The 72,089-nt window shown below is 43.1% G+C and overlaps 3 protein-coding genes across 5 annotated transcripts in view; 1 reads left to right on the top strand and 2 right to left on the bottom strand.

Moving 5' to 3' along the window:
- LOC143484213 (amine sulfotransferase-like) overlaps nt 1–11,865 on the top strand; it is a 15,961-nt gene extending 4,096 nt beyond the window's left edge. Inside the window, exons 2-6 of one of the 2 annotated variants that reach the window (XM_076982852.1) lie at nt 12–220; nt 5,939–6,065; nt 6,278–6,372; nt 9,937–10,111; nt 10,283–11,865. In XM_076982852.1, coding sequence (XP_076838967.1) covers nt 12–220; nt 5,939–6,065; nt 6,278–6,372; nt 9,937–10,111; nt 10,283–10,398 — 722 coding nt within the window. In that variant the 3' untranslated portion in view covers nt 10,399–11,865. The remainder of the gene's footprint in view (nt 1–11; nt 221–5,938; nt 6,066–6,277; nt 6,373–9,936; nt 10,112–10,282) is intronic. The other variant, XM_076982861.1, reaches the window with a different exon arrangement.
- Nucleotides 11,866–27,926: 16,061 nt separating this feature from the next.
- LOC143484229 (somatostatin receptor type 5-like) lies at nt 27,927–48,128 on the bottom strand. Its single transcript, XM_076982868.1, has 2 exons — nt 47,832–48,128; nt 27,927–29,939 (listed from the first exon to the last, which is right to left on the bottom strand). The coding sequence occupies exon 2, from the start codon at nt 29,874–29,876 to the stop codon at nt 28,455–28,457; it is 1,422 nt and encodes a 473-aa protein (XP_076838983.1). The 5' UTR covers nt 29,877–29,939; nt 47,832–48,128; the 3' UTR covers nt 27,927–28,454.
- Nucleotides 48,129–60,820: 12,692 nt separating this feature from the next.
- rac2 (Rac family small GTPase 2) overlaps nt 60,821–72,089 on the bottom strand; it is a 13,076-nt gene continuing 1,807 nt past the window's right edge. Inside the window, exons 2-7 of one of the 2 annotated variants that reach the window (XM_076982873.1) lie at nt 68,149–68,220; nt 67,928–68,045; nt 67,483–67,545; nt 63,005–63,164; nt 61,752–61,891; nt 60,821–61,540 (exon numbers count right to left, since the gene is read on the bottom strand). In XM_076982873.1, coding sequence (XP_076838988.1) covers nt 61,761–61,891; nt 63,005–63,164; nt 67,483–67,545; nt 67,928–68,045; nt 68,149–68,220 — 544 coding nt within the window. In that variant the 3' untranslated portion in view covers nt 60,821–61,540; nt 61,752–61,760. Of the gene's footprint in view, nt 61,541–61,751; nt 61,892–62,995; nt 63,165–67,482; nt 67,546–67,927; nt 68,046–68,148; nt 68,221–72,089 lie in introns of those variants that run through there. The other variant, XM_076982882.1, reaches the window with a different exon arrangement.

Genomic DNA, 72,089 nt, shown 5'->3' on the forward strand with positions numbered 1-72,089 from the left:
GACTTTCACAGGTACAATTTGGGCACAGAATATCATCTTATCAATTTTCGAGTCAGACGACACGGATGAAACCAAGTCTGAAAACAATCTTGAGAAAATGCCTTGGCTCGAGTTCCCCCAGGGTAATTCTGACTATTCGTCCAGACCATCTCCTCGACTCTTTGCATCACACCTCAAACCAGCGCTCATGCCTCCCGGACTGAAGGACAAAAAAGCAAAGGTATAGTACACTACACAGCTTATTCTTTTTCAGTAATAAGGTTGAATTGTACCAATAGTTTGAGGGTCTCAACTCAATCTAACCGGACTCAATCTAACCATTGATTTTTAATAATTAAAAATATTTAAAACATTATAATCGGGGGTGTCACGTGACCAGCTAGGAGATGGCTGCTTGAAACCTGGCTCTGCTCCTATAAGTTTTTAAACTAGTGTTTTTCTCCGGAAGAGATCACATATTTCTTAAAAACTGACGCCTAATCATGTCAAAAGATAGGAGCGAGAAAGACTTTTCCATTTTCTCTTCGTCTCGTCCTCAAAGACAAAAGAAAAAAGATCCTCAAGCCGCAGACGAACTAGCTACGCAAGCTAACATGGATGCTAGCGCGGCCCGGATCTTAGAAGAGATTAAAACCATCGGCTCGCGGTTAGACACCATGGATGGACGATTAAATACAATTGTTTCATCTATTTCGACCATGGAAAGTAATATCAATACTCTTACTCAGCGGATTCAATCTACTGAGAACAGACTCGACGAGGCCGAACACAGAATCTCCGCGTGTGAGGACACGGGGGAGAACATGTCCATGACCGTAACATCGCTGACCACGGCCGTGGCCCAGCTACAGACAAAAGTGGACGATTTGGAAAATGGAGGTCGCCGTAAGAATTTGAAATTAATTGGACTATCCGAGAATGCAGCAGGTTCTGTGCCGTTGGTCCAGTTTCTGCAGGATATGCTTCCCTCTTGGGTCGGTCTCCCGCAGGACTTTCACGCGCTCGACATCGAGCGGGCCCACCGCTCTCTCGCCCCCGTACCAGCGCCGGGCTCACGGCCAAGGAGCGTCCTTATCTGTTTCCTACGGTACACAGACAGAGAGGCTGTTCTGAAGGCGGCTATTAAAAAGCGGGATGTGTCGTATAAAGGCTCGCGACTCCGTTTTTATGCGGATTTATCAGCGGATGTGCTCCGGAGACGCCGCGCCTACGATGCAGTGCTTAAACGTATGATTCAGCGCAACATGTTCCGAGGCTTCGCATACCCCGCTAAACTCCGTTGCGTCCACGAGGGCCAGGTTCGGCTGTTCGAGGACCCAAAATCTGCCACGGATTTTTTGGATTCCCTTGGTCCTGAGTGAGTCTGCACTGACTTCATGTGGATCTTAACTTTTTTCCTCTTCCGGAGAGACTAAACACTAACTGTGAATTCCCACTCACATGACCGTGTTACAGGGTTATAGCTCAGTAATAATAGTAATAATAATAATAATGTGCGCAGTGTTTTTGTATTATGGCCCTATCTTAGTTCTCATTGTGGGGTTCACCACTGATATATCTTATATTAGGAGCTGTAGCTAGTTCTTGTGGACTGACTTGACTTTTTCGGGACATGTCCAACTTGGGTGACCAACTAGATTCGTTTTTTTCTGCTCCGTCAAATGGGGACGGAGCTGGGGGGGTGGGCCTGGGTTTTTGCTACGTTATTTCATCCTTTTTTTCCTTTGTAAAAATGTTCAGTTTACCGCCACACAAATTGTTTTGGTCATGCATCATTATTTTTGTTCTGCTTTTATTTTATACTCATCATGAATGATGCCCTAAGGATGGTAACATTTAATGTTAAGGGTATTGGTAATGTTATCAAAAGGAAGAAGATTTTAACATTGTTAAAGAAAGATAAAGTGTCAATAGGATTCCTTCAAGAAACTCATCTTACGGACAAAGAACATGCCAAACTTAAACGTGATTGGGTAGGACAAGTTTACTTCTCCTCCTTTACATCTAACAAAAGGGGCGTGGCTATCCTCATCAACAAAAATATTCCGTTTATTCTCGATTCGGAAATAAGAGACCCTGAAGGCCGTTTCATCTTAATTATCGGTTCAATTCTGGGGAAAACTATTACCATAATGAATGTGTATGCTCCAAATGAAGATCGTCCTCAGTTTATGTCACATATCATTTTACTATTTAACCAACACTGTACAGAATTTGGTCTTCTGGCTGGCGATTTTAACTGCGTTCTTAATGATGCACTGGACAGATCATCACCTTCACCATCGACGAATCCAAAATCCCCCCAAATACTTAAAAAACTCTGTGAAGATACTGGGCTGATTGATGTGTGGAGAGAGCACCACCCTCTGACGAGAGATTATACTTTTTATTCCAATCCTCATCAACTATACTCCAGATTAGATTATATTTTTATGCATACCACTCATATCCACACAGTAACAGCATGTGAGATTGGACCCATTCTGCTCTCTGATCATAGTCCAGTATATTTAAACTGCAACTTTTATGTATCCTCACCAAAAACAAAAAACTGGAAGTTAAATTTGTCTTTGTTGAACAATGATGCTTTTTGTGAATCAATTCGGGACTCACTGAAGAATTATTGGTCAGATAATCAACACTCCCCAGTATCCCCGGGCACTATTTGGGATGCAGCCAAAGCAACAATTCGTGGGCAAATAATTTGCCAGAGCTCTTTTATTAAAAAATCGCGAGAAGCAAAGCAACGTGCCCTGGAGGCTAAACTACTACACTTGGAGCGTCAACATAAACACACACCCACCACAAAGAATTGGAATCAATTAACCAAAATCAGGACACAGTTCAATCTCAATTACACAGATTATATAAAGAAACTCCTTTTCCTAACCAAACAGAAATTTTACGAATATGGCAACAGATCAAGTAAACTATTGGCTTCCCAACTAAAAGCAGAACAGACCATGAAATCCATCAAAGCAATTAGGACAAATAATGGGAGCATTACATACGACCCACATTTAATTAATGAAGCATTCACAAATTTTTTATAAAAATCTCTACTCGTGTCCGCCTCCAAACAATGTGAACAGTGAAAATTATTTAGACAAGATCTCCTTACAATCGGCTAAAGAATCTGAAAAAGCAACCCTTAGTGCCCCGTTCACAGAGAGAGAGGTCTGGGATGCAATTCAATCAATGCCCACCGGGAGGGCCCCAGGATTGGACGGGTATCCCGTAGAGTACTACAGGAAGTTCTGGCCCGAACTAAAACCTATACTCATGCCCGCCCTCCATCATATATACGAACACAATGCCATACCAAATTCATGGAAGACTGCCTCCATCTCTCTTATTTAAAAAAAAGATAAAAACCCATTGGATTGTTCGTCTTATCGACCAATCAGTTTATTGAATGTGGACTTTAAAATTGTTGCCAAGGTCCTTGCACGCAGACTGGATGCCCTGCTGCCACGCTTGATACATCCAGATCAAACAGGATTCGTGAGGTCAAGACATGGTTCAGATAATGTACGCCGTGCTCTAAACATTGTAGATCACCTTAGCAGAAATCCAGTTCCAGCTCTTATTGTTTCTCTCGACGCAGAAAAAGCTTTTGACAGGGTTCACTGGGATTTCTTATTTGCGGTACTAAAGAAAATTAATTTGGGTTCGTCTTTTATAAATATGATTAAATCGCTCTACTCTTATCCAAACGCAGTGGTCAATACTAATAATTTTCATTCAGATATGTTCCCAGTGAGCAGGGGATGTCGTCAGGGCTGTCCGCTCTCTCCACTTCTTTTTTGTCTGGTAATTGAACCTCTGGCCCAATCAATCAGAAATAGTACACGCCTTACAGGCATCAAGATTGGTGGAGAAGACCATCGTGTCTCCCTCTATGCAGATGATGTCCTTCTATACTTGTCCAATCCAAACGCTTCTGTTAAAATAGTCTTAGATTTGATCTCTGACTATAGCTCAGTGTCTGGATATAAAATTAACCTGGATAAATCGCTGGCCCTACCAATCAATATCTCACAAAGTGACAATATACGGCAGATAACCCCCTTCCATATCTCTGACATTGGATTTAAATACCTCAGCATAGTAATTACACCCAATTTGAACAACTTATTCACTACCAATTATACGCCACTTTGGGACAAAATCGAGCAGGATTTGCGTGTCTGGACCGCTCTCCCAAATTCCTTTTTTGGCCGAATTAATGTAATTAAAATGAATGTCCTGCCTCGACTTAATTATTTTTTCCGAACTCTCCCGTGTTACATACCTGCTAGTTTTTTCAAGAATATAAACTCCAGAATAGCGGAATATATTTGGAATAAGAAAAAACCTCGAATCAGGTTCTCAATACTCACTAAAACGAAAAACCAGGGAGGGGCATCCTTACCAAACTTCCAACTATATTACTGGTCAGCACAAATCATACAAATGTTATCTTGGTTCTTAGATAGACATGATTCTAAATGGGTTGAAATCGAGTCTTTGTCCTGCAAACCATTGGAATTAAAATCTCTCCCATTTATAAACAATTTAGAAAAATGTCACAGTTTAAAAGACAAATACACAGTTTATAACACACTCTTGGCCTGGAAAGACGTTAGACAATATCTAAAAATCCCAAAAAATATCTCACTGCACTCTCCAATTTGCCATAACCCAGACTTCCCCTCTCAACTAAGGTCTATAGGACTACATACATGGGTCAAATCTGGAATAAGAGATCTATCCTACATATACAGACAAAGTCTAATGTCTTTTGAGCAGATAACAGAACAGTTTAAGGTCCCCAAATCAGATTTTTATAAATACCTTCAGGTACGTCACTTCATAAGCTCTAAAGAAACCAAACTCCGAACGGAGTTGAATGACATAGAAAATGTTCTTATTAAGCCAAATCCTCGTCTGTGTAAAATATCGTATGTGTATTCTACACTCTCTGATGTCAATGAGCCATGTTACAATCCACTGAGACAGACCTGGGAGAAAGATCTTTCTATTAAATTTGACGATGACTCTTGGAATAATATGCATAAGAAAATATTTCCTAGTTGCACTTCCATTAACATCCAAGAACAGAATTTCAAATTCTTTTTTAGATCTTATTTAACACCCTCACGTCTGTATAAGATGTGTAGAAACCCATCTCCACTGTGTCCTAAGTGTAACTCTGATGCAGGTACATTTATGCACATGTTCTGGGAGTGCACTAAAATCCAAGTATTCTGGAAGGATGTTCATCAGGTCACTCAGAAGATGTTAGGAAAACATTTCCACATGTCACCATGTTTGTATCTTTTGGCTCATGATCCCAATGGGGTGCTAAATGGAAACCAAGCCTACCTGATGGGTTCACTGTCATACCTAGCAAAGAAATGTATTTTACTGCCCTGGATAACTCCAACTGTCCCAACAGCCAAGATGTGGCTGACACAACTGTCGAATGTCTTTCCACTAGAAAAACTCACGTTTGAAATGCATAATAGACAACAAAAATTCTCTGAAATATGGTCACCAGTTTGGAAAGTGTTGGAGGATTTATGATCTTTCTTCTTGCACCTCATCTGTACCCCTGCTTGCATCGTAATTTCTATGTAATTACCACCTAACACTTTTTTACCATACCCTTTCACTCATTCTTGAGCATTTTGCAATACTGTCAAATTACATATATCATAGTGGCGATGAACGTATGTTTTTGTTTTATTTTATTTTATTTTATTCTACATTACTCTTTTTTTCTTTTCCTTTTCTGATTTGTTGCTGTTCTGTTGTTGTTTCCCTCTGTCAATTATAAAACCCAATAAATATACAATTATAAAAACATTATAATCGATATCTGAGATATAACTTGTGGGAATTACAAAATGTCAAAACTGATCATTTCTTGCTCTAATCTTTTTTGAAACACTAGATTGTGTATGTGGCCAGGAACCCAAAAGACAATGTGGTGTCTTATTTTCACTTCAGCCATGTGTTAGTCAGTCTAGAGACTCCTAAGAGCTTCGAGGATTTTCTGCAGCAATATCTCGCTGGAAATGGTAAGACCAACTTATTCAACATTATTATTTAGGTTTTAATCTGCTTGAAGGGTATATGTAGTATGCAGAATAATGTAGTTTTTGAAGGAGTAGTTCTGTAGTGCATGAAGCAAATGGAGAATAAACTGATGTAGAACACTGGCTTTATACTGTTGATGTAGAAAATTGGCTTGATTACCCTGTTTGGCTTTGTGCATTGCTTTTCTGCACAGTTGGTGCATCTTCCTGGTTTGATCACATCCAAGAGTGGCACACACACAGAGATGAGTACAACATTCTGTTCCTTACATATGAGGACATGGTCATGGTAAATACTCAAAGTGCCCCTTGAAGTACATTGTGAAATTAATATCTTCAACAATGACAAATATTGTAGATAGATGGTCAAAGTACTTGATGAAACTTTTTTTTCCCAGAATTAATTTGGAACAATCTTTATATTTTAATCTTCATATTTCACTTTATATTTTTCACAGCCTGTTAAATTATTAAGAGTTCAATCAGTATAAATTTAAGGTTTATTGTATTGTATTGTAACACCATGAAAGGAGTTTTATCATCCATCCATCCATCCATTTTAATGGGTTCGGGTTGCAGGGCCAGTAGACTAAGCAAAGAGGCCCAGGTTTCCCTCTCTCCAGCCACCTCTTCTAGCTCTTCTGGGAGGATACCGAGGTGTTCCCAAGACAGCTGAGAGATATAATCTCTCCAGCGTGTCCTGGGTCTTCCCTGGGATTTCCTCCCAGTTGGACATGCCTGGAGCGCCTCCTTAGAGAGGCGCCCAGGTGGCATCCGGACTAGATTCCCGAACCACCTCAACTGGCTCCTCTCTATGTGAAGGAGCAGTGACTCTACTCTGAGCCTCTTCCGGATACCTGTGCTCCGTACCTTATCTCTAAGGGACAGCCTGGACACCCTGCAGAGAAAACTCATTTCAGCCACTTGTATTCACTACCCAGAGCTCGTGGCCATAGGTAAGAGTCGGAATGTAGATTGACCAGTAAATTGAGAGCTTTGCCTTTTGCCTTTTGTCTCAGCAAAAAGGAGACGTGGAATCCTGAGGCCACCAAACCGAACCCCCTTCGCCACTTGGCTGTGCAGATTAATTCTTTCCATAAAAGTCATGAACAGAATCAGTGACAAATTGCAGCCCTGGCAGAGTCCAACTCTGACTGGGAACCAGTCTGACTTACTGCTGGCCATGCGAACCAAGCTCCTGCTCTGTTTGTACAGGGTCTGGATAGCCCATAGCAGTGGGCCCTGTACCCTATACTCCCGGAGCACCCCTCAGAGGAATCCCCAAGGGACATGGCTGAATGCCTTCTCCAAATCCACAAAACACATGTGGACTGGTTGAGCAAACTCCCATGCACCTTCTAGGACCCTCGCAAGGGTGAAAAGCTGGTCCAGTGTTCCACGACCAGGACGGAACTCACATTGTTCCTCTTGTAACTGAGATTCGACTATCGACCGAACTCTCTTCTCCAGTACCCCTGCATAGACCTTACCGGGAGTTTCACAACTACCCTGGTCACCTCAGCCCGAGTGATGGGCAAACCCCTGTCCGAGTCCCCCAGCTCTGCTTCCTCTATGGAAGATGTGATGGTGGGATTGATCCTTGAAGACCCTGAAGTATTCCTTCTACCACCTAATGATATCCCCTGTCAAGGTCAGCAGATCCCCAACCCCACTGTATACAGTGTTGGTCGGGAACTGCTTTCCCCTCCTGAGTTGCCCACCGGTTTTCCAGAAATTTCTTGGAGCCAATAGAAAGTCACTTTCTATGGTCTCACCGAAATCTTCCCACACCCAAGGTTTTGTCTCCGTGACGGTCAAAGCCGCTATCCGCTTGGCCCTCCTGTAACCGTCTGCTGCCTCCAGAGTCCCACGAGTCAACAGGCCTGATAGGACTCTTTCTTCAGCATGACGGCCTCCCTTACCTGAGGTGTCCACCCTTGGGTTTAGTAATGAATGATAATAAAAATAATCTTTATTTGTATAGCACCTTTCATACATACATGCAACTCAAAGTGCTTTACAGTATAAATAAAAGAAACATAAAAAGGAGATAAGATAAAAAGAAAATGTTAAAGATAAAATATTAAAATAACATAAAATGTAAAAAAGTAAACAATATAATAAAAAAGTAAAGTAAATAAATAAAGTGACAAATTATAAAATAATGGAATAAATAAGATTGAGGGTTTCTTAACTAAAAGCAGATCTAAACAGGAATGTTTTGAGACTGTTCTTGAAACTATTCAGGGATGAAATGCCTCTGAGCTCCGACACGACAGGCACCGACAACCTTGCGGCCACAGCTCCGGTCCGCCGCGTTGGCGATGGAGGCACAGAAAAAGGCCCATTTGAACTCAATGTCTCCGGCCTCCCTCGGGATACGGTCAAAGCTCTGCTTTATGTGGGAGTTAAAGACCTTTCTGACAGGTCCCTCTGCCAGATGTTCCTAGCAAACCCTCACGATACGTTTGGGTCTGCCAGGTCTGTCCGGCATCCTTTCCCGCCTTCTGATCAAACTCACCACTACGTGGTGATCAGTTGACAGCTCAGCTCCTCTCTTCACCCAAGTGTCCAAGACACACGGTCGCAAGTCCGACGACATGATTACAAAATCGATCATTGAGCTGCGACCTATGGTGCCCGGGTGCCATGTGCACTTATGGACACCTCTGTGCTCGAACATGGTGTTCGTTATGGACAGACTGTGATGAGCACAGAAGTCCAGTAACAAAACACCACTATGGATCAGATCAGAGAGGCCATTCCTCCCAATCACGCCCTTTCAGGTCTTACTGTCTTTGCCCATGTGAGCATTGAATTCCCCCAGCAAAACAATGGGATCCCCAGAAGGGGCACCTTCCAGTGTCTCCTCCAGGGACTCCAAGAAGGCCAGGTACTCCGAACTGCCATTTGGTGCATAAGCACTAACAATAATCAGAGCCCATTCCCCAACCCAAAGGCGCAGGGAAGCAACCCTCTTGTCTACTGGGGAAAACGCCAACACACAGGCAGCGAGCCTGGGAGCAATGAGTAAGCCCTCTCCAGCCCTCTGCCTTTCACCCTGGGCAAATCCAGAAAAGAATAAAGTCCAGTCTCTCCCGAGAGGATTTCTTCCAGAACCCAAACCGTGCGTTGAGGTAAGCCCAACTATCTCTAGTTGGTATCTCTCAGCCTCGCAAACCAGCTCGGGCTCCTTCCCAACCAGACAGGTTACGTTCCATGTCCCAAGAGCCAACTTCAGTAACCGATGATTGGTATGCCAAGGCCACTGCCCAATCCACAATGCACCGAACCCCTAGTACTACAGGTGGTGGGCCCATGGGAGAGTGAACCCATGTATCTCCTTCGGGCTGTGCCCGGCCAGGCCCCATGGGTAGAAACCCGGGCCACCAGGCGCTCACCAAGGAGCCCCTCCCCTAGGCCTGGCTCCAGGGTGAGGCCTCGATAACCCTGATCCAGACGAGGGTATCTGTATCCTGTTATTTAAGAATTCCATAGGGGTTTTTGGATTACTCTTTGTCTGGCCCATTACCTAGGACCAATTTGCCTTGGGAGACCCTACCAGGGGCATTGCCCCTGACAACCTAGCTCCTAGGATCATGTAGGCATGCAAACCCCTCCACCACAATAAGGTGGTGATCCATGGAGAAGGAGTTTTTTCATCGTTATAAAAATTGCAAAAGTCAGTCTCCTAAATGTACAAATGACATTTCTGTCATTTCTTCTAGTGCTAGTTCATTGTGGATGTAATATTTTTCATATTAAATATCATGATTAACATTTTTTTCAATTAGAAGATTCAGACCTTTTTGGATCCACTCTTACCATGCTGGTGGCTATAATGTTTCCACAGGATCTGAGGTCAGCAGTGGTGAAGATCGCCCAGTTCTTGGGACGGGATTTGAGTGAAGCCGTGCTGTCTCGTATCATAGAGAAAGCCACCTTTAAAAACATGAAGAAAGACTGCAAGGCCAATTATGAGTTTATTCCTGAAGATGTTCTTCAAAAGGGCACGTTCTTGCGCAAAGGTCAGTATTTAAAGATCACACTTGCATGAGATGCATTTGGCAGTTTATGATGCTCTTGGTCTGCATTGTAACGTGTAGAATAACAACAATTGGTCATTCAACGTGAGTAAGTCTTGCCTTTGAACACAAGTCCAAAGCTTGTATTGTGTAAATACATGTGTGATGTTTTAGGTATTATAGGAGACTGGAAAAACAACTTCACTGTGGCCCAAAATGAGATTTTTGACAAGGTTTATCAGGAGAGGATGAAAGATTTCCCATACAAGTTCATATGGACCATGACGTGAAAGCACCCTCATATAGGAGATCCAAGTTAAGTACATTATTATACTGTGGAATTTGTTTTATTGATAAATCACGTTTGGGGTGAAAACATATTTAGGATTTAAAATAAAATACTTGCTTAATTTTATGCCTCTATTATTAGTATATACCTCTATTAATTCACTGTTCTGTATTTGCCAATATTTGGACAAGGATGTTAAAACCAGTTTACATAGGTGCAACCCGCTGGTCACCCAAATCTGATTAATAACCAAAAGATTTTATAAACATTTTCCTCAATGTAGTTGTCATGGAGTCGTACATCTGCCCCCCCCCCCCCCCCCCCCCTCCTTTTCCTGTCTGTTTCACCTGTTGCTTGTTCTCCCTCATTAACGTAAGTGTATTTAAACCTTCACGTGTCGCCCTTTGTCATTAGATTGTCACTTCTGTCTTCATGAAATAAATGGTATTCATGTATTGAAGATAGCATCTCTTGGCTTCACCTCCCTCACTCACAGTGCACACCTTGTTACACAGTAGGACTAATTATTACACTAACAGCACGACTAACAGCAAGCCTTCTTTAAGCCACTTTATTTTAGAAATACCTACTAACTTGTTCTGATAAATTACAATGGCAGTTCACTTCACACTTATATTTCATACTGAGAAAATATCACAGGCGAGACCATAAAAATAAACCGGGACTGATGTTGCTCATTTATTGCATAACTTAACAGGGCTGATACAACAGTTTATGTGCTTTGAAGATTTTTCTTGATGGTCAAGACCTTTTATCATTTCTTAATTTTGCAAAGTTTAATAATTCAAATCAAATCAAACTGTTTCAAATATAATTATTTCTGAATTTATTCACCAATTACTGAATCGCAGCTCAAACTGCAAAACCTAAATATATATATCTCTAATATTGATTATACAGTACTTTCTGTAAAGTGCAGAAATGACTAACAGGTTTACTGAAAGTCAAAAGACATAAGAACAATGAATAGGAGATGTTGAACGTGTGTGTGTGAGAGAGAGAGTGAGAGAGAGAGAGTGAGAGAGAGAGAGAGAGAGAGAGAGAGAGAGAGAGAGAGGGAGTGTATATCAAAGGAGACTGATTTACTCAAATAACTCAAGCCATTACAGTGTTGACACAGTCCTGGTTCTCATACAGGTTTATTCTGGTTCATACCACTCCACCCCTGAAACAACCTTTTATAGGAATTCAAAATTAATGATGTTGTGCCTCTTTAACCCTTGTCCTTGCCACAGGTAGGTAGCTGTCAGTCTTCTCTTTCAGTACCAGTGATGGGCAGCAGGGGTCAGCACACAACTCAAATTTCCAGAGCCATACTTTGTTCTTCTTCATACTCCCCCCCAGGTTAGAGCTGAGGTACTCGACCATCAGCCCAATTCAGCAGTGCTTTCAGGATTATTATTATTGTGAATATTGCTTCACTCTGGAAATATGTGGATTCTGACTATTTAAGAGGCGGCATACATGACATAAAATGTGTTATATAGCAGTAAAGTACTATTAAATATTATGCAACAGAAATTACACAACAGAAAGCGATGTGCATTTATGAATCACTGTGAAAGTGTCTCTGATCCATATGTCCTGAACCAGCACCAGTGTTGTAGTCACAATTCTGTCAACAATAACAGCTGAGAATTGATGTTCAAGATGGTAAGTTCATTTTAGGAAACTCTGTACCAACCATCTTGACTCTTGTAAGCATTTTTTTCTCTGTGGATTCAGTATAACATGTACTGCATGGCAAATAGCAGAAGAGATGAACTTGTCACCAGTCAGCAGATTGGTAAATCAAACTTTACCCAAATGCAGGAAGGAAAGCAAAAACCTTTCCATGAAACATGTCTACAAAGCACATGGTTCATGCTGAACGATCCACTCATGTGCTTTGTTGTCGTGGTACATCTAGTTCAGCTGTAATCGACGATTGTCGTTGTTTTGCATTCCTTCTTTTCTCAAAGACTCAGCTGCAGACGATTTTCAACTTTATACTGAGATATTGCCAACTTCACTTATCAAAAACAAAAACAAAGCAAAAGGGCAGATGGAAACACACTAATCTGCAACACTTCTACAATGAAGAAAATAGAAATTAAAATGTGTTCTATCACTCCGTCTCATGTTTAATGGCTGTTACCTCTGACCTTTATTACTAGGAGACAGTATCTCCTGCTCAGTCAGTACCGCTGCTATACAACTGACACCCACTAAAAGGAATATTATATCAGTACAACATCATCTAGCATTTTTAGAACATCAACTAAACACTGCTGTCCTCAAGGTTATTTAGATTCTTTATGTAACAAATATGCAGTAAAGTAACAGCAGTACTTGTTGTCTTATGACACAAAAGTGAAGAAGACTTTTGGGTTGTTTCTCTGCTACCTACATTCAATGCATTGTTCTTCAGATCTCAGACTAGAATCACTGTTACAAACCTCATAAACCTCCGTATGTCTCTTTATGCTGTAGGCAAAACCAGTCCATGAGTTCCTGTAAACCATACTAAACTAGAACAAATGTATCTGAGAGTGCAGATCGTGTAATTCCTGTGGGGCTGAATGTTTTTGCCGAGAACCCTGTGTGCTCCTGTACGAGGGACTTGGAGAGTCACTAGATCACAGAAGAGGGAGGGTGAGATGGGACATGCTGGAACTGCAACCAGTGAACCAGCAGATCTTCATAACCCAGCTGAGGTCCGTCTTCACTCAAACACTCCATTACCCCGTCATTGCTCTTTATCACCTCAGCAGAAATTATATAATCTCCTCATTTATTCACCGTAAAGTTAATTACACTCCAAACTCTGTCAACGGAACAGATGAACAGCTTTGTGTAGTTTGATTGTTAGGACTGGGGATTTCATTCATTTTGTTAGTTTGAATTCTATATCATTTGATTACTAGTCAGAAGCGCATTTGTTGGGCACTAATGGCCCCATACTGAAAATGTCATGTCATTATATTTGAGCAGATACCAAACAGGTATAATATGAATTGACTGAATGAGACATATTTCTTTAGATATAATCCAATTATTAAGCTTTCAACTTATTAAGCTTTCAAAGACACTTTTTCAATTTCACTTTTTATCAATAGAGAAAAGTAACATTTAAACCAAGCATGTCCAAAGTCCGGCCCGTAGGCCAAATACGGTCAGTGTTCAAACTCCCACCAGTCCGCAGCCTATAACGTAAAATCAGTAATATGCAGCCTGCCAGCACCCGCTATTTTCTAAATAAATTAACCGCTAATTTATATTTCAGCAGAAGATGGCAGTAGACCTGGTACACACGAGTAGACCTCACCACAACGTCCCATCCCCCCAACCTGTCCCACGCAAACACAAAGCAGCCCCGCCTTACTTATTATAAAATAAATTTGATAATTTGCATTAATTAGATATTGGTCGGCTCCCACACAGTTTCACTTTACCAGATCTGGCCCTCACTGCAAAAAGTTTGGACACCCCTGATCTAGATTTTCCTTGTTTATTTTTTTAGCTTCACTATACAAAAATCAAATGTATCATTGTAGACTAAGTAGTCAGCTAAAGACTGCCCTGTCTGCTGTGGGCATGGGGCTGTTCAGAAAACATTGTGCTGTCCTTTACATGAACTGCATGTAGTGTGGAAGCTCAGTTTGTTTTTAGCAACTAGCCCTCCAGTGAAGCCCATTGGTCAGAAACACACTACCGCTGTCCTGTTTGTGATCCTGCAGGACACAGTATCAGGGTCCTGCTGAATTTAAAATGATGTGACTCCCTCTACATTTACTTAATTTGTTGTTTAACATCCTCGCCTTGTCACATATTAATTCCAACATCTCCTTCCTTAGAGGGATCAGGTTGAGGAGACAATTTAAAAGCTGAAATAATATCTTTTACAATATATGTGAATGAAATTTGCAAATGAAACTAAAGGAAGATGAATATGTTAAGGTACTCGTTTCTATTTTTGATGCTGAGGAAACTTTAGGTCCTTTCATGTTTAATGACATTACTTATATATAAGCACTTGCTCTTCAAAAGACAGTACCCAAACTCATGGACATAAAGAGAAAGGGCCCAACCCTCCAACAGGACAATTTGTCTGCAGGAAAACAGACAGACTTTGGTAGGACTGGTGCAGAACCAGCTTCTGTGGGCTTGGCCAATGGTCTGCGTCTGTAGTTGACATGGATTTTGGATAGGGTCAGGGAGGTCTGAAGCTTGGGTACAATTCACTGCAAATACATTTTTTTAATTAAAAAAAATGTTTATGTGCTTAATTGTTCATTCATTAGGTTCATCTGATGATTTGTAATGAGATTATTACTGAATAATCCTTTGAATTAAATTGGTTAAACTGATCAGCGCTGTTGCCCAGAGGTTTATGTTAAGACATTTAGCATATACTAAAGCATATGTCCTTTTTAGGAATAGAGTTGAACCCACCCAATCCACAGCCGCATGTCTGAATGAAAGAATTCAGAATGGAAAATGTATGAGAAGAACCCCTTCAGTAAATGGTACACAGGGCTATGATCTGAACTCCTGTGACTTGATTAATTCCTTGTATGCACGGTAGACGTCTAGCTCCATTTTCAAAGTGACTTTTTTTTTTCTGAACAACAAGCACCTGCCACATGCAATTTGCAGGATTTTGTCGAGACAAAGCGAAGCTGACAGCTGGCTAGGTAAGAGGTCTCGGTGGTGATTCATGAGGTCATCAGTGTGCAGCAGCCATCAGGGGGAGAATAGGTGTGCAAACCCAATCAACAGGCCGGGCTTCGGCGATTAAGAGTAATGGAGACACCTCCTGCGGAGTCAAGCAGGTAAGGCCAACTGATAACAAGCCAAAAGCACGATTATCAACCACCACCTATCATAAAACTGCTCACCAGGCATATGTGCATGTGTGCGTTTTACAAGAGGTGCGACGGAAAGTGGATATGAATGTTTAAAGAGTAGCACGGTTCGAACATTAAGACCTCCTGAGAGATTTTTTTTTTTGTTAGCTTTTCCATTTATAGTCGGAAGACATTTCTAGCTGTTGGACACAAGCAGAACAAGACAGATGGAAGTTATTGCAGAATCAAAGCGTTGTGGTGTATTATATCTCAATTAAAGTTCAAGTGTTTGCACTGTGCTTTCTATATGCTGTACTCATTTTATCTTCCCCTTTTCCTCCTCCTTTCCTCACTTCTAATGCTCACTGTAGCTCAAGGTAAAATGCTCTCGTCTAGCCCACACCAGAAGAGCGTTTGTGATGATCCTTTCATTCTCAGCAGAATTAACATCGCTCCAAGGACAAAGAGCTGCTTGCCAGGGCCACTACTTCATATTTTCCTTCTTGCCTCCGATTCACTGCCACATTCTTTGCCATATTGTAGCTCCATCCGCCCACTTACCTGCCTTTCTCTCCATCTAATAACATCACACAAAACTTTCCTTCTCTCTCCATCTCTAGAACTGCGGTCTCTTAGCAACGTGACTCATTTCCTTTGAGACCAACAAGGCAGATGAAGTCATATGGTTGAGATGTGATTGGTTTATTGAAACGGTGTGTATTTGGGGGTGGGGCATGTTTTAATCTAGGGATTTAATTGTAGGGACCAAATTGAGGATGATTTTTATTTGTATATACATTTGTATATATTTGTGTATATATATACATTAGGTGTTTACTTACTAACGTGAATTAATGAAGTAATGCATTAGTTAACATGAACAACACGTGAAGGAACACATTAACAATAATTAACTAACGTTAAGTTAACATGTAACAGTTGCGTCTCCTGTTTTGGCTCTTTGTTGCTCGCACCTTTTTTGGTGCGACCTTAAAGGAATATATTACATTGTACTGTTGCTCCAAACTAAAACACTAAAGCTCTAAAAAGGTGCGAGCAACAAGGAGCTAAAACAGGAGCTGCAACTGTTACATGTTTACGTAACGTTACTTAATTATTGTTAATGTGTTACTTCATGTGTTGTTCATGTTAACTAATGCATTACTTCACGCAAGTAAGTAAACACTTAATGTAGTGTTACCATACAGATATATATTAATACAATATATTATATATAATATAAGATATATAAACATATCTACTATATATAGTAGAAATAAAAACATTAAGCAAAATGTGTTTGCATATTTTGCATAGAATTTGATCCCACTTGAGTAATTACCACAAATACAAAAAGACGAGGTAATTAAAAACCTCAGACACAAAACTGAACAAGCACAATATTCCAGATAATCCTGCAAAGCAAGTGTGTGCTTTTGTATGTTTAAGAGTGCAGAGACAGATGCCAGCACCATGCACATGAATCCTGTAATACCATTAAACGTATCCTACCATTATTTCCCTCAAAAAGAGGCTTTTATCTCTTTTTTATTATATGGTCTATTTTTTTCAATTCAGGGTTTGACTTCTGCAAGCCTCTCAATGCTGGATATTCTTCTGACTTGTAATTTGTGGATATTTAAGAGCTTGCAGGAGAATTCAGCCTTCATAAGTGCTCAATTCACTCATAAGGCAGGCTAACGAGGGTCCGCTCTTCTCCCATCACATCACAGTATGCTGGGACAGCCACACAGAGCCTCGCACGCTTATGAAGCCCACATCTCGCGTGCAGCTGCATAAAAATGACGAGATGTTTCTCTGCTGAAGTGGAAAAAAGTGGATGTGTCACTCCCGGAGTAATCACAACACAGGGAGCTTTGACACGCCGAGTGTTCTCCTGGCACGTGATAGCGATAGGCAGCAAATTAGGGGTGGTGACATTTAATTTGCCTCTTTTGGTGAAGCATCTCTGAGGCACTCATGGAGAACAGCAATTAGAAAAGATGAAGTGCTAGGTACTGATTTACATCGCTACCTGTCATTTATTTCCAGGTCATATGCAGGTCACACAGTAAAGCTCTCATCGGTGAGCTGCATCCGTGCTGAGACCAGATTGAGACCACAATGAACTTAGCACTGTAATCAACACCACAAGGAGATGACACTGACAGTTTTTTTTTTTCATTTGCTTGCCCAAGAGGCGCAAGTTGGTTTCCAGACTACGGCTGAGTAAGGCTGAGTTCACACTTTTTCCCATGTTGTCGCTGCCTGTTTCTCAAGCAATCACACGGCAAGCAGCTGCAAGGTGCGAAGAATGCAGAAGCCCATTAAAAACCTCGACAGCTGCTGTTTTAGAAGCTTCTGAGGTTGAGAAAAGTTTCACTTTCAGAAAATCCCCAAATGACAACCACTTTATAACCATCTGACTTCATCTATCATGACAAGAAAGGAAGGCTTGGTGGCTTCTTCTAGAGTGATCATTGAAGGACTGGTTTCATTATGAAGCAAGTAAAGGGAGCTATGACGTGACATTTCAAATGCAGACCGATGCAGGTGTGGAGCTTCCTGGAGAACTGGAGATGATCTGCTCTTGTACCAGCCGCTGGTCATATCCAGCTCTCAGAAGAACATTGTGATAGAGCTCCCAGCCCTGGAGGACCTCTACAGCTCTTGCTGTCTCAGGAAAGCAGTCAGCATCTGTGAAGATTCACCTATGCCATCGTTGGTTTGACCTCCATCCATTCCCAGTGGGTATACTGGGTATACTGGTTTGTAGTAGTTACATTTGCACCTTTTGCACCACCATTTGCTTCACCTTTTTCTCCACCATTGCATCTTAGCACCACCTACACTTTATACTCAGTGATGCTCTTTAGATGTACACTGCTGATAATGTTTAAAATTACTGTGTGTTTACTCTTTACTGACAAAGTGTCCACATACTCACTGCTGACACCTTACATTTACAAACATATTTCTATGACTGCCCAATAGTTGGTAAATATTTTTAGATTTGATATTCTTGTAATTATCTATTCTATTCTACTCTATTTTATTCTGCCATGACTAAATCACGAGGATATGATATTTATAGTTTGCTAGCCTGCATCATCAGATACAAAGCAGAAATGAGTGGTCTGTTGTTATGGTTACAATGTGGCGTGAGTTTTTTTTTAAATATATATATATATATATATATATATATATATATATATATATATATATATATATCGGCAGAAAAAAAATCAACTAGGAAAAAGTGAACAGTTTAAATTCTGTAACTATATTTCTTTTTGGAAGAAAAAACGCTTTTCTTTATATCATGCTGTCACAAAAGTCCAGTATAGTTGCACACTATTGATATAATTAATAAATATTCCATAACAGCATAGTGCGGATAAAAAAGTCTGATATTATATCTACAGCTGTTAAAGAACATGACATTGAGCTAGGAATCAGGATTGAATTAGAAGGGGTTTAGGGACAAATTTCTTGCATTTGAAAGACCAAATTGTAGCATTAAATTATTATGGTGAGGGGCTGGAGTAGGGAATCCAGAAAAATGACACAAAGGTTTCTCTGCCCACAGGGCACACATTACAGTTCTCCCATTGCAACCAGGCAAAATAGGAGGCAGGATGCATGTGTTGAGTTGAGCGATATTTATTATAGTCAAATCCATAATCACTAGTGTTAATACAGCCCAGGGTCAATGTACCATTAAGGTCATAAACACAGACAAAACCAGGATACATGACTGAAATAACAAAACAAACTACAGAATACAAAGCATGCAGACGAATCACAGGGAGTCAGGAGAACAGAAACACGGAGAACATGGGTAATCCAGACAATAACCAACAACACAGACCACCTAATACATGCTTTGAATACACACTGGAGTACCAAGGAAACAAAGAACTCCTGGACACAGTTAGGAGTGGAGAAAACCCAAACAAGACAAGAGAGACTCAAACCGAAATCAAAACAAGCAAACACGTTGTCAAGGAGATGACCATACTAGAGGGGTGAACTCTGACACTCACCTGTAGACGTTTACGATTTTACATTTAATTGCACACAGAGCAAGGCACTATAAACCTTTAGGAGGCTGGCTTCACCAGTGCTTATAATGTTATCCAATAATTGCTTACATTTCTTTGGTTTAATTTTATTGCACATCTTAGCTTTACCTTTTTTTTTATCATTTTACATTTTACATTTGGAGTGCTGAAAAATAATTTAATTACAAGAAGAGCTAGATGAAGGATATGCTGACTAAAGAGTCTGCAGAAAAATGTTCAACTATCCCAGGGGCACTGCACAGTACAAAAGGAATTTGTTTGAACTGAGATATTCCAAAACAGCCTTATGTACGTTGTGTGTACTATCATCAAGGCCTCCAGGAGCTGTGCAACGTAAGCTCGCTGTTCCTGCTTGAGGCTTAATCCACCATGTCCTCCATGTCCTCCAGGCAGTGATTTTGAACCCCATGTAATCTGTACAATAGATGACCCAGGAACAACCCTCAGCAGTCTGCTCTGCATTAATGAACAGGAGACAGCTGGAGGTAGTTCTACTCTGAAGCTCGGGAACTCCTGCCAGACGTCACAACATTAATGTTTTTTTTTATCATACAAAAGGTGTAGAGGTGAATAGAACTCACGAGAACACCTTTCTTCTGCAGGGATGTCCAATGACGACTCTGGACAGCTTCTTTCTGATTTCTCTTTTGCAAAATAAACGACGAGTGTAAACGAGTGTTGCAGGGCCGGCGCCACGGGGGAGGCGAATGGGGGCGTCGCCCCCTCAGGCGAGGTGTCCCGCCCCCTCAATGTAAAAAATAAGACCCATTTATTTTACAACAATCGCTACATGGTGACCCCCCCCCCCCCCCCAATCAACAACTTACGTTCGCCCCCCCCCCCGAAATTTTCTGACGCCCCCTCACTGTATATGTTCTGGCGCCGGCCCTGGAGTGTTGCATAATGGTGACCACAGGAGGCTGGGATGAAACAGGTGTAATCTGTACAACTCCATCCCAAACCTCTGGATCACAAAGATACTATGGAATGGAATGTGTCATCTGGACAAGCTATTTGTTCATCACAACAAAGCTCATGAAAGAGTTAAGAAAGACATACTGGAGATGAAAATCTGGTGCATTTCACCATTTTGTGATACAGACAGGAAATGTTTACTATTTATATGCACAATATTTAGCCTAAATAAGGCTAAATACATAATGTAGTGCAGTGTTGATTCAGTTGGCACATAGTGTTAGATATAAAAATTTAACAAACCTTTTTAGCCGCATGCTGAAATGGCACTTTATTTTTTATTTTTATTTTGGGGGGAGGGGGTTCAGTAACTGTGACCTCTGTGTCTACCTGAACCCTTAACAGGGTAAAATCTCCAGTGACTATTTGTGTGTATGTTTGAAGGTGGGGATTGATTTCACACTGACTAACCACCTGTGGCCAATGTGTGATGTAATAACACAAAATGTAATAAAACTTTACAATTGGTGAAATAAGATGTGTGTGATGTCATATTTATATGCCCCAGGGTACAAAACAAACAGGAAGGGGGATGGGGGACTCAAAATTGCATCATATTAAGTTTTAAAGGTGTCAACAACAAATAATTGGAGAATATGAAACACCAAAGCATGTGCTTTGACATTTACATTTTTTTATGATTTTATCTTTGTGTACAGAACACTGTAGCAACGGGCAGCCACAAGCAAATGGGAGCACAGGTCTGAGGAGGCCTTTTTAAAAACTTCCTGTTCATTTTCAGCTCAGTGAATTACTGTTAGGACCGTTAAATTCAATAGTGGTTTAGACTTATTTTTTTGCCCTGGGGTGAAAATGTGTTTTTATTTTGTTGTGGGTCAGATGAGGATTCTGACTGAAAATGAAAAGACCTGTTTGCCTTGTGTTTTGTGATGTTTTTATACTCTTCAGACAAACACTTTAAGTAGCCCAGTGTTGCCTTTTTTACCCAACCTTCTATTACGAGTGGTCTACAGTTGTGACATGTTGTCACGCTACGGTCCCCGAACCCTTCCTTTTGGGGCGTGTGTTAACGTTGTCTGTGTCTACTCGTCTGCGTCAGTGTAGCTCCGTGGGTGCGGGTGCGTCTTGTCATTATCCGTCTCACCTGTGGCTCGTCTCGTCATCACGTGGGGTTGATGTGCTCTGTCTATTTAATGTGCGTTCGCGCAGTGTCTTGTGCTCGTCGTTGTCTACAGTCTACACGTTGCTGTGTGAGTGTTTCTGTTCTCCGTGCGCTATTGCGCAATATCTGTTAAATAAAGTGACGTTACGCAAAGCAAGGATCCCGTGTCTCATCCTTCGCCGCGAGCCGCGCGTCACAGAACGACGAGCCAACAAGAGACACCAAACCATGCCAGGCTACACCGCCCGACCTAAGAAGGGGAGGAGGCCCAGCAAGCACCACCACGCCTCTTCCCCTGCACAGCACCGCGGAGCCCCCGTCACCCTCGAAGCGATGCAGCAGGATCCGTTATGTGCGGTTATGCTGCTTCGGGCTCGGGAAGCCAGGACTGAGGAGTTGGCGGACTATTTCCGCGAGACCGCGGTGCGGTTTTGGAAGGAGCGTCACCCCTCTCCCTCCAAGGACCTCTCACCTCTGCGGGTAGGCTCCCTCGAGCTCTGCTCCACGGAGAAGACCCCCGAGAGCGAGTTCGAGGGGGCGGACTCTCCGGACGAGGAAGAAGAGGAAGAGGACAGTTCACCCTCTATATGCTCCGCACCCACCATAGATTATGGCGAGGGAGAAGAGGAGGTGGACTATCCCCACTCCGTGTGCTCCGCCCCAACCGAATACTACGGCGGGGAGGAGGAGGACTACCTTCCATCAGTGTATTCCGATCCCACCATAGACTACGGTGAGGAGGAGGGGTCCTACACCGAGGAGGAGGGCTACATCCCTCCGCCCGTAGGTCCCTCTACCACCGTGGAGGAAGGCGGAGAGGAGTATGACGAGGAGGAGTACCCTCCGTCGGAGTGCTCCGCATACCCTGAGGAAGAGGGCTCCTATACCGAGGAGGAAGAGGAGAGCCCTCCCCCCTCAGAACTGTCCGCCGGGACGGTGAAGAGGAGGAGGTTTCCAGAGGCGGGCTCGTCTCCCGAGCGCTCCCCAGCCAGCGACATGGACTGTTCACGGGGTGGCAGCTCGGGGCAGCCCATGAGCTGGAGCCGTGGCAGTGAGGAAGATATGGAAGCAGAGGAGGCCCCTCCCACTGCCAGGTCCGGAGGGAGATCCCCGGGTGAAGAAGGATTCCCGTACGGCCCACCGAGGGGCGGGACCAGCCGTGCTGCACCTGACGCGTCCGCCAGCTGTGCTGCACCTGACGCGTCCGCCAGCCGTGCTGCACCTGACGCGTCCGCCAGCCGCGCTGCGCCCGGTGGAGGGTTTGCAGCGAGGGCAGGAGGAGGACCGCCCACCGCAGCGCCTGCAGCCCCAGCAGCTCCCGGTCTCTCTCCCCTGATCGCTCTCCTCCTGGCGCGCAGCCTGGCGCCACTGTCATGTGTGTCCGTTCCTGTTTTCGTATGTATTCCCGTATGTCTGCCTAATCTCCTTTTCCCTTTCGTGCCTCTGTATGTTAATGTTCCTGTTTGTGTGTTTGTAAATGTCCCGTTAAATGTGTCTAACGTGTTTTCCCCGGTCTTCCCAGGGAGGGTGTTCTAGGCTGTTCGTGGCGGATTCTCCACCGAGGGCGGTCATCTCCCAGACGCAGGACTGGGCGCTTCGGATCCGCCCATCGACGTGGGTTCGGGGCACTCGGTCCTGTTGGCACCCCGGGACGGGTAGTGCCCTTGGTGGGGGCATCTGTCACGCTACGGTCCCCGAACCCTTCCTTTTGGGGCGTGTGTTAACGTTGTCTGTGTCTACTCGTCTGCGTCAGTGTAGCTCCGTGGGTGCGGGTGCGTCTTGTCATTATCCGTCTCACCTGTGGCTCGTCTCGTCATCACGTGGGGTTGATGTGGTCTGTCTATTTAATGTGCGTTCGCGCAGTGTCTTGTGCTCGTCGTTGTCTACAGTCTACACGTTGCTGTGTGAGTGTTTCTGTTCTCCGTGCGCTATTGCGCAATATCTGTTAAATAAAGTGACGTTACGCAAAGCAAGGATCCCGTGTCTCATCCTTCGCCGCGAGCCGCGCGTCACACATGTAACATGTTGAGCACTGGTAATTCAGATTTGGCAATATTTATAAGTTTGCGTCTATATCAGGATGATCTGATGTTGCTTCAGAAAATAGCACAAAAGTAGTATGGATTACCAGAATGTGTATAGTAAAACATGGGATCTCCATGTTCTTATCCACATTCAACTTTTTGAACAAATGTGCAATTGAGAAAGTAGAAAGACAAAATCACAGAGAGATTATATAGATTTATAGTAAATATCAAAATCTAAAAGTGGCTCAGGGTCAGAACTGACTGAAGGAAATATATACATATCCAATGCACAGTGGGCATTATCTCCAAATTATAGTGTGTATCAGTTATCACACACACACACACACACACACACACACACAAATCTTTTAAGGTATCTGTTTCTAACTCTTATCAACTGTGTCTCTAATTAAATGGCTAATACCATAAAAATACCAGAGACATAACTTTACACCCATGATAAAGCAAATATAGCATAATTAAATACAAACAGTACTAATCAATTTAGCCTTGCAATAAAAACAACATTAACAAAATTAGATAAATTAATTACTTAATTGTGCATTTACAGATCAAAGTTGTCATAAGTGGTTCTTCAGTTCAAACAGACCTTGAAACTAACTTACCTGATAAAAACAATTAATAGCAATAAGTCATGAGGTCAAAGTTCACCTGTAGGCTAAGCAATAGTTTATTACCAACCGTTTATCCAAAGGCTCACCCGTGTCCCCACACCTAGACACTTTTCATATGTAATATAAACACCCTTTACACAACAGAAAGCACGTGAAATGTGCACAAAGAACTAAACTTAGCTGCATGACATCAACTGCAATTTCATTTTGAGGAACACTGTTTCTACAGGTGTTTAAACACCTGCAACACATCTGTCATGTAACTTTGGAACTCTCTCACACGTGCATGTACTCATTCTCACATGCATATACTTACTCTCACATGAATGCACTCACTCACATGTTCATGTACTCACTGTCACGTGAATATACTCACTCTCATGTGCATGTACTCACTCTCACGTGAATATTCACACTCTCATGTGCATGTACTCACTCACACATGAATGTACTCACTCTCATGTGCATATACTCACTCACACATGAATATACTCACTCACATGTGCATATACTCACTTTCATGTGAATATACTCACTCTCATGTGCATGCATTCACTCTCATGTATATACTCACTCTCATGTACTCACTCACTCATGTTCATGTGCTCACTCTCATGTGATATACTCACTCTCATGTGCATGCACTCACTCTCATGTACTCACTCACTCATGTTCTTGTGCTCACTCTCACGTGAATATACTCACTCTCATGTGCATATACTCACTCTCACGTGAATATACTCACTCTCATGTGCATGTACTCACTCTCACGTGAATATACTCACTCTCATGTGCATGTACTCACTCTCACGTGAATATACTCACTCTCGTGTGCATGTACTCACTCTCACTTAAAGGTATGTATGCACACTGGTCTCTAGAACTTCACAGATTACCTGCTCAGCCACAGTCATGAGGACCTAAACAACCTAAATCGCCCCTATTCTCCTTCCTAAGTCGGCTAAGTAGACAATTGGCTCGCACATACACCTATACTTCTCTGTTCAGCATGTTTACTGTGTACAGTTTACGGAGTCCGCAGTGAGGTAATATATGGCACACCCTCCATTTTGAAAGCTGTCAGTGGAGCCTCTAAGCATGGCCCAGTCTGCCAGATATGAATGTGCCATCATTAAGAATGGTGCAAAATATGTCCTATCTCTCTGAACGCTAGATCAATAAATGTTGTGAAGATACAGAATTTTTACTCTGTATGGCTTTTCACAATACTACTGCTCAGTAAAAAGCATCATCAATTTTGTATAAAAACATAAATTACAGGTTCATGATATTTAGAAGCTAACGAGAAAAGAGTTTGATAGACAAAAGCCTGTGAAACGGTTTACTGTCACCTTACAGCCCCGGACCCTCACTTGACGTGTGCATGTGTAGTCTGCGTCTATACACTTCCTGTGGGTGTGGCTGTTTGTGTATGTGTTCACCCGTCTCGTTAGTCCAAAGCGTTATACGTGGAGCTCATTATGTGTTTATATTGTGTGAGTTAGTCTTGACCCGTGCTCATCTTTGAGTCCAATGCATGTTCTATGTTACATGTGCAACTAGTGATACTAGTCGCTGTTACAAATAAACCAAGTGTATTTAATCTCTTTTGCCATGCTGTCCTGGTTACGAGGTCAGTTGTGTTGTTTATGTAAAATTTGCAGAAACTGTGAACAGTGGAAAAAAAACTAGTTGCCATGGCAGTGCTCCTTGAGGTCACTTGGCTTTATTGCCATTGTACTTTACTGAAACGTCTCTGTGGGCTTTGAGCTCAAAGCTAATGCTCAGTGTAAAGAAAAGAAGCACACTGCTGGCAAACAGTCACAAAATATTTATTTCACTTCTTTTATGAAACCTAGAGTTCTAGGATTTGGTAGCTGTTGTCCCATGTGTGCACATATGCATACGCGTATTCACAGATGTAAACAGATGAGGACTCAGTGGATTTTGCACAAGATTTTACTCTTCAGCTGCAAAGAAAGGCCTGCATCACTGTATCTTTCACTTCTCCAAACAGAGCCTCAAAGCCAGCACGCTTCTGACAGACACGCGAACCAGAACAGAACTATTTCAAAACGTTGACTCACACTCAAAATGTGTTTATACAAACTAATGCGTTCTGTGCTGCATTTAGTCCACATATATACTGTAAATAGGTTTCCTTTACACTGGGCACCTGAGTCAAAGACTGATGTAACAGAGATGGCTCACTAGTGACACAAAACCAATAATAATGAAAAAAACTGGGTTGCATTCTAGGGTGCGTGGGATTCCACTGCATTTTTAACCTTTGAGCGGAAGGCTTTGTTTTGCGTACGGGCCCTGTGGGAATCCATGCAAAGAGGGGAATGATGTCACGGTGTTTACCAGTAGCCTACAGCACTGCTTGTCTATCTCTGTGAGTCCATACTGCACGTGGGCGGTCCAGGGTGGGCGGTGAGATTCATTACGATCCAGAGGCCGGTCCAGTCACACGGTCATCTGAGTGGTGCCTCGCTCCCCCCAGCCAGAAATAACAGCTTTTCCTTCGAGAGGCTGGACTCTGCACAATCTGTGTGAAATACACACCGGTGCTCATGCGCTGAGTAACAACAGCAAAGAAATTATCACAGTAAGCAAGAAACGGAACAGTTGTATGACATGACAGCTAAGTGTTTCCACACATTTCTGCCATCGGTTTGTTTTTTTTTTTAATTCCAGCAATCATATCATGTTAAAGGCGGTGAAATCCATCCTACCAAGGCAGTAGGAGGTTGTCCTCAACATAACCTGTAATCACTTTTAGCGACTTTTGAGCCGGTCGAGGGATGAATGTGGGTGAGGGTGTTGGGTGAAGACGTTGGGACTTGTCACTGATATGTTAACAATTGTCCTTTATCTAGATTTGTAGATAGTGGTTCATTTACAGGTCCTTTACAAAACAATTGCACAAGAGCTCAGTGAGTGGAATGTTAAATGTGTTGCTACCTGCAGTCATGGACAAGAAGCCTCCCAGACCACTGGATGACTGCTTGAGGGTGTGGAGATTTGACTATATAGGATATATATTTGAAATTAAAGATTAGACAAATTATATGCTGATTAAGGCCAGCTGTTTCTACCTCTCAGGGGAGCTGATGTGGAATTGTTTTTAGCTGATACCCAATATGCAAGATCGATTCATTTAGATTTCTTGTCTAACTTTTTAACGTTAGTTTGTTTGTTTTGCAGTGCTTCTATAAACATATAAATGAACATACAGTATATATGCCACACTTATGCTTTGGGTCTTTATTCCTACAAATCTTACATAAGCAACAGCTAGACAAACATGATTGCAGTGCTTTGGCACAAAGTGACCATTTTGAGTTTTAGGGTAAGATCAGCTTGTCGATTGTTAGTTGTTAGCTTCCCAAGTGCACTTCAACTATTGTTCATAAAATGTTTTAAATGCACATTAAGATCCTTCAATCGTTTACAAGCCTTTCATATTAAGGACCTCTGAGGGAGGCTATTAAATATATGAACAGATCAGGGATCAGTTTCCCAAAACGTTCTTAGCGCTAAGTACTTCGTAACCTCATTCTTACGTACGAGGTTAAGAAGTAGGCTACTTAGCGCTAAGAACGTTTTGGGAAACTCACCCCAGATCTATCGATATATTCATATTTCATATGATATTTACATAAAACACATAAAGCCATGCATAACCAACACAAACAGATTCATAACCTATCAACACAAACCTATCCAAAACATTATGCAGATGGCCAAACTATTAAGGATATTACCGGATCCATGTAATGCAGAGTAAATGACAAGACGCATAAACATTTCATAATCTTTTACAGAGTGTTTATGCAGGTGTTATATGTCTGTTTAATGTCATAATCTCAAACAACTCCCGTACAGTAAAGCATTCCTGATTTAAATACAGTTGAGTGTAACTGACAAGCAGTATTGTTTCACTCTTATCATATCAGCTGGGTTTAATGAAACCCCATGACAAATTTAATGAATGTACATGCAAGCGTACTGTGGAGTTGGATTTTGTAATGTATGAATTCCACAATAATGACTTTGAAAAAAGGCAGAAGTCGTGATATCCTCTTCAGTTTGTAGAGATGTGCAGGTAAGGCCAACAGTTACTGAAAAAAACATTCGATAATTTTATGCGCAATTTGCAGATAACATTACAAAATAACTCAAATAACTCAATGACTCAAAATAAAACATTCTGGCTTTGAGCAGAATTTTCAGGGCTCATGAAAAATCTGAGAAGAATTGCAAATTTAAATGACACTCCTATGTGGCAGTTAACTTTAGCAAAATACAAATACTGTGGCTCCATTTCAAGTAACATAGGAGACATTTTCAGTCATATTACAAGTAGCTGATCTCCAGTGATGTGTTCTTCTCCACAGGCTCCTCTGGCAGAGGTTTCACGTTACCATTCTTTGTTCCATTCAGCAGAGCTGTGGTCGGACCAAATGGAGGTCCTTTGCTACTACTGTCACCAGCTGGGCATCTCCTCTCTGGGGAGCCAGGATTGGACAGCCCACCAGCAAAGGACCTCTCAGAAAGCAAAGCACGGTTGCATTCGGCCTGTCCGCTGCCGTTCCCGTTCTGCGTGATCTTGCAGATCTCAGTCATCTCAGTCATCTCCTCCCTGTCTTCATCCTCATCATCCTCTTCATCTTCTCTCATGGCCCTGCGCAGACTCTCACGGGGCATCAGCATCTGGCGACGCTCATCCTGTTGCTGCTGGTCTGCAGGTTCATGGCTCTCCACCTTCCGAGAAGACCGGCACAGGGCCTTGCGGAAGCCCCGCTTGAAGTTGTCGGACAGGAAGCTGTAGACGATGGGATTGGCACAGCTGTTGGCGTAGGAGAGCACCACCACAAAGTAGTAGAGACCCTGCAGCTCACCAGGTGGATCCACAATCAGGTTGATGATGTTGAGGGCATAGAAAGGTAGCCAACAGAAGACGAAGACGGCCACGACTATGACCACCATGCGAGTGACCTTGCGCTCAGATTTGCGGCGTTTGGCGGAGGTGGCATGGACCTTCTTGCTTGAGCTGCGTATCTTGACCACAATAAGCAAGTAGCACATGCAGATGACCAGCAGGGGAAAGAAAAAGCCAATCGTGGATGTGTAAATGATAAACGCGGCGCTCCAGATATTTTTGGGCTCCGGCCAGTTGATGTTGCAGATTTTACCCTTTTCCAAGATGTCAGCGAAGATCACCATGGGCAGGACCACCATGAAGGACATGGCCCACACCGAACCGTTCACCGCCTTGGCCACCTGTGGCCGCCTCCACCTGGAAGAGCGGATGGGGTGTACCACTGCCAGGTAGCGGTCGATACTCATCACTGTCAGGCAGAAGATGCTGGTGAACTGGTTGATGCCGTCCACTGTCATAACCAGCCGGCACATGAACGAACCAAATGGCCAGAACATCATGGCGTTCTGGACGGCCAGGAATGGCAAGCTCAGCATGAAAAGCTCATCGGCGATAGCCAGATTGAGGATGTAGATGTTGGTGACGGACTCGGTCTTGGAGTAATGCAGCACAATGTGGATGACTAGGGTATTTCCTCCCAAGCCGACCACGCAGACGATGATGTATATGAGCGAGGTGAGTACTCCAGCCACACCAGCGTCTGTTCCATGGGTGCAGTTCAAGGTGTTGAAGAGGCATGTGTCGTTGAAAAATGTCTCATTGAAGAGGAACCCAGGGAGTGAGAGGTTGGCCCAAAGCTCTGCTACTGCAGAGGGGTCCACGGAGGAGACCTCCATCACAGCTCCGATTTCGTTCTCTGTCTCTGTCTCTCACGCTGTGCTCAGCTGGCATCCATTGTCCTACAAAAAGGAGAAACAGAAACTGTCATTTTTTTTCATTCAACGCTCCCTCTGACTCGAAGCCTAACTGTGGAATGCAAAATGTGCATAATATCGGAACAATTCCTGCATTGTTTACAGCTATTCTGCAAGAAAGAGAGAAAGCCATTCTTCAAGAGAGAAACAAGCATGAAGCATGTTTTAAGTGAGTTATAAGACACAGACATTACATACCCAATAGTCTATAACTGACCTACTGTGCCAGAAATACATAAAATCCCGTTCTAAACTCAATCACACAGCTAGTGAATTATTTCCAAGAGGAATCATTTATGTTATTGACTAGATGTAATATAATAAACTGTGTTTCCTGTAACTTTCCACATTGATGTTTTGGTTTTCTGTGCCACAGCTGAGCTGCTGAAGTCAGTTTCAAATGTATATTACAACTGGCAAAACAATTTTGTTTAAAATGTTAACTGAACGTAAGTGATTAGCAATGTCACAGTTCTGTCTTTCAGTTTTAAACTGAACAGCCTATTACGTCCCTAGGGAAGCATAAGATTATATTAACAACTAATCACCATTTCTTATTAATTGAAAATAACAAAATTTAAATATCAAAACATATTAAATAACATTTTCTATAAAATAATGCTGAATATTAATGCTCATTCAATTATTTTCCCTTTTGTGACTCAAAAACAATGTTTTTGGTTGTTTTATTGTCCATCTTACAGGCCAATTAGGCAGCGTCTACCCCATCATTAAGACAGACATGAGTGACGGGAATGACGAAACGTGCAATTAGAAGTTGTCATTAAACTGTGCAAATACTGTGATGGAAGAACTAACAGCAGTCATGAGGAGAATGAGACAGGCCTAGAGGAGGAGGGGGGGGGGATGGTCAGGGCGGCTGCTGCTTTATGGAAGGTTAGATGGAAATGGTAATTCAAACAACATAATTAAATGATAGCAGGGTGAGAAATAAAAGGAGTAAGACAAATGTATGGGCAGCGGGTATGAGTCACACAGGAAACAATTAGCGCAGATGGAGAGGAAGTGAGCGAGGCAGCTGTGGGAAACAGACCTGCAGAGTCTGTGTGTGGCCAGTGTGTGTGGCCAGTGTGTGTGCCTACACACTCCTCAGGCCATTTAAACATCACCTTTTCCCACATACCACAGCTAATGACTGACATTTTACCCATGTAGCACTGAACAAACTATGGCAATGTTTTGTGCATGTGTGTGTGTGTGTGTGTGTGTTATTGGGGAGGGAATGTCAGATATAGCTTGGGTCCCTTGCTACACTTGGGCACGCCAGGAGTGTGCATGCAAATAAGAGCGATGTAGATGTAGTCTTCCCTGTCTGCCCATACTCTCACTGTACAAACATTGTCCGTCTATGACTTGGGGGAACATTCACACCTGTGCACATCAAAGAGGGCACCTTTCTCTCTCTCTCTCTCTCTCTCTCTCTCTCTCTCTCTCTCTCTCTCTCTCTCTCTCTCTCTCTCTCTCTCTCTCTCTCTCTCTCTCGTTCACATGCTCTTCCACTCCCCCGCTCATGTCTAGTCTTATCTGTGATGCGGACATCACAGCCGCATGCCTGTCTCAAGGCCTGGTCCACACGGGGAAATTAAAAACTCTCCTGCAGACCAATACTGCTTCTTGTCAGTGCCTAAGACCCGGAGCCGTACAAGCCCCTCCCAGCAGCCTCAAGCAACGTGAGCTCATCTGGAAAAGTGCACACACCTGTGCGCACCACACTCCCCTTTTTGATGTCATTACCCAGAGTGCTCAGTTGATGTCTTAAGGGGCTCAGGGCTCTGATTGGTTTGTCTTGTGGCTTCATTACTTCGTTTCTCTCTACTAATTGCAAACAGCAAACACACTCTCCTTATTTAATCCCACTTAACGCCGCCGCTGCATCTCTGATTTGAAATGACGGCGTCTTTGATGTCGGCCTGATTCTTTGGGGCTTCTGGCTCTTTACTGCCATTCAAGTGTTATTTTCTCTGGAAGGTTGGAGCCCTGAGCACTTCCTGTTCTTCCTACTCTCATGGGTCAAACCATCGTAATGAAATGGAGTCCTCCCTCATCACAGCACTGTGATGTGAACATGTTATCTGTGAATACCTTAGAATATGCAGGCTGGAACTAATCTCTCTTACAAGACAATTTTTGATTAAAAAATGTACTTCAATGTAATATTCATTTTAAGATCCTATGAGATTTCAACAGCTGTTCTGGGTTTTCTCACAGTGCTCACATACAATGACAGGCACTGGTCACCAGTGATGTCAGTAACGCGTTACTCTAATCTTACCACTTTTTTCGGTAACGAGTAATATAACGCGCTACTATTTCCAGTCCAGTAATCAGATTAAAGTTACTTATCCAAATAACTGTGCATTACTATTTTTATTTTCCCTAGTAAAATATATATTTTTGCTTTCTTCTTGGCTCAGTTCTACTTTTGCGTCTGACCGTAGCGCTCGATTCCGCACACTGCGCGACCCTGTGAGAGGGTGTCCTCTCGTAACGCAGTGTCCTCCCGTAACGATATGTGGTAGTATAAAGAAACACCCCTCAAAAACAGTGGAAGGAACATTTACCTGAAGAATTTTAATGTTGCACTGTGTTCCACGTTTGAAAAGTGCTGGAATTTTGACTAACGTTGCCTACTTTAAAATGCTTGAAATTGTAATCGTATTTCATTTCACAAGCTGTCTGACTGAACAGTTCGCTTGTATTACATTTACAAATACATTTACAAATAATCAGAGTTGTATAGTAACGAAGTAGAACTACTTCACTACTGTACTTAAGTACAAAAATGCTGTATCTGTACTTTACTGGAGTATTATTTTTTTCTCCTACTTCCACTTTTACTTCACTACATATTTTCCATCAGTTTAATACCTTTACTCTGATACATTTTTTACGCGCTGTATAGTTACTCGTTACAATTATAAATATGTTAGCTGGCGCTGTCACCGGGTCAAGCGATCAGGCTGTCTTATGAGCATGCTCCGGTCGCGTCTCGTTTACTCTGTTGCTGCCTTCACTGAACACTTGAGCTTCGTAATCTAGGTTCACTTGACACGTCGTGACTGCCGCAAGGGTCCGCGCGGCAAAATGACGCAATCGCGGTGGCTCCGCCCATGCACGTTGGCCATGCGCGCGGTCGCGTCACGAGGTCGTGCACCTCTCGATTTTTGTGTGGGCACTTTGAAGGTAAATTTTCAGTATTTTCCAGCACCTTCAGCTTAATTTACATATTTATACAAATACACATATACTCGAAAGTATTCCAAATAATTCGCTTTTTATCTCATTAAAAGAGATGGTACCGTGTTTGGTAACAGCAGAAGAGCAGCATAAGTGCTGCATATTAAGCTTGTTGGTGTTTTAATGTACATATATTGGCACCTTCCACACCATCAACATCGAGTGATTGTGGCGGTGAGGGTGAGGAAGGAGACAGAGACAGTGTTTGCGTTTGCTGGAGTGAAAGTAAATTCCTATAGGATGAAGTGCCATCTCTACCTCCCTAAAGAGGGTGAAATATTGGCCTCCAAAAATTCACCTTAGAACTTGAAGAAACACATCAATGTAAGTTATAAATATAACGCACAGAATATATCTTTGCTAACTAACCTAATTATGTTCATGACGTGCATTCACTTAACATTAGCTGGCAGTCGGCGATGTTGTGTTTTTAGCAACAGTAAGCCATGTCTCTTTTCATGCTGACTAATCAGTGCCCATTTTTATAGTGTTTTTATAGGGTCAGGGCATTTATTGGGGGTAAACGCAGGGCAGTAGGCTCATCCTCAGAATCCGACGAACGGATTTTACGTCCAAAATACAACTCGTTTTCTCAGCTAAATTAAGTCGAACTTGTACTTCTGCTTCAAACCTACGACGTAGCGGGACATAGGTCATGGGAGATGTTTTTTGTGTACGAAGTGTTAAGCCCAGTTTTTTAAGTTGCTACTTGTTTGTACATACAGAACATACAGTGTTTGTGGTCTTTGACATCTTTGATTTGTAAGACATATATAAAAACCACTGATAATCAAACTTTGATGGCTTTCTTTAATTAAATCAAAACACAATACTTGTACTTTTTACTTTCAGTACTTGAGTAATAAATTTTTAGAAAAAACTACTTGCAATACTTAAGTACAAAAAATGTTGAATACTTCTGTACTTCTACTTAAGTAAAGTTTTTAAAGAACACTTCAACTTCTACTCAAGTAAATTTTTTGATAGAGTACTTGTACTTTTACTCAAGTATGGGTCTCTAATACTTTATACAACACTGCAAATAATACCACGCAGGTACACAAACGTAATGTCAGGAGATACTGTAGCGACTCCTACTCCTCACGGCGAGTCTTGCCCTTTAAGTGACACTGTGTGTGTGTAGGGGGGCGTTATCAATAAAGTTTCCCTCCTCGGGACTTTTGGATTAAGCAGTTTCTGCCACGGTTACCGAACCTGCTTCAATACATTGTTACTGTTAAAAATGCACTTCCAATAAAGTGAGTATTGGAAAAATTAATTTTGCTGCTGAATGTAACTACTAAAGTAACTTGTAATCTAACGTAGTTACTGTTAAAATCAAGTAATCAGTAACGTAACTAAGTTACTTTTAAAAGGAGTAATCAGTAATCGGATTACTTTTTCAAGGTAACTTAGCCATCACTGCTGGTCACATATCACATTAGAGGTGTGGCCTGACTACATAACCTTTTCTGCATCTACTGATCATTTAAAGTATTTTTACAGTACACGTTGTGTAAAGTGGATAAATTGGAATGAAATCAGCCATTTTAGAAAGTGGTGGGAACGCATCTCCTTACGTGTTATGAATAATTTGAGAGTTATTAATGTCATTCATTAAAAAACAATATAAGCCTAATTTTCTAAGTATAAAAAATATTTTGGAACTGTGTTTGAAAACACCATTCTATGCTTTTTTTCCCCGTTTGGCTCTCTGTCACTTACCTGAAAGAAGTGCTTCATCAAACTGACGTCTATGTGCACATACTAGTGGATTACTGGAAGTGTTGATGCCGAAAGCAATCTTATCTGCTGTCACTGTGCAGTTTGTCTACATAATCATCTTAAGGAAACAATACAGTGTGAACCATATTATTGGATCCAATGCTGCAATGCATCAAAATAATGGCATGAAACCTTCCGAATATAGCACGCCTAATTTCACACTAAATCCCCCACATGTGGGGACTATGGCTGTGCTCAGAAAAGGTATAACTTATAACACATACAACATCCTGCAGAGAAAGAGAGAATGAGAAAGAAAGAAAGAAAGAAAGAAAGAAAGAAAGAAAAGAGATAAATAAGAGAGAGACAATGAAGAGAGGAAAGAGAGATACATTTGAAAATGCAAAAAATATACATAATTGTGTAAGAAAATCTGAAATGCACAGCACTGGACAGTCTTATTCCTTATTCAGTTAAATCCTCTATAAACTTCTTTTCACTATGATATGTTAGGTACCCTTCACGTTGTTTCATTCTCAAGTTCACCTGATAGGTGCCTGATTTTGGAACCAGTTTCCTAAGCACACACCTTGCTGTCACCTTGCTGTATCAATGCCACTCACACAGTTTTAGGCTTCAAGCATTATTTTCTTGCACGATACATATGACATTTATCTATGGTCCAGAACATTACTACTTGATTCCATGACATATGTTAGCATTTATTAACAATCACCACCCACTTTAGTAGAAACATTTTTTCACTACAAACACTTTTTTAGGTGTAATCCTACATCCTTGTTATCATGCACAGTAATACAGCCCTCAGCAGTAAGTTTCTAACCACACAACCACTGTTGGTCAAATATATTTAGGTGGCGAGCCACCTTCAACCCAGCTGTGACATTTACTTGTGTAAAAACTGCAGCAACACTGCTGTGCCTGATCCACACTCATACCAGCACAGCACCCACAACTATGTCCATGGCAAAGATGAGGCTCAGAATGTCCCACCACCCAAACAGCAGTCAGCCATGGAACTGTGAAACTGAGCAGAGTGTGTACGTGCATGTGTGTGTGTTTGCATACACTACCATCTGTAATAAGGAAAAGCTTTTAAACAATACCATCTTATTAGTGACCAAAATTAAAACTCTCTGGTGATTTTCTCTCACACTGAAGATGTCTATTAGCTTCTGTTAGCACTAAATTTACTGATCATATATCACCATTGTTTCTGAGAAGACTGCTAAATACTTTTGTTACTGCCACATATTCACTCTGGCTATTTCACACAGAAGTATGATGTTTTTCATGGCTTCACTTCTTGGATTTGTCAGGAAAATCATAAAACTATTGGTGTGCAGTCATTCAGTCATTCACCGAGTGCTGCTGGCCTGAAAATGGTTTGTTAGAATAAATTCTAACATCCAATCCACGAGGGCCGTAAGGTTCTGAAAGTGAAAATCACTTTGTTCTTTCTGGAAACCTTGTGACCTTCACTGCACTACCTCTGTGTATATATATATATATATATATATATATATATATATATATATATATATATATATATATATATATATATATATATATATATATATATATATATATATAACAGTCAGCCATGGCATGGAACTGTATAATTATAATTATATAGGCTACTGGTAGATTAACACCCTGAGTTGTAATCGTGGTAACGGTTCCTATGATCAGCATCAAATGCGATGTGTGTTTATTTAATTAAGGGTTTAAAGACACTCCATTTGTCGTGGTTCTGCTGGATGCGTTTTGCCTCTTCCTTTCAGTGTGTGACTGGAATGAGACGTGTATTTGGGGCCTTTCTCCTTCTGCGATTCACGCGTTTCTTGGCGTTCATTAACAGCACCCTGTTGATCTTTTTGTTTTTCGTAGATTCTGTATTTGTTACACATGACATTTCATCAAGTAAACGTTACCTTGATGAAGCTCATTTTCTTTTTGTGGTTGGTTGATGATATATTGCTAATTAAGCACCTGGAGTTCAAGCAGTCAGTCACTGACCTTTCTTCTTGTCAAGTCCCACAGTTGTTGTCATAAACTCCAGTTTACAAATTAGTTAAAATGAGTGTAAATGAAGAACCTGAATTATGAACCTGACTGCTACTTAGTATCTAACAGGAGTAGCACCTACTGCCTTCTGCAAAATTGTAAAATAATGAACAAATGATTGATCTCCTATCATGCAAGAGCTTTTGCTCTATATATTCCAGCAAGGTTTAATCCCAGCTACAGGTTCTATAGGTAGAACTTTGTTTTCACGGATGACAAACATTCTGTACAAGTCTGGGATGTTTACGCTGGTGGAGCCACTTTGACAGGAGTATAGGGACAGGCCTTCTGCAGCCAAGAACCTTCACAGCACTGCTGGAGATAGGACCTGTTTATATTAATGTGCCATATTTTGTCAATTGTGATTTTTCACCGCAATCGAAATTTGTCCTCCGCATTTTGCCCATCTGTGCAGATAGAACACACACACACACACACACACACACACACACACACACACACACACACACACTAGTGATTACTAGGGGGGCTGTGGATCACACGTGCCCAGAGCGGTGGGCAGCCCTAGCCTGGCGCCCGGGAGCAGTTGGTGTTAGGTGCCTTCCTCAAGGGCACCTCAGTCATGGCCTCAGGTCTGGGAATCGAACCCACAACCCTCTGGTCACAAGACCAGTTCCCTACCACCAGGCCATGACTGCCCCACACATGTGCACACATCTGAGAATACAGACAACACTGTCTTGATTTGTCAGTGTTCTTAAACTCTGTTAAATAATAGATTAAAATAAGCTAACACAATATAATAATAAACTTAAGTGTTAGCTTACAGATACACTTTAGCAGGTTATTACTAATCTGTTAAAGTAACCCTCCCAAGCTTATAGAATACAGCTGCCAAATTAAATGGTTAAATGTGGGGTACTAATTGTCACGTTGAGGACCCCGGCCCCTCCCTTTTGGGCGTGTGTAAACGTTGTCCACGTGCTCTGTCTGCGTCAGCGGATCTCCGCGGTGATGGCTATGTTGTGTGAATAATGTATCTCACCTGTGAATCGTCTCGTAATCACATGGGGCTAATGTGGTCTGTCTATTTAATGTGCGCTCACACAGTGTTCTGTGCTCGTCGTTGTCTAAGTCTGCACGTTGTGTGCCTGTTTATGTTTTCTGTGCGCTTCATAGCGCTATATTACGTGTCGAAATAAAAGTGACGTCAGTTGCAAGAGGGATTCCGTGTCTCGTTCCTCGCCACGACCCGCGCGTCACAGAACGACGAGCCGTTGAAGACACCAGGACTATGCCAGGCCACAAAGCAAAGCCAAGGAAGGGCAAGAAGCCAAGTAAGCGACACCACCGCTCTTCCTCCTCTCCCCCGCGCCGCGTAACCTCGCCCATGCAGGAGCAGTTGGAGAGGGACCCGGTGTGCGCCCTCCAGCTGGCCTCAGCTCGGAAGGTAGAGGAGAGGGACCCCGAGCTGGCGGAGATCTTCCGCCAGGGCGCGGTGAGAATTTGGAGGGAGCGACACTCCCCTACTCCCCTCTCGCCGCTGAGGGTGGACTCCTGGGTTTATGGAGCCACCGAGTCCACCCCGGAGAACGAGTTTGGGGAGGGGGACTCCGAGGAGGAGGAGCAGGACGAGGAGGTGGAGGCATATCCTCCGTCGATAGGCGAAGCCTCCACCGTTGACTACGGTGGGGAGGGGGAGGAGGCCTACCCCCCGTCGCTGGAAGACGTGTCTACTATTGACTACGGGGGAGAGGAGGAGGAGTCCGAGGAAGAGGACTACCTCCCTCCACCTGTAGGTCCCGCCTCCATCGTTGAGGAGGGGGAGGAGGACGACGACGAGGACTACCCGCCGTCGGAGCGCTCCGCATACCCCTCTGACTACGGTGAGGAGGAGGAGGAGCTTGAAGAGGAAGATCGTCCTCTGTCCGTGCACTCAGGCGTTTCTGAGGAGGGTAGTCCGCCCCCCTCGGAGTGTTCTGCGGGGACTGTGAAGGGGAGTTGGAGACCAGAGGCGAGTCCATCCTCGTGCTCCCGGGGTGGCAGCCCGGAGCAGTTCATGGAGAGAACCCGGAGTGAGGACGAGGAGAGCATGGAGACCGAAGGGGTCTCCCCAAGCGGCCCGTATGGGGAGTACGCCGACCGCGCTGCTCCAGGTGCCTACGCCGACCGCGCTGCTCCAGGCGTCTACGCCGACCGCGCTGCTCCAGGCGCCTACGGGCCCAGTGCAACAACCCCCACGTCTGGCGACACAGTAGTTGAGCTTCTGGTAACAAATGATACAAATTTGGCAAGAATTCTTGCACTCTGTCATATTTCTGACTAGATGTGGCATGTATTACACTGCATAAATTATCAGCCTTGATCAACCACTGCTTATTCAAGGAATTGAATGGGTTTCTTGTTCTGCAAGAGATACGCTCTACACTAGATAAACAAAAATAAGACTGATTGCTTCATTTAAGTACTAAGATCAAAGACTTTTAATTTCCATTGCCTACACACTTTTGACATATTTCTAAACACTATGGTAGTTGCTATGGTAGCACTAAAGTTAGAAAAACTAACATTATTCTGTGCAGTGATTGGAAGCAATCCTATAAAAATGTCACTTGACTCATCTCTAAATGTACGTCACCTGACTCATCTCTAAATGTATGGCCCCATGACTCATCTCTAAATGTATGTCACCTGACTCATCTCTAAATGTACGTTACCTGACTCATCTCTAAATGTACGTTACCTGATTCATCTCTAAATGTACGTTACCTGACTCATCTCTAAATGTACGTTACCTGACTCATCTCTAAATGTACGTTACCTGATTCATCTCTAAATGTATGTCACCTGACTCATCTCTAAATGTACGTTACCTGACTCATCTCTAAATGTACGTTACCTGATTCATCTCTAAATGTACGTTACCTGACTCATCTCTAAATATGTCACCTGACTCATCTCTAAATGTACGTCACCTGACTCATCTCTAAATGTACGTCACCTGATTCATTTCTATATATATGTCACCCGATTCATCTCTAAAACACTTATTATGGACTTTTGTCCAAAGGCAATTTTAGCATTTGTTTAACTTAAGAGTCAAAGTCAAATTTATACCAGGCAATATATTTACTACTGAGGTACAATGCAGTTTCTTCAAAGATATAAGACCCAAGCCTACAGATCACTGAAAATATCTTGTAATTAATTCTGGCTGATGCACTATGTGTTATATCACAGTGGTAAAAGGGCACCTGCTTACCAAGGTTCAAATACAATAATGCAGAAACAAAGAATTTAGATTACAAGCTACTACTAGAACTGTTGATTTAAGCGTATCATGACTGAATAAAGCAACGTGCATAAATGTTTACTCTCTTGAGGTCAGGCATTCGAGAATGCACTAGTTCTATGTTTCCTTGATGGTTCTTTACAGGATCTCCACGACAACATCCAGGTTCAGGGGTCACCACGACCTACAAATGCCCTACAAGTCAAACAACACTAACACCACTATTTTGGAGACAACTGGTGACATGGGTCACTTCTTGATTAAATGAAGGCATATTATTTCTTACGTATTCAAAAGTATCAAACATATTTCAAAAAATGACAAATATTTTCAAATGATTTATTCCCTGTAGTAAAAAAAACAGGACTCGCATAGACAGAAAGCTGTAGCTTTTACTCTAGCTAAATGCTTCTCTGTGAAACTGATTTTCACACACCACAGATTTGTCCTAATTGACTGTTTTCCATTCAAAAGCTCTGAATACCCTATATAAAGCAGAATTCCCTGAAAGGCACTTATCCACACCCACAGACACGTCACACCACCACCCCCACCCCCGCCAAACCAAAAGGGTTTCTTGCAAAGTGCGTAATGTTGAAAAACAACGGACAATCTGTCGCCTTACCTCGTAGAATTTGTACGTGTTCCCACTAACGCTGATCTTGATGGAGTGCTTGTGCCAAAAGAACAGTACTCAAATAGTACGTGACTCAGATAAGAAAGCTTTCAGGTGATTTTCCTGCCTAGATGAGTTCACATCAGGGCAGGTACAGTACAACCCTAACCTACAGCACAGATGACCTTAACGTCCCTAACGTTTTGCTTAGGAACACTAATCAATTAAACTAATGTTAACTAATTAAACACTAATGTGTTATAGAGAACCAAAAGACAGTAGTATCTTACATTTTTGCCAAATGTCTGTATGCTGGATATGTAAGTGAAGAAGAAAGGATTTCCTCTAGACAACGCAGACCATGTTGCGTTTCAAAGCTTACAAACATAGGGAGCACAGGAGGCTAACGTATTGAAATTCACCTCAGCCATACAATCCAATCATATCATCACGGTTTTAGGCTGGGTGGCTTGCAATAAATCCACGCTCACTCATCAGCGCAGCTCTGCCCTTCCCCTGTGCCTAGTGGGACACACTGCACATTTTAATAAGGCACAGTTATCAGACGCTGCAGCGCAGACAAAACACAAACAGGAAGACATGCTGCCAGGTCATAATGAAGATGTACTCGAGAGCCTCAGATCACAAAGGGCCTGTTGGACTGGAGCAGAGACAGCGCAGCGGAGCTTGAAGGATTTCCTGGTGATGAGGACTAATCATGCCTGACCTCATTATGACCTGCTCTTCATCCTTTTAAAATCCTTATAAGTTGTTTCCTCTCCAATTTTGATAGAATTACAGCTGTGATTTTACAAGCAGTTGCTTGTTTATAGAAAATTAAATCTAATGTTTAATTTATCAAATAAAATGCTGATAATCACCACAGGCGTGCTCAGCACTCCTGCACTGCTGCGCTCCTTTCAGAAAAAAGCCACATCTAAACAACGCCCAAGGGGTATTTTAAAGCCCCTGTTTCGTGGTGCTGCTGGTGAGCTTCTATCAGAGGGGAGTGGAGGGGTGAGTGGAGGGGTGAGTGGAGGGGTGAATAGAGGGGTGAGTGGAGGGGTGAGGGGAGGGGTGAGTGAAGGGGTGAATAGAGGGGTGAGTGGAGGGGTGAGGGGAGGGGTGAGTGAAGGGGTGAGTGGAGGGGTGAGTGGAGGGGTGAGTGAAGGGGTGAATAGAGGGGTGAGTGGAGGGGTGAGGGGAGGGGTGAGTGAAGGGGTGAGTGGAGGGGTGAGTGGAGGGGTGAGTGAAGGGGCGAGTGAAGGGGTGAGTGGAGGGGTGAGAGGAGGGGCGAGTGAAGGGGTGAGTGGAGGGGTGAGAGGAGGGGCGAGTGAAGGGGTGAGTGAAGGGGTGAGTGGAGGGGTGAGTGAAGGAGTGAGTTGAGGGGTGAGGGGAGGGCTTCACTTCCTTACCTCTAGTTCTCACTCTTTGGCTTATCTTTTTCGACTCAGGGCTCATGCCTGTCCACACGATATCTTTCAGCCTCAATCCGAATGTGCCGCCATTGAATGGCGACATTCTGACCATGGTGAGGTGTCGTGGGGAGATCCTTGTGTCTGAGTGAAATTCTAACCCAAGCCTAAAATATCTCTAACTCTCTTTTGTCTTCCTCCCAAGGAGAAGAACAGATGAAGGTCAGGACTGCTCGCAGGGGCGTTTGTGTGCCACGCACAGCCCTCTTGCATCCCTGCCTTTCAGATGATAGCAACTCTGCATTAGTGAGTCCACATTCTGTGATCAGATCTGTACTGGCGTTCTACTGAAGCTGTGGCTCAGAAGTGTGATCACTGGATTTAGAGGACGTGATTTTCTGATATTTTTGGAGGACATTTTCATGGAATGTTGTTTTCTAAAATGCTCCAAGCTTCCTCAAAAATGCGTCTTATATGGAATAAAAACAATTTTACGTGTGTTATGATAAGTTGTGACTACAGTCCAAGCACATGAGGATTTATATATGGTTCAGTTGAGTTCAAGGAATCATTTGAAAATGATCAATTTATCTTAAGATGGCATTAACAACGCCACTGTTGTTCTACCCACAGCTAAATGATTGTGTGTGTGTGTGTGTGTGTGTGTGTGTGTGTGTGTGTGTGTGTGTGTGTGTGTGTGTGTGTGTGATAATGGCAAAGAATGTGGTCCTATTAGTGAAAATAGAAGACTGCAAGAAAAGGCATTTTTTTATTAAAGCCTCCCACAGACAGATTTAAAGGGTATGTGGTAGTGACAAACTCTATGCTTGTGAGGTATTTGGTACCCATGTTCTGTGGTAATGTTGCAGGAAAATGGTGGAAGCAGCGACAGTGTCAGTGTGTGTGTATGCAGGCACGTGTATCTCACAGGCATGATATTGGCAGGCAGGCAGCTGGGATCTTCCATCTGCAAGGTTTCCCATCTTCCTACTCAAATCTAATCATCCAGAAGGCTTTGAATAAATCATCGGGGAGTTGATCAAGCATGCTTCCACTAGAATGGAATTTGTTAGTGCCATTCTTGAAACGTTATTTGCTGACGAAAAAAATCCTGATGGATAGTGTGTCACATCTTCATTATTTTAGGACCTTTCTGATATCCTAATAAATCGTAAGGAGTGACTTAACAAAGGTTGTGTATGACATTTCTGTGATTGTTTCCTCAACAGGAACTTACCAAAAACAAATGCAGTGCAGGTTTGCAGTGAACAGGTTTGCAGTGAAGTGCATGATGGTTATCGAGCACCTAAGAGACAAGAAGGCACACTGCCAATACCGGATCCAGCCCAATCTCTTAAGATAAGATGAGCAAGCGGTGTCTATGTAAAAGAATATCCCTTCACCAACATTGATGCTGCTTTGTTATTGTTATGCATTTATGCTTTGAGTCTCGGTACAACTCCCTTGCAGCCGGGTCTGAAGAAGTGGACTGAAAAAGTTCTGAAGTGGTTTTGACCCTGCCGTGGTCTCTCCACATGCCTGTGCGTCTGTGCACACTGCGATCTCAGTGCACACTGAAACCCATCGCCCAACATTCTCCATCTCAGAGCTCAAGGCAGAAAATAGCCCAGTATTATTCAAAGTATTACTGCAGTTGTTTAAAAGCCTAAGGCTGAACAATGAGAAAGTTGGTGTTATTGCATGCAGGAAAAAGTGCCACTGTTACCTCCCTTTCACTGTAATTGTAAACTTTGCCTGTGGTCAAAAAACAGAATGTATTGGATTGAGAGAACAGAGAATAAAGGGGGAGGGAGAGAGAGAGAGAAAGAGAATTCGATGGCAACCCAGCGAGCCTTAGTGAGAATAACACATCTCCATCCCCCTGGGCACCAAGCATGCAATCATAAAACGATCTATGATCAATAAGGCATCTCTGGCTTTCTGAAATCCTGGAAGTGAAATCGCAAAAGTAAATCATTGATCGGCGCCAAGCGGGTAAGAGGTGTTGAGCGTGTGTAACGATGCACCTCGAGGAAGGCCGGCTGTGTGACTGCAGGCGGCGGTGTGTGGGTGGAATGGAGCGAGCACTACGGCGTTGGAATGGAGCGGGCTGGGAGACGCTGCACTGGCATGCTGAGTGTCATGCTGTTGGTGAGAGGCATGGACAAGAGTGGGAAGGCTTGCGACACACTACGCAGAGATGCTGACGCACAACGCAGGAGAAATTAGTAGATCTGTATGATCTTTAGTACATACACACACACACACACACACCCACACACACACAGGAGCATTCATACACAAATGCCATAATAACTGCACACCTGTCGGGAGCAGATGCACATTTATGTCCCACTGCCTGTGTAATTCTGTTGAGTTAACACAGAGCCCCCATGGCTGTGTGTGGCGAAGATTCATGCAATGGCAGATCCAGAGCAGATGTCACGGTGCTGATGAGAGGGCTGTGTGTCAGTAATTACGGACTGTTTAAACGGGCAACTGAAGTTCGGCTGTGAGAGGCAGACTGTTGCGCCTGTCACCTGAGATGCAACCCAGCTGGTGAAGAGTTGCTAACTGGGCAACGTGCAAGGCCACACGTTCCTCTGCTCTATCGCTCTCCCTCCTAATTTCACTCTTGCTGTCACTCGCTCTCTCTTTCTCACACCCCCCCCCCCCCCGATTCCCTCTCCCACACTCTTTCTCTCACTTTCTCTGTCTCTCTACTGAGTAATGAAGTGTGTAATGTGTGTTTTTATAACCCCTTCAAACATAAATGGAAGGTTACGGGAAGTTTCTTGATTGCTATATTGGCTCTCTAACTAACTGTAACAAAGACAGAATTGAAAAAAAAATCCCCTCCACTTTCCACTTTAGCAGGATCATGAATGCTTTATGGTACACTGGCTTACGTGGTCGACAGGTCCTTACCCCTCCTTTCATCCTGGGTGCTTTCAGGACACTGGGGTAGCACTGCTGTAATAACGCCGTAACTGCAGACTACATGTGTCACAGGAGACCAATGCTAAGAACTATTTTTTACTATTTTTTAGGAGTTTGTTTTTCAGGCAGACTGGGCTTTAGGGCTGGAGGTGTCCCACGTCTGGTCTCCAATGACATCTCCACTCGCCGAAGAAGCCAAGGAGATGTAGAGGATCTCAGCCCCCACACTATTTCCTGCTTCACCCTTCAATCAAGCCTGCAGGCAGCTAGGTATAACCGGCTCCATCCAACTGCATCACCCTCACAGCACTGCTGTCAGAGCGAGGCGCGTCAACGGCAGGCTAACCCATTCTTCCAAGGGTTTAAAAGGAAACTTGCTCAACTCTTCACCAGGACACCAGGGTGTCAGAGCAATAACATCAAAGGAGATCCCAATGAGATCATGTTATTGAGACCATAAGTGAGAGGCTTCACTGACACACTGCAACCACCACCTGCCTGCCTCATATATTGCTTAGGAGAAGGTGGTGAGACATGCTCACAATAACAGCCTAAGCATAGCCGGATTGGAGCCACACAGGTGCCCGATACAGATACAACCACGAACAATCCCTTGGCAATCACCTGGTACTGTATAGTTGTGTAGGGGATGATAGGTCTTGTATCCTTTTCCAGCAGGGCAGATGGTACATGGACTAATCATGGCCTCTAGGAAGCCCAATAAAACATGCTCACTTGTCTGGATTCCCCGATTGCTGGTCAATACAAACGTGAATATGCAAACTAGACACAAAAGCGTTCAGCCTCTTATCCTCAGAACCCTGGCAAGCAGAGACACAGCGTGAGCGGGACTTGAACTCAGGCACACATGGGAGCTGCCGTTCGAAAGGCGAATGCCCTGTTCACTGCACCACAAGGCAAACAACAGTGGTCGGAGAGCGGCGATAGTCTTATCATCACACTGGAGTGGTTTCGACTTTGCACCGGTCTCTTTACACAACAATGTAAGGACCAGCTATAACTACAATACGTGAACAAAGACAAAACATCATGATTTTCTCCGTAAAGCTATGACCCACGTGCACTAAAAGCATTTAGCAATCCGGCGACAAATAACCCTACAACCCTATATAAAAAATCTATCAAATAAATACTGGGGAAAATGAATCATAATTCTACATGAAACCCAGGTTTCACAGAGAGGAAGATGGTACCTATAGTGCTACCTAGAGCAACAATAAGTAATGAATGTGTACTAGCCTGTAACTATACTATATAGATATTCTAAGACATGCTATACTAATATATTCTAATATTATACATAATCCAATTATATAATCTTATATGCTAATAGACAGACTTTCGATCTACAGGCTCATGGATCGGAACACAGGCTATATGAGGGCAGACAGTGTCAGGTTTTGGGTTTCAATACCCGTCATGGTGGGTGAAGTGAAATTGTTTCAGCACACTATGTTGACTAGTGAGTGACACCCTAGGCTGGTCCTCAGTGCCTAAATGTGATAAGAATCAGTGAACTACTAGCCACATGTATTAGGACAGACGAGTTATTCTGAAAGAGTCCTTAAAAACAAACATTCAACTGACTGTAGATCAGTGTTTAAACATCAGCCCTGTCCACACTCATGAAACAGTGGATGCTGCCAGGAATCGTCAGGGAGAGTGTGGCTGGCTTTAGCATATTTGGTACCTGCTCAGTGGATGCATGTAACATGGTATATTGCCAAAGATGTCTGGGTGGTGTCCCAGAATTCCAGATTGCAGTGCCAGTGTAATTCCCATTTCACAGTTTCACCGTACAATGTTCTCAGGGCATTATTTCAAAACTGTAGTGTGTCAGTTATCTCTCTCTCTCTCTCTCTCTCTCTCTCTCTCTCTCTCTCACACACACACACACACACACACACACACAGATATTAATTTGTGGTATTGTACCACTGTTTTTTTTAGCACAGGCACAAAAAAAGTTTTTTTTATATTAATAAATGCTAAAAATTGAGGTTGGGGAAGTTAAATATCAATAAACGGACATATACACTGCATATACCAGGCAAAATCCAATAACTACAGCTATATCAAACCGTAATGTAATTGTAATTCTTGAAAGATATTTATAACTGGAAACAATAGTTGGAAACAATAGTCATGGAATAGATAGCCTACAGATATAGTCATTACATAGTCATGCTTGAATAGGGGCGATGTGTGACGTTGCATTTGAACTTGCATTACTCCCCAAAGGAATTACAATAACACCTGCAGCATAATTCGTACTGAGTAACGTTAATTACATCTACGGTGTCCGAAATGTCAAAAGCAAAGCGCACTCTCAAATACTAAGCAGCGGACTTCCCCGAACCCTCTGTGTCTACAACCGCTGTCCACGCGAAGCTTCGGATATTTCACAGGTTACATGAAACAGTGTCTTAAGTAAAACACATAAGAAATCTGAATACACTTGTAAACGGGTTACTGGCAACTCTGTAACCCAGCGATGCACATCACATAAACAATACACCTGTGCCGAAAAGAGATGCGCAAAACGTGCGGTGTAAACTTACCTCGGATCAATCGCGTAAAACCCGAGATCCTTGGAATTCCTCCCAACAGAAGTGGGAACAGGAATTGCGCGGCTGAAAGAGCACAGGCGCCTCCGGGTGATGCTGCTGCTCAGCTACTTGAGGATGGGGCTGGATAACATTGCTCAAACGTGCAATGTGAACAGCGCGTGAAACCAGGTTCAAGGGTGGGAAGCGCGCGAAGTGATCTACTTTCTAGGCGCGCGAGAAACTCTTTGCTATATGAATTTGCTCTAAACTAACGGGGACTCCTTAACATTATATTACTAGATGCTCCATCGCCCGCCTGTAACCAGGTAACGGCTCTTCTGTAAGCAGACGCCCCAGGGATAGAAAGTGGGAGGTGTTGATATAAATCACTGGTACCCGAGTGTGTGTGTGTGTGTGTGTGTGTGTGTGTGTGTGTGTGTGTGTGTGTGTGTGTGCTAGCGCTCTGTTTTGGTCTCTTTGTGTGGATCAGATGCATCTCATGACATTAGAAAATAAAGATTTTATATTTCTAAAGGCATTTTACATATAATGTCACTGTTATTTCTAAGGATTATTATGGAATATAGACACAAATAGTAACATTTAGATAAAGTAATTCAATCATAATTTACAATCACACCATAATGTAATATAAGCATTTTAAATATGCAGATGTGTGTGTGTGTGTGTGTGTGTGTGTGTGTGTGTGTGTGTGTGTGTGTGTGTGTACATCTGTGCAGGTGCACTTAACTACTAATTGGTTATAAATTCCCTCAAAATGATACATACTGGGACCTTTAGTCAATCATGGAACCTACAGATTATAAAATGTAATTTGACTTTTTTGTACACTTCTATTATCAAACTGTTAAACTTAGTATCAAACTTCTATTATCAAACTAATGTTGATTTCAGGACAGTTTATCTTTTACAAAACCTACAGTCAGTACTTTATTTATAACTAATGTCAAAACATAACATTAGACTTCATTTCTTGAGTACTTTAACACAGGTATTATTTTAATATAGGCCTATTGTCAAGAAAATAGTAGTAACAGTCGTAACAATATCACACAGCCAGATTAGAAACACAACTGTAAATATAATTATTAATTCCTTTTGTCTTTTGCATCCCACACATGACTGTTTGGTGTTTGTTCTGTTACTTGACCAACAATCTCTAGCTGTACTCCAAATGCTTTGGGTTAAAAACATTTGTTACACATGTGGTCAAAATGCAGGTATTATCCCTATTCTACTTCTACAATGTAAACGTTTGTGTTTGTAGCTATTTTTGATATCTCCACTTTTAGTTTCAGACCTTCAGTTCTAGTCTTTACAAATGGTAACCCCCCCCCCACCCCCAGGGTCCGAATGGTTCATTACCCCATATATTCTTTGGGATTCAATACAGAGAAGGCATATATGAACTAAAAGGTAAGGTTTGTGAACAAACTCTACATGGTTCTAATTCCAATAGTATAGAGTCAGATAATAGTATTAATAATAGTAATGATAATAATAATAGATGTGATAATGTGATGTTGGACACCAACAGTGTGGACACCAACAGTGTCCAACAGAAATAAATGTGAAATGTATTTTTTTTACATTTCACATTTATTTCTTTTGTAATGGCATTGACTTCTCATGTGTTAGTTATTAATTCATGTTGCAGATAATTCAGCACTAAGGATTTGAAAGGAGAGTCTTGCTATAACTTAGGGCTGCCAGACTTGGTCAGACATGTGTGCTAAGATTTAATGTGGCTATTCCAGGAAACGGCTTTGCGGAGCGAGCAGAAGTCCAAACCCAGGCAGACTAATCACAGGAGAGCACCATCACCAAGCAAATATCTGGAATGAAGATGAAGACAACAGCATAATAGCAGTAGAGACCAGCAGAGACTGGAGCTGCAAGGGCTTCTGGGACTACAGCAGCTGCATATTCCTCAGACACCCACCACTGGTCTTACTAGCTGAACCCAGGATTGGATGGTTAATAGAAGAGAGAATCGGACGTGGCAGGCCCTCTGGAGCCGGCACCAAGCCTTGAAGCAAAACTGAGGCAAATGAATTGGGAACAATTCTAAATGACATAGCACAATGTTACAACAAGATATGCAGATCGGAAGGCCGATCTCCACGCATCCTCCTAGATGTTCTCAGTCACAGAATTATCAAAGCCTGGAGATGGGTTATGATAAGCATTAAAAATACATTTATATTTTCTTTCAGCAACAATAAATTAACTATGAAGAAAAAAAAAACACTGTGAAAATTATGCCAGACTTTAACCTGATAGAGTGATGATATTCTCTCTATTCCCAATTTCCCCCTCTAAAGCAAAGCTAAATTGACATCGCTGCCCCATTACAGTCTGGCACCGAATCTACATATCCTGAAGATTTCCAATACATATTCACATCTCTGTGAAAATACGACCAACGGCTATGAACCAACTGCTGATGACCTCATTTTGAATGAGATGAGGAAGCAGACAGTGGCTCTCCAGTCAATAGCAGAGGGCATCTCATCCACACTTATGACATTAACCTTGGTCATGCAGTGTCAATGAGACAATTTGGAGGCTCTCACAACATCACAGAGATGAAGACACTGGGAGCCCAAAGAATGAAGTGCGTGAAACAAGTCTGGGCCACTAATGCTGCTCAGACGTCTTACTGCAGACCTGTCCGCCCATGTCCGTTAGCCAATGGTGCATTAAACCTCGAAAATAGCTGGTCTAAAATAAATGATATTTTTATATCATAAATGATATTTTTATATATATATTTATATAAATTGCATATAGCAACCTATTGCACATTTCTTCTGAGGTTTTTCTTTCTTGATCTCTATTGAATTGTTTAAAATTTAACATATAAAACTGCCAATGTTCACACACTTTGGTATGTAAATGCCTTGGTTTCATAAGGGTAGATGGTCTGTTAATAGAAAAGATAAATTTAGGAGTAGATGTTCCCTGAGGTGTAGGTTTTCCCTGAGGAGTAGCTGTTCCCTGAGGAGTAGGTGTTCCCTGAGGTGTAGATGTTCCCTGAGGTGTAGAGGTTCCCTGAGGTGTAGATGTTCACATCTCATGTGAAATAATTCTTAATCTTCTTAATCTTCATGTCTTAATCTTCAAAAGCTTGATTTCTATCTTTTGCCTGTTCACCCTCCTGACCTTCACATTCTGTGGCATGATGTGAACACAATACCAATAACAAAAAAGGTGAGTTTTCCATTGGTGTTAGCAGCCATGTTTGCAACAGATGCCTCACTTAAGGGAGGATCAAACATATGATCCTTGATGTCAGATTATTTCAATATGAAGTTACTGTAATCCCACAGAATGGATGGAGCATGAGTATTACTATGGACGTGTGAATCTACATCTTCTAGAGGGCCCAGTGAGGTGCAGTGCCCATTACATGTACTGGCAGTCCTGTTGTGTTCACTGGGGAAAGGAGGAAATTCACCTGGGATGCATGAGCCCAAGCTCTGGAGCCACTGGAGCTGAAGTTTGGGCCATCTCCCCCAGAGCCGCCGAGGAAGGGAGCTGCCGTCTCCGTCCGCTAATCTCCATGCAGTGCTGGGCGCATCCTTGGTGGGTCTTTAAGAGCTCTTATGCCCTGCATACTCATTCTTTTGCTCCAATAAGGACAGGGACGCTTTACGATGAGGGTGAGAGGGCACGTTTAAGAGCGGGAGGGGTGGGAGAATGTAAAGTCCTGTGTCTTCAAGAAAGCAAAATGTCAATATTACCATTTGCTAGGAGAATCACATTGGTGCTGTGGTAGTTAGAATTTCAGTTAGAACTAAAGTGGTGCACTGGGTAATTTATTAATGAATATTAATGGACATCTTTGTCCAGGCAAACACCAAACAGAGAACCATTTTATGGTGAATATGGGAGACTAACAAAAGAAGTATTGTTGACCTCCTAGTCTGGGACTGAAGCAGTTAGGATTTGACAAAGAGTTTTATAAGATTGTTTAAGCCACACAACAGCAACATCAGCAAGAAAATGAATTGATTATTTAGTTTTCTAATATACTAACTATTATTTTGCTGTGGGAGTATGTCCATACGATATTACATCTTCCTAGCAGCCTTCTTGCAACCTTTTCTGCTGCAGCTGGATAATGCCTCAAAAACAATATTGTAAATATTGTTTCAAAACACATAACCTTTTTTAAAGATGGCCTTCACAGTTTGCATTTTCAAGTTGTTGCTAAGAGATTTCAGTCTTGAACGTTCACATTCACCTGAGGCGGAATCCAAGATCTTAGGTCCTAAAAATATAAATCAAATAAATCCAAAGCATTTTTCTGCCTTGTTAGTTCCTTCCTATTTACTGCGTCTCAGACTTGGGTGTGTTTGCTTAGTAGTTTCGCATTAGATGGTCAAGATGGACACAGAAATAGGGATCATATCCCTCTTGCCTATCGCCAAACAGAGACCTTATAGGAAAGGCAATGTGGCAGGATGCGGAAAATCAATAGCTCATTACTTGCACTTGACTCTGAGATCTGGCTCTTGTTTGTTTGCTGTCTCTATGGCATCTCTGAGCTGCTTAAGATTTCACCAAAAACAAACCTCCCATGCTGCTATACTGTGAATCCATCAGACTCACCATAAGTGCCCCTTACGGCCTGACACCCACTGATCGAAGTTAGTCGCAAGCTGGGCAAGAGGGACCAATGGACTTCCAATTTTAGAGCATGCTAGCAGAGCCAGTGGTTAGTCACAGAGCCAGAGGTTAGTCACAGAGCTAGCGGTTAGTCACAGAGCTAGCGGTTAGTCACAGAGCTAGTGGTTAGTCACAGAGCTAGTGGTTAGTCACAGAGCCAGAGGTTAGTCACAGAGCTAGTGGTTAGTCACAGAGCTAGCGGTTAGTCACAGAGCTAGTGGTTAGTCACAGAGCTAGTGGTTAGTCACAGAGCCAGAGGTTAGTCACAGAGCTAGTGGTTAGTCACAGAGCTAGAGGTTAGTCACAGAGCTAGCGGTTAGTCACAGAGCTAGTGGTTAGTCACAGAGCCAGAGGTTAGTCACAGAGCTAGTGGTTAGTCACAGAGCTAGTGGTTAGTCACAGAGCCAGAGGTTAGTCACAGAGCTAGTGGTTAGTCACAGAGCTAGTGGTTAGTCACAGAGCCAGAGGTTAGTCACAGAGCTAGTGGTTAGTCACAGAGCCAGAGGTTAGTCACAGAGCTAGTGGTTAGTCACAGAGCCAGAGGTTAGTCACAGAGCTAGTGGTTAGTCACAGAGCTAGAGGTTAGTCACAGAGGTAGAGGTTAGTCACAGAGCTAGCGGTTAGTCACAGAGCCAGAGGTTAGTCACAGAGCTAGCGGTTAGTCACAGAGCTAGCGGTTAGTCACAGAGCTAGTGGTTAGTCACAGAGCTAGTGGTTAGTCACACAGCCAGAGGTTAGTCACAGAGCTAGTGGTTAGTCACAGAGCTAGCGGTTAGTCACAGAGCTAGTGGTTAGTCACAGAGCTAGTGGTTAGTCACAGAGCCAGAGGTTAGTCACAGAGCTAGTGGTTAGTCACAGAGCTAGAGGTTAGTCACAGAGCTAGCGGTTAGTCACAGAGCTAGTGGTTAGTCACAGAGCCAGAGGTTAGTCACAGAGCTAGTGGTTAGTCACAGAGCCAGAGGTTAGTCACAGAGCTAGTGGTTAGTCACAGAGCTAGTGGTTAGTCACAGAGCCAGAGGTTAGTCACAGAGCTAGTGGTTAGTCACAGAGCCAGAGGTTAGTCACAGAGCTAGTGGTTAGTCACAGAGCCAGAGGTTAGTCACAGAGCTAGTGGTTAGTCACAGAGCTAGCGGTTAGTCACAGAGCTAGAGGTTAGTCACAGAGCTAGAGGTTAGTCACAGAGCTAGTGGTTAGTCACAGAGCCAGAGGTTAGTCACAGAGCTAGCGGTTAGTCACAGAGCTAGCGGTTAGTCACAGAGCTAGAGGTTAGTCACAGAGCTAGAGGTTAGTCACAGAGCCAGAGGTTAGTCACAGAGCTAGTGGTTAGTCACAGAGCTAGAGGTTAGTCACAGAGCTAGAGGTTAGTCACAGAGCTAGTGGTTAGTCACAGAGCTAGAGGTTAGTCACAGAGCTAGTGGTTAGTCACAGAGCTAGCGGTTAGTCACAGAGCTAGTGGTTAGTCACAGAGCTAGTGGTTAGTCACACAGCCAGAGGTTAGTCACAGAGCTAGTGGTTAGTCACAGAGCTAGCGGTTAGTCACAGAGCTAGTGGTTAGTCACAGAGCTAGTGGTTAGTCACAGAGCCAGAGGTTAGTCACAGAGCTAGTGGTTAGTCACAGAGCTAGAGGTTAGTCACAGAGCTAGCGGTTAGTCACAGAGCTAGTGGTTAGTCACAGAGCCAGAGGTTAGTCACAGAGCTAGTGGTTAGTCACAGAGCCAGAGGTTAGTCACAGAGCTAGTGGTTAGTCACAGAGCTAGTGGTTAGTCACAGAGCCAGAGGTTAGTCACAGAGCTAGTGGTTAGTCACAGAGCCAGAGGTTAGTCACAGAGCTAGTGGTTAGTCACAGAGCCAGAGGTTAGTCACAGAGCTAGCGGTTAGTCACAGAGCTAGCGGTTAGTCACAGAGCTAGCGGTTAGTCACAGAGCTAGAGGTTAGTCACAGAGCTAGAGGTTAGTCACAGAGCTAGTGGTTAGTCACAGAGCCAGAGGTTAGTCACAGAGCTAGCGGTTAGTCACAGAGCTAGCGGTTAGTCACAGAGCTAGAGGTTAGTCACAGAGCTAGTGGTTAGTCACAGAGCTAGCGGTTAGTCACAGAGCTAGTGGTTAGTCACAGAGCTAGAGGTTAGTCACAGAGCTAGAGGTTAGTCACAGAGCCAGAGGTTAGTCACAGAGCTAGTGGTTAGTCACAGAGCTAGAGGTTAGTCACAGAGCTAGAGGTTAGTCACAGAGCTAGTGGTTAGTCACAGAGCTAGAGGTTAGTCACAGAGCTAGTGGTTAGTCACAGAGCTAGTGGTTAGTCACAGAGCTAGAGGTTAGTCACAGAGGTAGAGGTTAGTCACAGAGCTAGAGGTTAGTCACAGAGCTAGAGGTTAGTCACAGAGCTAGTGGTTAGTCACAGAGCTAGAGGTTAGTCACAGAGCTAGAGGTTAGTCACAGAGCTAGTGGTTAGTCACAGAGCTAGAGGTTAGTCACAGAGCTAGTGGTTAGTCACAGAGGTAGAGGTTAGTCACAGAGCTAGAGGTTAGTCACAGAGCTAGAGGTTAGTCACAGAGCTAGTGGTTAGTCACAGAGCTAGAGGTTAGTCACAGAGCTAGTGGTTAGTCACAGAGCTAGTGGTTAGTCACAGAGCTAGAGGTTAGTCACAGAGGTAGAGGTTAGTCACAGAGCTAGAGGTTAGTCACAGAGCTAGTGGTTAGTCACAGAGCTAGAGGTTAGTCACAGAGCTAGCGGTTAGTCACAGAGCTAGTGGTTAGTCACAGAGCTAGAGGTTAGTCACAGAGCTAGTGGTTAGTCACAGAGGTAGAGGTTAGTCACAGAGCTAGTGGTTAGTCACAGAGCTAGTGGTTAGTCACAGAGCTAGAGGTTAGTCACAGAGCTAGTGGTTAGTCACAGAGGTAGAGGTTAGTCACAGAGCTAGAGGTTAGTCACAGAGCCAGAGGTTAGTCACAGAGCTAGTGGTTAGTCACAGAGCTAGTGGTTAGTCACAGAGCGGAATAATATAATTAATTACTTTTCCTGTCGTTACAACGCCGTTGACGTTACTGGTCATTAAAAGCGGTGCGTTACTATATATCGATATACTAATGCGAGCGGACCGCTGCCCAGGCTAGTGAGGAGTAACAGATCCTGATTAGTCAGTTCTCCGTGTAACACCCGTTTAACTTAACAAGTCAGTAAGCGATTGGCTAAGGCAGCGTGATGATAGCCAATCAGAGCCAGTGTTTTTACACGCGCGCCGAAGCACGCGAGTGACACAACACAAACGAAGAAGAGGCCGGAAGAGCGTCAGGTGCAAGCCGAAGAAAATTTACCATTTTCAAGGCGATATAAACATTATTTAAGAAAATACTTGAAGTTCCTGAATGTCTACCAGACTGGGTATTTGATTTATTTAATTAAGAATATAGGTTTAATTGTTAAGTTTACTTCTGTTGTGAACAAACCAGTTGTCTCAGGTGGAGAGAATTTAATTTAATTTCATAGATGTAAATGCACTTTATATAGTGTAACTGTACAGAGCTAGCGGTTAGTCACAGAGCTAGTGGTTAGTCACAAAGCTAGTGGTTAGTCACAGAGCTAGAGGTTAGTCACAGAGCTAGTGGTTAGTCACAGAGGTAGAGGTTAGTCACAGAGCTAGAGGTTAGTCACAGAGCTAGTGGTTAGTCACAGAGCTAGAGGTTAGTCACAGAGCTACGCTGTTCTTTCTTCCCTGGATGAGCCTTCCATGCTCTGTAGCCCCCCCCCCCCCCCCCCCCCCCCCCCCCCCCGAGCACTAACGGTTGCTGGAGAATGGAGCAGGCAGACGTTGTTCCTCACTAAACACTAAATGAGAGACTAGTAAATGTCGGGAAAGAAAGCCTCCAGTTTCCTCCTTTACCTCAGAACAGCCTCTTTTGTGCTGTCAGTGCCGGTGTGCCCAGTCATCCCGTCACACCTTAGACATTGTGGTGGCATGATTAATTTCTGCCTTAACGTAAGTCGCAGTATGTGTTTGTTCCTACGTCCTTCATATAGTGTGTACTTACCTGTATACTTTTGCATTTGACCGGCTGAGTGCTCTATGTTGACAGACTGACAGATTCATAGGTGCACAGATTGTTCAGAAGCAGCTGATTAGTGGAACAGGGAAATGTTATCAGACACTCTTACGTCTGAGCTGACCGCCTGCCTGGGTTTATGATATCAGTACAATTATAATTCCCCACAGCCAATTGCAAGAGCAGCTTGTTGAAATTCTTCTGTGCTTTACTCTAATGTACACTGCATGTATCGCTGATAATCTTTTTTGATGCTGATATCATGCCATATTCTGGCCTATGTCAATCTAGCTTTTCTTTTATCTTCACAGCCTAAATAATGACAATCGTCTGCCAATATAAATTCAGAAAATATCCTAAGAATAATGGCTTGGAGTTTATAAATAAATCCTCTTCATCTTGTCTTCTCAATTTCCCTGTTCAACATACTACAGCAACAAAGAATAAGAAGACAGAGGCAGGTCTCCATGACAGTGCTATGGATAATGAGAGAGACTCGGGCACTGTGTGTGTCTCCAGGCCATAGAGAGTCCTAGCAATGCAGACTAGCAGAGGGGCTAAGCAAACACAACACTTTCCTATATGATTCACAACTACTGAATTACTGAGCACACACACACATAAATCCACACACATGCATACACACACACACACACACACACACACACACACACACACACAAAAGACATTAATCTCCGAGAAAGTTTTAAATGAGTGCATCCCTCTGAACTAGTGCCACGCTGAGATATAAAGCCGGATCCGAAAGGGAAGCTGAGTAACAGAACACGGCTCCATCGAGCTTCACACCATCACTCCTTCATCCAGAGTAAAGCAGACCGTCTCGTTCAGGCCTACGGTTACACAAGCTACGCTGAAAAAAAAAGTGAGATCAAGACGCCCACCAGCTCCCCTCGGAGGCATACACACTTGTTTACCCATGGCCATTTCACCCTTGCTGTATGGGCGCTGGACGTAGCCGCGGCTATCAGCACCGGGCTTCGTCCTCGCTGTCACGTGCTGGAACCTCTGCTCCCGGCCAAGAACTCGAAACCGGCTGAGAGCGGAACCACCGAGGTGTCGCCCGGCCGCGTCATTGCGCAGAGGGGCTTCTGGTTGTATAAGTGCAGTAAAGAAGCGAAGTGGGGGGGGGGGGGGGGGGCAGGGGACACAGTCCCTGACAGTAATGGAGCCCAACCTGGTCCTTATTATTGCACACACGCTGGCTGGAAGAGCTCCTACAGTGAAGGCCTGTCATGCTGCACCGAGCAGCTTGCATTAAGCTAGCTTACTTCTGTTTTAACTGCATTATTGACCAACAGCTAATGCTTTTTCGAAAAATCTGACATGCCATTGGAAAACAAAGGTAGAAAGTATTTTATGAATTTCAGTGCCAAATGTTGAGTGATGTTTATAAGAAAGAAAGACACCATGCCTTTATGCTTGTTGCACCTTAAAAACTGCAGATAAATGACCATGTGTAGCTGTGGATACATGCATGCATATCTGAAATTGTTATGTTCAAAATATTTTTTCAAAGCATTCAGACATTGTTACATTGTTAATCATTCATATTCTGACCTTATCACGGAGAGGCTGATGATTGCCTGGATATAAATGTGTTTGAGATGCAGTTCTTTAAAAACTATAAATTGGCCTGGTGTTTTTTTTCCGTAAACATTACATATTCATTATTGTAATGTCAGTTAAATTGCCCAGTGTCCTCCCTTTGTCAAAACCATAGTCTGTCTCACTTGTCATGTTTTGAACACTTGTCATGTTTTGAACACTTCTTTTGACAGTCGGGGCAGATGAAGCTTCTAAAAATGATTTAGTAGCTGTCTCAAAGGCTTTGACACAGATTCTGACATTTGATAAAAGGCCTGTTTTCTCCTGTTAAGCTTGCTAGGGAAACATTTTGACTTGATTATTTTCCTCACAACTGATAGTAGCTGGTTGCTACAAAATATCCCTGGAGCTTTCTGCTGCATTCAGTTTTTTTTTTTTTTTTTTAAAGAAGCTGAATACATGTATTCGCACAAGAGTCCCAGGGGAGGTGAGGAAGCTCAGACTGCCTAAGACACCCTCTCAAACTTAAGTATCTCATATAGCATCTCAGAAAACCTCTCAGACTGTCAAAGACTGCCTCTCAGACCATCCTGGACTGTCTCCTGGACTGCCTCAAAAACTACGTTTCAGACTGACTTTCGGACTGTTTTACTGCCTCTCAGTCTGCCTCTTGGACTATCTTAGACTGCCTCTCAGAGTGTCTCAGACTGCCTCTCAGTCTGCCTCTCGGACTGTCTTAGACTGCCTCTCAGTCTCTCAGACTGCCTCTCAGGTAGTCTGCCTTGCTCATAAAGAAGCAAAGCCATGAAAGGGCACACATGACTCGAAGCTGCAGTTCGATACTTCCTTGTCCTATGGCTAAAAAAAGCATATGGGGAGATATGAGTGTAATGAGCAGGCCCTGCTTGGCAAAAATGTCTTCTGTAATAAGCTACAGTGAAATCATTACAGTATGTTGCTGCTATGCTTTCTGGAACCATCTGGCGTGATGACAGATGCCGTCTAAATGAACCGAGAGGAGGTGCTGAGGTGATTCAGAGATCTCTCACAGCGACATTTAGGAATGGCAGTGCTGTGTTGTGGGAATACGAATGCAGTCTCTCCCAGGTTTGCTGTTCCACCGAGGCAGGACGCCGCACCAGATCTCATGGTAAATGGCAGCCCTTTGATGTTATCTTAGGAGAGCGCTATTGAAGTCTATGCTAGGTGGGTTGTCAGGTTATTCAGTGAACTCACAGGAGACATGGGCACTGCGTCAAACAGCAGGCTTGAGAAGGCCATGTTATGTGTACATTTGTGTGTGGGTGCATCGTTAATATTGCCGTTAACACTCAGGGACGCGGAGGAAACGTCTGCGGAGAAGAACAATATTGTGAAGCATCGTGAGCAAGAGTTCAGCAAGGACAGTGAGCGTTCATCTCGTGCGCACGCAAGTGTGTTATGACGACGAGGTTTTCGTCATCTACTGCTGAAGACGCATTGTCATTGTGCATTGTCATACCACCAGCACACTATAGTGAACAACAACAACAACAGAACTGTGACAATATCACAGTTCAGTGTGGCAGTCATGTGGGAAGACGTTGGTCAAGGTAGAGGACCAAGATTAGTCCCAGCAAGGGGACAGGCAGATTAATCTGCTTTTATAATGCAAGAATGTAACAAAATAATCAATTCAACAATAAAATCAGATAATATTCACTTTTTCAGCTGCCTATCTTACTTGGACAATATTCTTGGCAACGGGCAAATGCATTTTAGATGGTTCATTATAACAGATCACTTTTAAAGATGCATACTCTTAAATACTTAAATACTCTTTAAGGTAAACTTAGGATACTCATTTGCACATATCTTAGCAGTCACCCACTCTCTGCAAGGAAAGGTACCAAAAACAATGCTCACTGTCAACGTATGCAGTAATGTATGCAGTAACAGTTCATTTGCTCCTTGGGCTTATAGTGCCTCCTGCTGGATGGGCCATAAATTTAACTGCCGCTCACACCATCTGTTATGTCATGTGTTCGACTGTCCCAGTGGGTTAGGTCATTCTTTTGGGGTCTCCCAGTTGAGTGTATATTTGATTTTATATCACTGGTTTGTGTAGTATATGTACTTTGGGTAATTTCTTCTGGTAGGTCATAGGGTTCGTTACAAAAAAGATCAATGTAGAATGAATCGTGCATGAACATATTGTAATGAATAACAGTACATGTATGTCCAGCAATCTGGTCTGCACGCTAACCCCCATGACCTCGTGATCTGCCACCATGACGCATTTTCCAAAGTTAACTGCCATCAAAATGTCAAAGGTTCAAAGCAAATCACATTTCCGCCGATAGTGGTAGGTACAAGCAAGAGCAGGGGAAGAAAAACACGTCAGAGATCAACTTTAAGATATGGATCAGAACACCGAGGCAGGCCACAGATCTCTGAATGATGCTGCCTTTCACCAGGGTTAGAACCTGAGTCAAGGCTGAATCAAAGAGCTTCAGACACGGAAACACTTAACACAATAACCAGTTAATCCCAAACAGCACAATCCCTGCAAACTCAACACTGGGGTTTTTGGCGTGTGAGATAAGCTCCCTTATGCCCATGTTTGATGGCTGAAGAACAAGTCAACACTATCTGGCCACTGCATCTGTACTCAACTGCCTGGACAACCTCATTCTGAAAGAGAAACTTGAAGGAGAAACCTGTGAACATGTTTGGAAATATGGGATGTTTATTTTCAAACCAGAGAAAGAGCCTATGTCACCTAATTATGGCATACAGTCCTGAGCAAAACAAGTTCAACAAAATTAAAATTCATTTGGTCAGAAAATGAACAAGCATCTTGTACACAAAGATAATATCGTGACGAGAGTTGATATAAAATTCAAACATGGTTGGCTGTTAAAAGTGTTCCCATCGTTGGCAGTTGAGACCATTAAAAGTTTTACCTTATGCAGTGTTTGGATCATGAGTTGTGCCCAGGTGTGTCTGTGGACATGGTGCCAAGCCCACAGCATGTAACTGCAGCAGAAACACTTACAGGGTGGCTTTTTGCCATCAAATTCTCTGAATATCATCATGGACATCGTGTTGGGTTCGGCTTGCTTAGCCTCCACCAATACATTTGGGAGTCACAAACAGAAATACAAAATATGGTTTTCTCCACAGAGAACAACACAACACTGAACTAGGTGACAATTAACAGCACCTTCGTTATTGCCCTAGTAACAAACAACATTGCATCTTAAATATTCTTTCTTAGATATGTGCTATTTCAAATGTAACATTTTATAGAGTCAAGACATGACGTAGCAAGATACAGAGTAATGTAATGTGTTTGCATTTTGAACAAGGAACAATATTGTTTCCGATCTTCGATAATAGAAAGTCCGTCGATTTTAGGGGTATCTTGATCATCACTGAAGACCTGAGAGCAGAGCGAGAAAGAGAGAATGAAAACCATTCTGTGGGTTACATGAAAGAAAAGACCATCACCTTCAACTTAACTATTAGTACACTTTACAATGCTAATATCCCTTCAGCATCAGAGCCACAAGTGGTCATGGCTGAGATTCTTAACAGAAGGCCGTCCCCTCGTGTGAGGCCCCGCCCCTAGCCCCGCCCATAGCCCCACTCACCACGCCGCCTCACAGCAGGACACAGCCCTTCTTTTTAACCTTGGTGGGCTGTGGGCAGAGCACAGCCCGGATGGCCTCATCAAACACGGTCTTTAAGCCACGCTGAGTTAGGGCGGAGCACTCCAGATATTTCACCGCATCTGATCACACGCACACACACACACACACACACACACACACACACACACACACACACACACACACACACTCACACACACACACACACACACACAAAAGAGGACAAGGCAATGACATTACTGTCAGAGGTGAGTCATTACCTTTACTGCTGGAAGACGTCAACTCTCAGAGTAATCGATTGTGTGTTCAGAATAATTGTCATTCGGTAAGTACTGTTGAGAATCACCATGAAAATTATAGGAATGATTCTGTACTCCCGAACAAAGAGGTGTCAGTGTTTAGTAGACGCCTCTGAACTGAAATGCTGACATGCAGTAGTATCAGATGTGTATGTGTGTAGACTAATTATATGGACATGTGTGGGAGGACTCTTCCGTGTGTTCCTATAATCACAATAGTATAAATCACCACAGCAGCAATGGCAGGCAGTGTTAGAAGCTGAAGACATTGAGTTATGTAATACACAGCACCATTTAGATTGTTTTATGTAGAAGCTAAATTCAGAAACACTCTAATTTCACGAATCACCAGTTTGCAGTGGAAGAACAATAACGACAATGTGTTTAACAATATAAATATAACTTTTTACAGGTCTCCACTTACAGTCCTGGGTGGCAAGAGAACACTCTTCCATATACAGTACACCATTTATTGCTTAAATTAATTATTAATTGTTTTATTTACACCTCAGCAATAAAATTGTTACTTAAACATCATAAATGGTATATGTAACGTGCGAGGAAGGTGGGTGCAGAGAGGAGTATCATGGAATACATAGAACGTTTAAAGGTTTGTGGTAGCGTAGATAGCGCATACAGCACATGAAACACACAAATACACTGACTCTGAACAAAGACGAGCACGGGACACAGTGTAAACACACATTAAAGAGACAAACTACACGCGACCCGGGTGATGCCGAGACGAGCCACAGGTGAGAATGATGAATACGCTCACATACAACCACACCCACGGAAACACATATACGGACATGACTAGACGTAGACAACACGTGCTCACGCCCAAAGGGAGGGGCCCGGGGCTGTATCGAGACAGTACATAACAAACTCAGATATTCCACTCAGTGATTCAGCACATTCAAATTCAAATCTCACCTATTTCCTTGGCCAGGGCGAGCCCCTGTGGGTAGGTAATTGGAGCCAGCTTTTTCTCTTTTAGCTTCTCAATGGTCTCCTTCTCGTCCCTCAGATCCAGCTTGGTGCCAACCAGGATGATGGGAGTGGAGGGACAGTGGTGTCTCACCTCTGGGTACCACTAGGGGAACAGAACAGTAGATGCAGGTGGGTTCAGAAAAAGCTCCTTTGATGGTCACTTGACATCAGTTTCATTTTCATCTGTTAATATTCAGTCTTTTATGCTTTTAGTCAGAGAAGCACTCGGCAGGCATTTTAACTGAACAGTACTTATACACCATAGACACATACATACACACACACACACACACACACGCACACGCACACACACACACATACACACACACACAGCTGAAAGACCTGCCAGAACAACATTAAAAACAGAGACTCAAATGAAGCTTCAAGTTAAAGTAACGGGTAGGTGTGGATCACGAGTTTCAGCACATGCACGTTGAGTCGTTTTTTGGGTATCAGCAGGTTTTTAATGGGATTCTCGGCACGGCACCATCTGTGAGCTGTCGGCATCATATTCTTCAGACTGATCCCTATCCTTTAGAAGGGCACAACACAAGACTAAAGGCCAAGTATCACAGACAGACAGACAGAGGGAGAGAGAGAAAGAGAGTGAGAGAGAGAGAGAGAGAGAGAGAGAGAGAGAGAGAATCCTTGTGTACAGGTTGTCTCACATTCTAAGGCATATCCTGGAATGCTCTCTTGTTCTCGTAAGGATGTTCATATTGTCTGTTCACTGTCTGTATTGATTGAGAGTCACCAGCAGTTGGAACCAAATTCCTTGCGTGTGTCACGCAGACCTGGCCAGTAAACACGATGGTGATTGTTCTTACAGTTCTCATGCTCCACTGTAGTTTGATATGACTCCACTCTAACAGGACGGCAGACACTTGTCAAGCCACAAAAGGCAATAACTTAATAATTAATCAAAAGTGACCTTCTGGTCACCTCTAAGCCCAATCTGGATTCAATACTGAGTTTTGAACTCCCGTGGATCTAACATAGCACTGCTACTGGCAAGTAAGAACAAATTTAAGGTGCAGTACACTGGAAACAGGCAGTAATCGCACATTTCACAAGAGGTGGGTCTCAACCACTTAGAAAAGGTGCAAAAATCCCCAGTTCAGTTCAAGTCAATGGTATATTGTTGTCTGAAAGAGCAAAAAAAAAAAGACAAAGAGAAAAATAGCCACTTATCCAGGTTCATCTGTCAGGAGACACAGTAGTAGCAGTTTCCAGTTTCCAACATCCTGGTTCAGTTTCTAAAATGGGTGCGTGTTAGTCATCAGTTCCTAAACCACAGGACTGATGGGTGGATGATTGCTGCGTGGGCATTGCAGGTAGACTAACTTCATTATAAGGCATTTCTATTGAAGCGTTCCTCCTCTTGAGCCCATTAAGAAGACATTTCAAAGGAAATCGGCCCGAATGGCTGGCGTCATTAGGGCCAGGCACATTTCACGCCACAGACATTTGAGTAATACGCCAGAGCCTCGTACTCTTTTAACTACAGCACTATTTTGCAGTGCCTGAAGGAGGTTCACAGCACTAATAAAAATACATTTTTGTATGAAGAGAGCTGAACTTTCCTACAATGCACAAAATACTAGCAGGTTAGCATGACACGCTCTTGCACTGCCCCCCCCCTCCCCCCATTCACTCTCCACAGGCTTTCCTAACTGCCTTAATAGATTTTAACTTATCTTTAACCTTGCATGAGCTATCAAATCTTCATTTGCATATGACCAGTGTTACCATGGTGACGACTTGGCAATATGGCGTAGAAATAATATTGAAAATGGTGGGGAGGGAAGAAGTGAAGGACTTTGATGTGCTTGGTGAAAGGAGGGAGCGCTGAGGAAGAGTGGCCTTACGATTATTGGGAACTTAATAAAGAATCAAAGGGCTTGTGTGCGGTCTTGTTTGTGCAAGCACTGGACAAATTGGAAAGGATTAAGTCTCGAGTGTCTCTGCTATCGTTGATATCAACAGCAATTTGCTTCCCACGACATCTTTCTGAAACGTGTGTGTATGCCTATGTATGTGTGGCCTTCACATGGCCTAGCGTAATAATGACGATGCACTTGCTTCAACCATGTCTTCCCAGAAGTTTTGTTTGTATTTTTTGTGACACTCAGGAAAATGTTTTAAGGTGACAGAGACATTTTAGCCATTAGCTGTTCTTATATCACTTGACTCAGCTCAGGTTCCACTGCATTAAACATTGTTTTACCAGAGCCTAATCTGCATATTAAAAAATCATGAAAGGCACATCATATCTGCAAAGTGCTACAACGTCTTATTTACAACCCCAAACTCTTCTAAAGCACTTATACTTAATAAGACTTTATTAATTTAAATTGAACTTTGCAGGGTCTTTTGAAATATATTTGAAGAAGTTAGAAATGTACCGGTAATCTTGAAATCTCACTTGAACTAGCGTCTTGTTTACAATGGGCAGAGCTAATACAATAAGCATTTATAAATTATTACCATTCTGTACTTTATTGTGCCTTTCCTCTCACCCACTGGAGGTTTTAGTTACTATGACAATCATTCCCATTCCAGCTGATTAGATTGTAGTCGGTCTGTTTCATCGCCGGACTCACAAAGCATCGATTCAATAGGAAATCATCATGAATGCTGACCCTGACAGAAAAGCACCGGCCAAATGACAACAGAAGACTGCAAGTATCACAGTAACCTCCCCGCACTTCTGGACGCGGTCGCCTCCTTTGAAAGGCAAACGTTCCTGCCTGCTTTTGTACGTCGTGTCAGCTTTTTGATGTGCATTCCATTACGAGTCGCCTGCTCCTGGCTGTAGGTTCTCATTCTCTTCTACTGTATTTCCTCCCCCCTCCCCCACAGTATAATTTTCTCCAAATGTACATTTCCTCCAAGGAAAGTGCACCAAGGGACAAAGGAGAAAACTTAAGTGAAGTCATTTTGAGCTAGAGATCAATTGTACACACTTTTCGATCTATGAACCACGTTTTCTCCACAGAGTCCACAGTGAAGCACGTGCAGTGCTCAGAGATGCTCAACGTGGTCTCGTTGTCTCATTGGAGTTTTGACTTGACTTTGGCTTTATACGGCGCGCGAGTGTTGTCATTAAATATGCGTAAAGGGATTACTTGTAATGGAAGAGGTGACCTTGAAACGCTGATCAAAAGCTGACTGTGCTTGACTAGGCGGTACAGTGAATAGCTTCACAAACAGCAGTGCCATGTCACGACAGGTCTATTATTCTACATCGCATCTATTCACGTGAGGCCCTGGTGTCTACAGGACTATCAGCCAACTCTGCAGAGAAGCACATGATTTCATTTTGTTAATAAGGATTCCCTCCTGGTTAAAGAGCTCCAGGTGTTAGTGAGAATGGTTATCAGGGTATAAGGGCAGGGCTGGAGCAAAACACTGTTGTCCCTCCAGGCCCTCGGGGTACACGCCCCTGCTCTATATTCTAACAGTGGCAGACTGGCCAATCAGACGTGCTACAGCTGCAACATGCAGGCAGACTGGCCAATCAGACGTGCTACAGCTGCAACATGCAGGCAGACTGGCCAATCAGATGTGCTACAGCTGCAACATGCAGGCAGACTGGCCAATCAGACGTGCTACAGCTACAACATGCCAGCAGACTGGCCAATCAGACGTGCTACAGCTACAACACGCTCCTTCATCAGTTATGCAGTCATGCAATCTTCACAAAGATAGTCACACACACACAGACACGCACATGCACACATGCGTGCACACACCACAAACACATTCACATGCTCTCTGAACAATCAAAAGATTGTGTGAACGGTTGGGACGGAAGAGTCATGTCACTCGCCGACAGCTTCCTCCCCGAGCCCTGAGAGATTTGTCTTCCTCCCCCCTCATCGACCCTCTGCTCCACCCTCTGCTCCACCCTCTGCTCTGCGGGTGGAGGAAGGCTAGTTGTGCTCGAGTTGTGAGAATGATACGGTGTGTGTAAGGAATCAATTAAATGAGTCAGGAGAACGAAGTGACCACGGGACTGAATTAACACTCAGTCCTCAGAGAAACTTGCAGCAAGCAGCTTTAGGGTCAATTCATATTCTGTTCATGGTCATGTTTTCAGTGAGTTTTTTTCAATAAATCTTTCAAAAAATGCCTGACAATCTTACGAGTGAGTGGGCAGGTCACATGTTTTGTACACAGTGGCCTCTACTGTCCAGCAGACGTATTGCATGGCAACTCTGCTTGCTCTCCAAACTCTTATGGGATATGGGAGAATTACTGTCATTAGATTTCTGTTTGTCATCTTTTAGAGTCATCATAATTGAACACCAGAGTGTCTGCATACGTGTGTGCTTACACACGCTTGTGTAACCCAGAAGGCTCTGTTACATTTGCATGTGCTGTTATGTGTATCCCATGTCTATGTGCAGGACACTGACCTTGGCTCTGACGTTCTCAAATGATGCCGGGCTCACCAGTGAGAAACAGATGAGAAACACGTCCTGAAACACACAACAGAGCAGTCACAACCAGTGACAAGCAGCCATTCTCAGTTTTTAACCAACATAATGTGCAAGTCATAGCACTGCACTGGTTCTACAAGTTATCACAATGAAGTATGAGCTTCATTGTTTGTGTAAGATGATCAGCGACTGACATGGAACAGTTCTCTGGTTTAGCATTTCCGAATGAAGTTCTTAGTCTGAACAAAGTTCCTTGTCTCAACATAATGCTTATGAACTGTTATTGTTTATCTGTGTGTGTGTGTGTGTGTGTGTGTTTGTGTGTGTGTTTGTGTGTGTGTGTGTGTGTGTGTGTGTGTGTGTGTGTGTGTGTGTGTGTGTGTGTGTGTGTGTGTGTGTGTGTGTGTGTGTGTGTTTTTACCGTCTGTGGGTAGGAAAGAGGCCGAAGCCTGTCATAGTCCTCCTGTCCAGCTGTATCCCAAAGTCCCAAGTTCACTGGTTTGCTGTCCACCATCACGTTGGCTGAGTAGTTGTCGAACCTGGCGGACAGCACAAAACACACATCTCAGTCGGCGCCGGGCAGACGGGCAAGACTTATGGCACACATGAACCTGGAGCGTGAAGATGGAGTGTAGCACTCACACGGTAGGGATGTACTCTCCGGGGAAGGCGTTGGTGGTGTAGCTGATGAGCAGACATGTTTTACCCACAGCACTGAAACACACGGGGCACAAGAGGTCAGATTCCTGCATACACAACACAGTCTGGTGGTGTACATGCCAAGCTAGCTGTTAACGGCATAAATAATAAACACTGTAGGGTGTAAAGTAAAATCTGTTATTTTACAATCATAAAATCCTGTTTTTTTAGCTACTTAGGATGCGGAAATACACACCTCTCTCTCTCTCTCTCTCTCTCTCTCTCTCTCTCTCTCTCTCTCTCACACACACACACCAAGTTTTTATGTAGATAATTCAAAACATTTTCTATGCCACTTTGGCACAGAATCAGAACATTTTGCAAATTTTAATAGTGACACAATAGTTTTGTAATAGCTTATACTAAAAACATTGTCAAGGTGTATTAAGTGCTTTTACTTTTTTTTTCTTTTTTTTTTTGCTTTTTAATACCCTGGGGGCCTAAGAGGTTGTGTAGTCACAAAACATTGTCATACAAAAAATTATAAACTACTTATTTCACTGCTCATAGCAGGCAATATACATTCCTAAAGGGAAACATGTGTGAATGTGTTTACTTATGCTGTCTGGACAAGCAGCTGTATGAGAGGTTCTACACAAACTTCCATTTGGAGAGAAATGTGTGTGTGTGTGTGTGTGTGTGTGTGTGTGTGTGTGTGTGTGTGTGTGTGTGTGTGTGTGTGTGTGTGTGTGTGTGTGCGTGTGTGTGTGTGCGTGTGTGTACGTGGCAAGGTGAGTACAGAGCATGCTGCTGCATGCACAGAAAGAACTGGAAGAATGCTCACACACACACACACACACGCACACACACACACACACACACACACACACACACACACACACACACACACACACTGAAACTATCGTCGTCACTGAAAACACTTCCCTCAGGCTACACATATGCTGTAGCAACTCACAGAAGGTTAACAGATCTCTTCATCTCACTCCTCTCTTCTCACTATTTCCTCACACACACACACACACACACACACACACACACACACACACACACACACACACACACGCACACACACGCACACACACACACACAATGATAAATGTACCTGGCAGACTTGTGTGCACTTGACTTAAGGGCTGGGTTTTTTTTTTCGCAGATTGGAAAAGGAAATCTCTAAAGACACAAACCCATTTCTAGCCAGAGGTTTCCACAAAATGGCAGAGCCAGCCATAAGCACACTGGAGAATTCAGCATAAAAACAGAAGTGGATCAGACCTAAGCAGTATCTTTATAAAACATTATATCACAGCATGACAACAGATCCATGCCAGGTTTCCACAGCTACGGTAGTATGTGGTAGCTTCCTCACAGATTCTCAGGTTACAGTGCACATGGGAAATTTATTACAAATGAATGAAAAATAAGTGGGAAATACGTGACAATAGGTTGAAATGTCAAACAAGAGGACTGCACCACATATTATTTAATTGTTGACTGTGACATTAACCTTTAGAGTAATCATATCACACAAGGCTGTACTAAGTAAAAATGTTCCCCAACAAGGTGGTCCCAAGGTGTGTTCTCTACCAGAAGTGTGTTCGGTGCATGTTTTAATTACTCACGACATTGGCATGATCCAAAAGTTGCAAATAGTTTTGATCAATATAATCAAGCTTAGTAGGCCAGTTAATAACTACATCACATAAAGTGTTCATTGGTGTGTTTTAATGCATGACAAGGCATTTCACATTCGCAGTATGTGACAACATAATAGCAACACGGTATTTATATATGCATCATTTATGTATTTTCAGCCCAGGCTCTACAATATAAGTGCATTCTGTGATACTGTCTAAGAGGTTTTTTTTTCTGTTGGGGGTTGTGTACTTTTTGAATTTGGAAGCTCCTTGAAGTTTTCATGAATCACAGAGCAGAGAGAGCTACAAGCAGAATGATGGAGAGATGGAGAGAGACGCATGGAGATAGAGGTGGAGAGAGAAATGGAGAGAGAGCCGGGGAGAACAGCAAGACTGCTGTCGGCCGTGTAACAGGAAGCAGAGCGGTTTCTTTCAGGAAGAGATGGTGAGCCCCTTTTTCAAGCGTGTATTTGAAAGTACTCCACCTTTCAGACAATCTAGCGATACGTTTCTCCATCCTGAACATCAGTCTGTCCATCTTAGAGACGCTCTCTACTCACATGGCCTGCCAGCGTCCCTCTCTCCTGCTCTCACAGATCAACACATATTGCTCTACAAGTCATTTCCATTATTTAAGATGGTATAGCAAGTTACTTGTGGGACAATACAACGGTAAAAAGTATGTAGAAATATCTCCTCTCAGTGCTCCTTCAGTTAAGACATGTTAGGGTGTGTTTGTTTGAGCGTGTAACCACTTAACACAGGCTCTAGTACTGCCGTTGCAAAAGTACCTCTTAACGGAAGTGCTTAGTCAGTACAACAGTGTGTGTTTCTGTGCCTTCATCACACAAGGCAACAGATTATGCCGCGGTACACTTTAAAGACACCAAATGCACCACTGCACGTTGTGAGTCATGTCTGGTCCCAGTACACTGTACTGTTGTGTTACTGGGAAAGGTTGATGCTACATATACACCAGCACGTTAAAGGAGATTTAGGGCTTCCACCAATGACGTCTTCACTGACCGTATATATTGTTCTCTTTTTAAGCAATATTAAAACCAGTCCCACTGAACAGAATTCCTGCAGTTCACTCAGTGAAAGACCAAACTCCAGCCGTGATGACCTAGCTTCAAACCAGGGTGACCTCACTCAAACCAAGCAGATTTCTAAAGCATGGGAACCAACCAATGAGGAACTACCAATAAAGAAGCACTATCCTATGATTAGCTGTGGGCTTACTAACAGTCAGCATGGTAACAGTCAGCATGGTAACAGTTAGCATGGTAACAAGCAGTGTGGGTAAACTCTTAGTGATGCTATTATCACTCCAAGGTCTCCGTGGTTATAAGACTGCAGTCTCTGATTCCTGACTGGACACGTAAGGGTTAAGAAGGGAGTGTGGGGGGGATGACATTCCCGCAGGTGACTACAACCAGGGCCTTGAGCAAATGCTGCCAGCAGTGAGATGGACGGCTCGAGAGGAACTGTGCAACTTTAAAATAGAGAACTGTGCACAAGCTTTAAACAGGATATCCTCAAATGCACAGAATGAGAGAAAGAAAGAGAGAGAGAGAGACAGAGAGAGAGAGAGAGACAGAGAGACTTACTTCTCCTTTCAGGGAACTGTAAAGCTGGGAGGTATGAAAAGGCATGTTTACAACTAGTCTACATTACTGAGTGATTTAACTAGGTTGTCTGGTTTTTGCTTATGAAGTCAGAAGAATCAGGGTTTTTGATACTGTTTTAAACAAATCCATGCAGAAAATACTGTTTATATATTGATGAATTCATAGCATGAATATGATTATTAATCTTTTATTATCCACCAAAAATCATTATCCATGATTATAAATTACCAGTACAACTCGTGTTTCAGCCACCACTAAATATCTTAGCTATCACCATTCAAGGAAATGTTAGCAATGCATTTCTCCCGTGCTTATGTTTCTTTAGTCAGGCATGTGTTTTGCCACCTATCTGCCCATACACCTTTCTTCATCATACTACAGGACCCCGTCTTGCTGGCTCTCGCTCATCCATCTTTGTTCATCACTGTCACATGTCCTGGTCTCAGCGTGGTTGGCTCACAGTGAACCCACACACACGTTACACGTCAACATCTCCAGAACCGTGTGTTCCCCCTCTACCATCACCATGGGAGCAATACACATCTGACCCCACACACACACACACACACACACACACACACACACACACACACACACACACACACACACCTGCTCCACTTCTTCAAACGCTCTACAAAAATCACTAAGTAAATAACAA

Source organism: Brachyhypopomus gauderio, chromosome 2, assembly GCF_052324685.1.
Source record: "Brachyhypopomus gauderio isolate BG-103 chromosome 2, BGAUD_0.2, whole genome shotgun sequence".
NCBI lineage: Eukaryota > Metazoa > Chordata > Actinopteri > Gymnotiformes > Hypopomidae > Brachyhypopomus > Brachyhypopomus gauderio.

Bases quoted from the DNA above. Each gene is read 5' to 3' on its own strand.
- LOC143484229 (XM_076982868.1), bottom strand. From the start codon at position 29,876: ATGGAGGTCTCCTCCGTGGACCCCTCTGCAGTAGCAGAGCTTTGGGCC.